This window comes from Natator depressus, chromosome 28, assembly GCF_965152275.1.
Source record: "Natator depressus isolate rNatDep1 chromosome 28, rNatDep2.hap1, whole genome shotgun sequence".
Classification (NCBI taxonomy): domain Eukaryota; kingdom Metazoa; phylum Chordata; order Testudines; family Cheloniidae; genus Natator; species Natator depressus.
The window spans coordinates 2,770,663-2,839,287 of NC_134261.1; the positions used below are offsets into that span (position 1 = coordinate 2,770,663).

Genomic DNA, 68,625 nt, shown 5'->3' on the forward strand with positions numbered 1-68,625 from the left:
AGAAAGGTAAGCAGCAGGATACGGACCCTGGACTTCAGGAAAGCAGACTTCGACTCCCTCAGGGAGCGGATGGGTAGGATCCCCTGGGGGACTAACATGAAGGGGAAAGGAGTCCAGGAGAGCTGGCTGTATTTCAAGGAATCCCTGTTGAGGTTACAGGGACAAACCATCCCGATGAGTCGAAAGAATAGTAAATATGGCAGGTGACCAGCTTGGCTTAATGGTGAAATCCTAGCGGATCTTAAACATAAAAAAGAAGCTTACAAGAAGTGGAAGGTTGGACATATGACCAGGGAAGAGTATAAAAATATTGCTCGGGCATGTAGGAATGAAATCAGGAGGGCCAAATTGCACCTGGAGCTGCAGCTAGCAAGAGATGTCAAGAGTAACAAGAAGGGTTTCTTCAGGTATGTTGGCAACAACAAGAAAGCCAAGGAAAGTGTGGGCCCCTTACTGAATGAGGGAGGCAACCTAGTGACAGAGGATGTGGAAAAAGCTAATGTGCTCAATGCTTTTTTGCCTCTGTCTTCACTAACTAGGACAGCTCCCAGACTGCTGCGCTGGGCATCACAACATGGGGAGTAGATGGCCAGCCCTCTGTGGAGAAAGAGGTGGTTAGGGACTATTTAGAAAAGCTGGACGTGCACAAGTCCATGGGGCCGGACGAGTTGCATCTGAGAGTGCTAAAGGAATTGGTGGATGTGATTGCAGAGCCATTGGCCATTATCTTTGAAAACTCGTGGCGAACGGGGGAAGTCCCAGATGACTGGAAAAAGGCTAATGTAGTGCCAATCTTTAAAAAAGGGAAGAAGGAGGATCCTGGGAACTACAGGCCAGTCAGCCTCACCTCAGTCCCCGGAAAAATCATGGAGCAGGTCCTCAAGGAATCAATCCTGAAGCACTTACACGAAAGAAAAGTGATCAGGAACAGTCAGCATGGATTCACTAAGGGAAGGTCATGCCTGACTAATCTAATCGCCTTCTATGATGAGATTACTGATTCTGTGGATGAAGGGTGTGACGAAGTGGGACTGTTCTTAATGGTTCCTCCGAATATTGTGGGGGTGCCTCAATTTCCCTTATGCAGTTCTTAAGTATCTAGGTGGTGGGGTAAGGGTGTATGATCACTGCAGAGCCCTAGAGGGCAGGTGTGTGCAGGGGTCTGGACACAGAGAATGGCCGACACCCTGTTTCCTGGCAACTGATGGCCTGGACCCTTCCCCCCTGCAAGGTGAGAGCTAAAGGGTTGGAGAACAAAGGAATCAGGTGACCTCCTGGCCTGGGAAAGGAACAAAGCCCAGAGGAGGAGGGGCTGGAGGGAGTTTCAGTTTGGAGGCTGGCTAGGACATGGAGTGAAGTGCAGACGTGGTTGTCTGGCTCACTGCCCTCCAAAATGGACCCAGCTGAGGGGTCCTGTTCTCTGCACCTGCAAGCTCTGTTTTAGACCATGTTCCTGTCGTCTAATAAACCTCTGTTTTACTGGCTGGCTGAGAGTCCCGTCTGACTGCGGAGTTGGGGTGCAGGACCCTCTGGCTTCCCCAGGAGCCCCGCCTGAGCGGTCTCGCTGTGGGAAGCACACGGAGGGGCAGAGGATGCTGAATGCTCCGAGGTCAGACCCAGGAAGGTGGAAGCCGGGTGAGCTGTTTGCCCTGCGGACAGGCTGCTCACCGGAAGGCGACTGCCCCAGAGTCCTGACTGGCTTCATGGGGAGCAGTTCCAGAGCATCGCCCGGGCACTCCGTGACAACTGGTGGCAGCGGTGGGATCTACTGCACCCCGTGGATGGCGCTTCCTGCAGTAAGTGACTGGGGAGCAGTAAAACAAAGGGGGATTGATGGGGACTAGGCGTGCTGAAGATTCAGAGAGAGACGGTTTCAGGGGGCGGTTAACCCCTAGGATTGTGTGACCAGAGAAAAGGACTTTTGCAGTAACAGGGTCCCCCGGGGGACTGCAGCGAGCGGTCCCAGGGGCGGAGGAGTCTGCAGCTCGACCCTGGCAAAGAGGGGGTGACCTCGAGAAGGGCTGGCACACTAGGGGTTCTCCCTGGAAACCGTGGGGAGCTGCGAGCACACAGGCCTGTGAGTCCACAACAACTTGGGAAGAGCGGAGTGATGGCCTGTCACCGTCTTCTTAAGAAGGACATTGTAACCCTGTGCAGAAAGAGAGGGTTGAGCATTGGAAAGTTCACCAAAGCACAGTTAATCGTGCCGCTGGAGGAGGATGACCGCTCTAAGGGACAGATTCCTGACCCCAAATGGGGCTATAGCAGGATCTGGGAGCAGCTGGAGTAGTAGCCAGGCATCGCCAAGACTCCTGTCCCTGACCAGACGAGGGTCTTCACGATCGGGTTCCCCGTCGGGGGATCGGAGACGGACGGGATTGGAGCTGAGTCCGAGAGAGCAAGAGGACTGTGAGAGACAGTGAGAGCCTGAGAAAGAGCTGCAGGAGAAGGAGCAGCATGAACTGGCGGTGGGGGAGCGGAGAGGCCCAGGGAACCTCCCCGGGGTGAGTGGGGATAGACCCCGGGGGGCCAGTTCCGCAGGGAACCTCGAGACTAAATTGCTGCCCCTGGTTAAGGAGGGGGGGGATGTGGATGCCCACCTCACTGCCTTTGAGCAGGCTGGAGATTTGAACCAGGGGGACCCTGCGGAAAAGCCCCGGTGTCTAGCTCCCTTGCTGGGTCCCAAGGCCATAGACTCTGTCGGCCAGATGGGTGGGGAGGTGGACAGGCTCCCACTCCTGACCCCAACCTATATGTCTGTGTGGAGTTTCCTGGGGCCAGGCCCCTCGGACCCCCAGTGGGAGCGGAAGGTGATGGTCAATGGGGAGACATTCGTGGGGTGGCGAGATCCTGGGACAGAGAGAACTGTTGTCAGGCCCTGGGTGGTGCAGCCTCAGAGGTTGAGGGGCTGTGTGAGCTGGGTGAGGGTCCCAGGGACGAAGCCCCTCGCCCTGCCTATGGCCCAGATCCCTGTGCAGACCCAGGAGGGGTGGGGCTGGCTGGTTGTTGGGGTTCTCCAGGATATCGGCTGCGAGACCCTGTTGTGGGGTGACTGTGTCTCTTTGGGACAGGATCCAGGCCCTGCTCCTGTAACGGCCAAGGGTTTGGATTTGAATCCAGGGAACCAATCGGTGGAGAGGGAAACGGTCAGTGAAAATGCAGATGACCTGGCTGGCAGCAGGGAGGAGCCGCTAGGCTCAGGCTACCTGCCTGCCTGTAAGCAGACCCCTGGGGCTGGGTGGGACAGAGAGATGCTCCCTGCGCCCTTGCACACTGGAGAGGGGGCTCAGGCTGGCTCTGATGCACTGAGGAAAGCAGCGAGCTCGCTGCCTACCCCCACTGGCACAGCAAGGGCAGCGCTGAGCACAGGGGGAGCTGAGACCCCAGCTGAGTGGGGGGAGACACAGGCAGGGGAGGGGATCTGTGGGGAGTGGCAAGGTGTTTGGTAAGGAAAGTTTGGATGAGCCTAGGCAGCCTTGTGATCTGATGGCTTTGTCCAGTCAGCAGGGTGGGAAGGCGAGGAGAGTGGAAGATGAGTGTCCCTGGACCTTACCTGTTAGCTGGGTGGAGAATTGGGACAGTGAAGGAAACGTGCCTGTGCCTGTCAGAGGTATTGACTTGCCTGTGGAGGGAGCTACCCTGATCTCCAAGCAGGTGTCTGTGACCAGCCTTGTGTGCTGGGACAAGGGGAATGAGATCCCAAGCTGTGTGTCTGGTAAAGGAGAAAGTGTGTCCGGCTCTTCTTGGTCTGTGGAGCAGACAGAAGGGGCCTTGCAGCCTGTGATGGTTGAGCGTTGTGCAGTTGTCTCAGAGCTGGTTCTGGATTCAGCTAAAGCCCAGGAAGGGAATGGTCCTAAGTTTGTGTCTGCTCAGGAGAATGGCCCTGTAACTAGGTCGCATCCAGTTAGTGTCTATGTAAAATCCCAGAGACCAGACAATTCTGGTGCTTGTATTTTGCCTGTTGCTCGTGTGTGGTTGGGAAAGGGTGTCGCAACTCTGTCTAATCAGGGTGAGATCCTAGCCAGGGCACAAGGAGAGCGTGAAGGTGATGTGATTGTGTTACCTATGGAGGGTGTGGAAACCTGTAGCAAGAAGGAAAAGATTCCTGAACTTGTGTGTGGCAAAGGGAAGGAGAAGGCTTCTGACCATTTATCTAGGAAGTCTGTCAGTTTGCCTGAAAGGGGATTGTGTAGGAATCCACCGGACGGGCCATAGGTAATTCTGGATGTAAGGGAGACCCAGAAAGAGTCTGTTGTTGCTCAGGAACGTGTTCCTCTAGAGCAAGCCCTAGGTAAAGAGGGTAAGAGCAGAATTTCTGGGAGGGGTGAATTGTTGCATAGAAAAGCCCTAGGGAAAGGAATCCTCATGGAGTCTTTGCAAGCAGTTTACTGCAACTGAAGGGTGTGAAAGTGATTTAATCAAGAAAGTTTCAGTTCCTAACAGCCAGAAATTTTCTGTTGTGAATGGATCCACTGACTGTCCTGTTGAAAGACACAGTGTGGATAGCTTTGAGAAGGTCTCAGATGGAGTGAAAGCTGTTAAGAAACTTAAACAGTCCGATAACCAAGTGGCTGTGTTTGGCCAGCTTGTTGGGGAGAAGACCCAATCCAAGTTTGACCCCCTGGGGTTTTGGGGTGGCCAAAGGGCGGGCCGCAGAAACCTTCCCACATGCGGCCTGCGAGTGCTATCGACCATCCCCGACCTAAGGGAGGGCGTGAAACTGGAAGGGCCTGGTGTAACTCCTACCAAGGAATGGCAGAGACGCTGGGGCATCCATGGGAACGTTGGTGGCTTCGAACTTCCCCAGGTCACCGCCTAAAGTGACCCCGCTCAGTTCGATCTCGAAGGGGGGAGAGATGTGACGAAGTGGGACTGTTCTTAATGGTTCCTCCGAATATTGTGGGGGTGCCTCAATTTCCCTTATGCAGTTCTTAAGTATCTAGGTGGTGGGGTAAGGGTGTATGATCACTGCAGAGCCCTAGAGGGCAGGTGTGTGCAGGGGTCTGGACACAGAGAATGGCCGACACCCTGTTTCCTGGCAACTGATGGCCTGGACCCTTCCCCCCTGCAAGGTGAGAGCTAAAGGGTTGGAGAACAAAGGAATCAGGTGACCTCCTGGCCTGGGAAAGGAACAAAGCCCAGAGGAGGAGGGGCTGGAGGGAGTTTCAGTTTGGAGGCTGGCTGGGACATGGAGTGAAGTGCAGACGTGGTTGTCTGGCTCACTGCCCTCCAAAATGGACCCAGCTGAGGGGTCCTGTTCTCTGCACCTGCAAGCTCTGTTTTAGACCATGTTCCTGTCGTCTAATAAACCTCTGTTTTACTGGCTGGCTGAGAGTCCCGTCTGACTGCGGAGTTGGGGTGCAGGACCCTCTGGCTTCCCCAGGAGCCCCGCCTGAGCGGTCTCGCTGTGGGAAGCACACGGAGGGGCAGAGGATGCTGAATGCTCCGAGGTCAGACCCAGGAAGGGGGAAGCCGTGTGAGCTGTTTGCCCTGCGGACAGGCTGCTCACCGGAAGGCGACTGCCCCAGAGTCCTGACTGGCTTCATGGGGAGCAGTTCCAGAGCATCGCCCGGGCACTCCGTGTAATCGCCTTCTATGATGAGATTACTGATTCTGTGGATGAAGGGAAAGCAGTGGATGTATTGTTTCTTGACTTTAGCAAAGCTTTTGACACGGTCTCCCACAGTATTCTTGTCAGCAAGTTAAAGAAGTATGGGCTGGATGAATGTACTATAAGGTGGGTAGAAAGTTGGCTAGATTGTCGGGCTCAACGGGTAGCGATCAATGGCTCCACGTCTAGTTGGCAGCCGGTGTCAAGTGGAGTGCCCCAAGGGTCGGTCCTGGGGCCGGTTTTGTTCAATATCTTCATAAATGATCTGGAGGATGGTGTGGATTGCACTCTCAGCAAATTTGCGGATGATACTAAACTGGGAGGAGTGGTAGATACGCTGGAGGGCAGAGATAGGATACAGAGGGACCTAGACAAATTGGAGGATTGGGCCAAAAGAAACCTGATGAGGTTCAACAAGGACAAGTGCAGAGTCCTGCACTTAGGACGGAAGAACCCAATGCACAGCTACAGACTAGGGACCGAATGGCTCGGCAGCAGTTCTGCGGAAAAGGACCTAGGGGTTACAGTGGACGAGAAGTTGGATATGAGTCAGCAGTGTGCCCTTGTTGCCAAGAAGGCCAATGGCATTTTGGGATGTATAAGTAGGGGCATAGCGAGCAGATCGAGGGACGTGATCGTTCCCCTCTATTCGACATTGGTGAGGCCTCATCTGGAGTACTGTGTCCAGTTTTGGGCCCCGCACTACAAGAAGGATGTGGATAAATTGGAGAGAGTCCAGCGAAGGGCAACAAAAATGATTAGGGGTCTGGAACACATGAGTTATGAGGAGAGGCTGAGGGAACTGGGATTGTTTAGTCTGCAGAAGAGAAGAATGAGGGGGGATTTGATAGCTGCTTTCAACTACCTGAGAGGTGGTTCCAGAGAGGATGGTTCTCGACTATTCTCAGTGGTAGAAGAGGACAGGACAAGGAGTAATGGTCTCAAGTTGCAGTGGGGGAGGTTTAGGTTGGATATTAGGAAAAACTTTTTCACTAGGAAGGTGGTGAAACACTGGAATGCGTTACCTAGGGAGGTGGTAGAATCTCCTTCCTTAGAAGTTTTTAAGGTCAGGCTTGACAAAGCCTTGGCTGGGATGATTTGATTGGGGATTGGTCCTGCTTTGAGCAGGGGGTTGGACTAGATGACCTCCTGAGGTCCCTTCCAACCCTGATATTCTATGATTCTATGATTCTATGCCTGAAAATCATTCCCTGCTACCAACTCTGCTATAAGAAGCCCCTTGATCGCCCGCTGAATTTTGTGAAGCAGCAAGAAGAACCCATAATGTGCCCCCCAAAATTGTGCAGTGGGATTTCTCCACTTTAGGGGCCCCCTGAGAGTCCGTGGGCTGTCACTGCTTTGTTTTGTCACCCTGTGTGAGCGGGGGGCGGAGGCCTCCTTAATCATATATTGGAAATGAAAATTAGCCAAGTCAGCCTCACCACCCTTTGCCTGTGTCCAACCCATCATGATGCTGGGGGTGGCTGATCCCTGGAAGAACTCGCAGCTCACATCATTGGCTGCTTAATGAGGGCAATATAAAATCCAGCAGCGGGGCAGGGCTGGGAAATAGCACCAGCTCTCCGGCAAGGATAGACAGTCAGACAAGGGATCCTGCCAGATACGCTCCTCCCTGCCTCACCAACTACGATGTGCACCTACAAAGTCCGCGTCACCACCGGGAACTTCCTGCTAGCCGGGACGTTCAGCTCCATCTCCATCACCCTGGTGGGGACCCACGAGGAGAGTGACAAGAAGCCCCTCAACAACTGCGGGAAGGACTTCAACCCTGGGGCGGTGAGTACTAGTAGAATGGGGCCAGGCTCAGTGGACAGAACCTCCCAGTAGAAAGTGCAGGGGTCGCTGAAACGATGCTGCCCGTGGGAGCCAGCTGAGGTCACTGAATTAGGGTGAACGGCAAACAAAACGGGGCAGACAAACCCCAGAAGCTGGTGGATATTTTAATACTTAGATTTACCCAGCCAGCCCAAAACAGCTTCTGTAGCACCTCCCGGGTGACTCAGAAGTCCAAACAACGCAGTTCCCTTAAAGTGATCCAGCCTCCGGCCTCCATCCAGACACACACGTCAAACATAGGATGATAAATTCTGAAAATCTTGTCTCATCATATAGAAGAAAAGGTTCTCCTGACCCCAAAGGACCAAGCCCCGGACCCAGGTCAAATGTAAGGTGCCACAACTACTCCTTTTCTATTTACCCAAAATACACGCTTATAGTCAATTCTTGTTAACTAAACTAACATTTATTAAAAAAGAAAAGAGAGAGAGAGAGTTGGTTAAAAGATCAATGTTCAGACAGACTTGAGTTCAATTTCTTGAGGTTCAGACACAGAGCAGAGATGAGTTTGTAGTTGCCAAAGGTTCTTTTAGAAATAGTCCAGAGGTTATAGTCCAATGTCCATGCTCAGGTTGACTCCAGTCAGTGACTGGGGATCTCAATTCTTATGGCTTAAGGTTTTCCTCTCTTTAAACTATGATACAGCATGGCCAGAGGGCAGCAGGAGAGTGTTAGAAGGGAGCCTTATTCCCTGTAGAGGGAAGAAAGTTTGCTATAGATTAATTAAATCACCTGAAGCCAATTAGAGTGGATCGGCGTGGGAGCAGAGAGCAGTTTGGAGGAGTTGAAGCGGAGCGGATTGGCGTGGGAGCAGAGAGCAGTTTGGAGGAGTTGAAGCAGAGTGGATCGGCGCGGGAGCAGAGAGCAGTTTGGAGGAGTTGAAGGGGAGCGGATCGGCGTGGGAGCAGAGAGCAGTTTGGAGGAGTTGAAGCAGAGTGGATTGGCGTGGGAGCAGAGAGCAGTTTGGAGGAGTTGAAGCAGAGCGGATCGGCATGGGAGCAAAGAGCAGTTTGGAGGAGTTGAAGCAGAGTGGATTGGCATGGGAGCAGAGAGCAGTTTGGAGGAGTTGAAGCGGAGTGGATCGGCGTGGGAGCAGAGAGCAGTTTGGAGGAGTTGAAGGGGAGCGGATCGGCGTGGGAGCAGAGAGCAGTTTGGAGGAGTTGAAGCGGAGCGGATCGGCGTGGGAGCAGAGAGCAGTTTGGAGGAGTTGAAGGGGAGCGGATCGGCGTGGGAGCAAAGAGCAGTTTGGAGGAGTTGAAGCAGAGTGGATTGGCGTGGGAGCAGAGAGCAGTTTGGAGGAGTTGAAGCGGAGTGGATTGGCGTGGGAGCAGAGAGCAGTTTGGAGGAGTTGAAGCGGAGTGGATTGGCGTTGGAGCAGAGAGCAGTTTGGAGGAGTTGAAGCAGAGTGGATCGGCGCAGGAGCAGAGAGCAGTTTGGAGGAGTTGAAGCAGAGTGGATCGGCGCGGGAGCAGAGAGCAGTTTGGAGGAGTTGAAGCAGAGTGGATCGGCGTTGGAGCAGAGAGCAGTTTGGAGGAGTTGAAGCGGAGCGGATCGGCGTGGGAGCAGAGAGCAGTTTGGAGGAGTTGAAGCAGAGTGGATCGGCGCTGGAGCAGAGAGCAGTTTGGAGGAGTTGAAGCAGAGCGGATCGGCATGGGAGCAAAGAGCAGTTTGGAGGAGTTGAAGCAGAGTGGATTGGCATGGGAGCAGAGAGCAGTTTGGAGGAGTTGAAGCGGAGTGGATCGGCGCGGGAGCAGAGAGCAGTTTGGAGGAGTTGAAGGGGAGCGGATCGGCGTGGGAGCAGAGAGCAGTTTGGAGGAGTTGAAGCGGAGCGGATCGGCGCGGGAGCAGAGAGCAGTTTGGAGGAGTTGAAGCGGAGCGGATCGGCGTGGGAGCAGAGAGCAGTTTGGAGGAGTTGAAGCAGAGTGGATCGGCGTTGGAGCAGAGAGCAGTTTGGAGGAGTTGAAGCGGAATGGATCGGCGTGAGAGCAGAGAGCAGTTTGGAGGAGTTGAAGCGGAGCGGATCGGCGTGGGAGCAGAGAGCAGTTTGGAGGAGTTGAAGCAGAGCGGATCGGCATGGGAGCAAAGAGCAGTTTGGAGGAGTTGAAGCAGAGTGGATTGGCGTGGGAGCAGAGAGCAGTTTGGAGGAGTTGAAGCGGAGTGGATCGGCGTGGGAGCAGAGAGCAGTTTGGAGGAGTTGAAGCGGAGCGGATCGGCATGGGAGCAAAGAGCAGTTTGGAGGAGTTGAAGCGGAGCGGATCGGCGTGGGAGCAGAGAGCAGTTTGGAGGAGTTGAAGCGGAATGGATCGGCGTGAGAGCAGAGAGCAGTTTGGAGGAGTTGAAGCGGAGCGGATCGGCGTGGGAGCAGAGAGCAGTTTGGAGGAGTTGAAGCGGAGCGGATCGGCATGGGAGCAAAGAGCAGTTTGGAGGAGTTGAAGCGGAGCGGATCGGCATGGGAGCAAAGAGCAGTTTGGAGGAGTTGAAGCGGAGCGGATCGGCGTGGGAGCAAAGAGCAGTTTGGAGGAGTTGAAGCGGAATGGATCGGCGTGAGAGCAGAGAGCAGTTTGGAGGAGTTGAAGCGGAGCGGATCGGCGTGGGAGCAGAGAGCAGTTTGGAGGAGTTGAAGCGGAGCGGATCGGCATGGGAGCAAAGAGCAGTATGGAGGAGTTGAAGCGGAGCGGATCGGCGCGGGAGCAGAGAGCAGTTTGGAGGAGTTGAAGCGGAGCGGATCGGCGTGGGAGCAGAGAGCAGTTTGGAGGAGTTGAAGCAGAGTGGATTGGCGTGGGAGCAGAGAGCAGTTTGGAGGAGTTGAAGCGGAGTGGATCGGCGTGGGAGCAGAGAGCAGTTTGGAGGAGTTGAAGGGGAGCGGATTGGCGTGGGAGCAGAGAGCAGTTTGGAGGAGTTGAAGCGGAGCGGATCGGCGTGGGAGCAGAGAGCAGTTTGGAGGAGTTGAAGCGGAGCGGATCGGCATGGGAGCAAAGAGCAGTTTGGAGGAGTTGAAGCGGAGCGGATCGGCATGGGAGCAAAGAGCAGTTTGGAGGAGTTGAAGCGGAGCGGATCGGCGTGGGAGCAGAGAGCAGTTTGGAGGAGTTGAAGCAGAGTGGATTGGCGTGGGAGCAGAGAGCAGTTTGGAGGAGTTGAAGCGGAGTGGATCGGCGTGGGAGCAGAGAGCAGTTTGGAGGAGTTGAAGGGGAGCGGATTGGCGTGGGAGCAGAGAGCAGTTTGGAGGAGTTGAAGCGGAGCGGATCGGCGTGGGAGCAGAGAGCAGTTTGGAGGAGTTGAAGCGGAGCGGATCGGCATGGGAGCAAAGAGCAGTTTGGAGGAGTTGAAGCGGAGCGGATCGGCGTGGGAGCAGAGAGCAGTTTGGAGGAGTTGAAGCGGAGTGGATCGGCGTGGGAGCAGAGAGCAGTTTGGAGGAGTTGAAGCAGAGTGGATCGGCGTGGGAGCAGAGAGCAGTTTGAAGGGAAACAGAGGAGAGTTTGGAGAAGTGCTGCGGTGAGCTAAGAAGACCAAGACCCTCGGTAAAGGGACACCTGGTTTGTGCAAAGGGAGGGCAGGAAGCCCCACAAGCTGAAGGGCAGGAAAGGGAAGTAGTCCAGGGGAAGGAACCGCTAGTTCAAGAGGTTTACCGCTATCCCTAGGGCCCCTGGGCTGGGACCCGGAGTAGGGGGCGGGCCCGGGTCCCTCTGTCACCACTCCCCTCCTCTAGGACACTAGTGGGGCAGTTAGTACCCCAGTTCAGGGGCGAGAAATGGTGCCCTGAACCCTCCCCAAGAAGAGACAGCACGAGACCCATCAAAGTAGTGCTGGCCATTTGCCACAAAACCCAAAGCAGATCTGAGATGAAGAAGGATCGTGTCCCAAGGTTTTTAGACATTTCCTGCAGCCTTTTGGCCTGAGAAAACAATCGGCTTATAGAATCATAGAATATCAGAGTCGGAAGGGACCTCAGGAGGTATCTAGTCCAACCCCCTGCTCAAAGCAGGACCAAACCCAACTAAATCATCCCAGCCAGGGCTTTGTCAAGCCTGACCTTAAAAATATCTAAGGAAGGAGATTCCACCACCTCCCTAGGTAACGCATTCCAGTGTTTCACCACCCTCCTAGTGAAAAAGTTTTTCCTAATATCCAACCTAAACCTCCCCCACTGCAACGTGAGACCATTGCTCCTTGTTCTGTTATCAGCTCCCACTGAGAACAGTCTAGAGCCATCCTCTTTGGAACCCCCTTTCAGGTAGTTGAAGGCTGGTATCAAATCCCCCCTCATTCTTCGCTTCCGCAGACTAAACATCCCAGTTCCCTCAGCCTCTCCTCATAAGTCATGTGCTCCAGCCCCCTAATAGTTTTTCTTGCCCTCCGATGGACGTTTTCCAATTTTTCCACATCCTTCTTGTCGTGTGGGGCCCAAAACTGGACAGTACTCCAGATGAGGCCTCACCAATGTCGAATAGAGGGGAACGATCACGTCCCTCGATCTGCTGGCAATGCCCCTACTTATACATCCCAAAATGCCATTGGCCTTCTTGGCAACAAGGGCACACTGCTGACTCATATCCAGCTTCTCGTCCACTGTCACCCCTAGGTCCTTTTCCGCAGAACTGCTGCCGAGCCATTCGGTCCCTAGTCCGTAGCAGTGCATGGGATTCTTCCATCCTAAGGGCAGGACTCTGCACTTATCCTTATTGAACCTCATCAGGTTTCTTTTGGCCCAATCCTCCAATTTGTCTAGGTCCCTCTGTATCCTATCCCTACCTTCCAGCGTATCTACCACTCCTCCCAGTTTAGTGTCGTCTGCAAACTTGCTGAGAGTGCAATCCACACCATCCTCCAGATCATTTATGAAGATATTGAACAGAACCGGCCCCAGGACTGACCCTTGGGGCACTCCGCTTGATACTGGCTGCCAACTAGACATGGAGCCATTGATCACTACCCATTAACTTTCCTTCTCCCAAACATCATGGCAATTAGCACAGGGTAATTTATCCATTAAACAGTTCAGATACAGGTTACCACAACCTTCAAAGAGACATATAGACAATAACCCTATTTCACTCAAGTATCTTCCTAAATGTTAATATTCCCTTTTTGATCTTTGAACCAAAGCTTAGCAATAGACAAGACTTGTTTGCTGACATTACAAGACCTGAGCGAACATCTCCCCTTCTGTCTCTAACAGTGCCGGCTGCATTGCAAAGCTCTATTTATTTACATCTCTTCCTAACCAGTCTTTAAAGTTCGGCCATGGGTCAGGTCAGTCTGTGAGTTAATTAACTCTTTCTGGCCCTGTCCCCTTTCAGTGAGATACTATATTACACGCATAATGTCACGGTTACCAAGGCTCGTGACTTGGGGCTGTTTGATCATCAATCCCCAGCTTCTGGAGTCATGGGGTTATGCTGGGCTACTCTGCGTTCATTTGAAAAAATATTGACGTTTCTAGTCCTTGTGGTTGCATAGAAAAGCTGGACTAAGTGCAGCTTAAAAGATCTCCTAATAGTTGGTGGGTTTTTTTTCTTAAATCTCCAGTGCCTGGAGCCATGTGATTATGACAGGAGACTGGCAGCTTTTATTGTGAGAATGTTACTGCTGATCCTGGAGAGGAGAAAGGGGTGCAAATTTTCAACTGTAATTTTTTTTGTGGTGAAAAATGGCTATTTGGCACAACCTTTCACAAATGTGCACTGATTCCAGTGAACTGTTTGAGCGCCAAAATAAAAAAAAGCAGAATCTTTTGGTCCTCTCATTTTCAGAATGAAAGCGTTCAATTTTTCTAGGCAAGGAGCATTTCCTTTTATCTGTCCTTTTGTTTAAAACATTTAAAAAATTAATGCTGGAGATCAAAAACAAAACGTTTTGTTTCAGGTCGAATGAAATATTTTGTTCCACCTGAAATGATGTCTCTTGGCTTTTTTTCGGTTTGACCAGAAGTGAATTTTCCCCCCCAATTTTGTTGGCATTGCCAGAACTGAAAAATCCATTCTGTACCCCGTGGGGAGGATGGTCCAGAGATTAGAGTAGTTGCCAGGGCTATGACAGATCCTGGTTCTATTCCCTATGCTACCGCAGTCTCACTGTGGGAAAGCCTTTCTGTGACTCAGTTTCCCCACTTGTGTAATGGGGATAACAGCACTGTACTACTTCACAAAGTGAGGGTAAATGCATTAAAGATTCAAGGTGCCTCCGTACAGCAGTGGTGGGTGCCAGATAAGTACCGAAAATAGACCAGATGTAGAAATGCCTCAAAAATATAAAGCGCACTGGTTACCGCTTTTTAAAAAAATCTCATGATTTGTAAACCAAACTCATGATGGTTTGGGAGGGACGCTAAGGGATGGTGCGCATTAGGGGGCTTTCTCTTCACGCTAAGGGATGGTGCGTGTTAGGGGGCTTTCCCTTCACCCCCTCCCCTGGTTCTTGCCATGCAGACAGAAAGCAGAAGACCAGAAGTCCAAAGTGCAGGCAATCTGATGTTTATTGGGGTTCGTGCCAAGCAAACATCCATGACGCTACACGCCGGCAGTGTCTATGTCTCAGGGTTCTGTTCCCAGCTCTGACGCTGCAGAGCCTGGCCTGTGTCCCCATTTCCCCCTTCCTCAGCAGCCCCAAATATACCAGCCGTGCACGCCCCGGGTCCCACCCCTTATGGTCATGTTCCATTTTGGAGGGGCGTGGGTCTGGGGGTCTTTGTCCCACCGCTTTTGTACCCCGTGGGAGCGAGTAAGGGCGCCTCCTGCTGGCTGCCCCGGGAGTGAGCTCAGTCCAGCTCCGGAGTGCCCTCTGCAGGTGGGGTCTTGCGCGTTGTCTGCTCTACTCCGCTGTTTCGGACCCGCTTTGCTCCCCCACTCGGCGGTGTCCTCTTTAGGATGCTGCCCTCCGGCAGTGCCCACTACTTCTTCCTCACCCGCCTTCCGGGGGGGGTCACGGCAGTCCGTTGGCTTGCCCCCGCCGCAGGGGCCAACCACAACCCAAAGTCTCACCCCTCACTGCAGGGGCAAGTTGCAGTCTGTATCAGCCATGCTCCTCCATGCCCAGTGCAGTTCAATGGGGGGACCCAGGCCCACCCGCTCCTCTGGGTCCTGACCCAGGGACCCTCTAGCAGCAGCCTCTCCACCCTCCTTGTCTGCCTATCATCCCTGGGCCACTTCCCCTTGGCCCTTGCACCTTCTTGGCCCCTTCCAGCTGGGGCCTGCAGCCTAGCAAGTAACAGGCCAGAGCGTCCCCTCCACTCCCCTGAGCCTGCCCATCTCTGCTCTGTCTCCGGTGCTATCCTTGGGAGCCTGTCCTCCTCCCTTGCTTGTTGGGGAGAGACTCCCCTCCGCTCTGCGGGGCCGCTCCTTATAACCCCCGCAGCTGCCTCCCCTCTGGCTCCTCACAAGCCTCGCCCTAATTATGCTCGTCAGTTACATTCCCTGTAACATTTTAATTCCATCGCTTCTCACTGGCTGTGGGCAGATGTAACACGCCGTGTCTTTGTCTTTTGTTCCCACGGTGAAGAAGTGGGACTGTTCTTAATGTTTCCTCTGAATACTGTAGGGGTGCCTCAGTTTCCCCTATGCATTTCTTAAGTCTCTAGGGGGTGGGATATGGGGGTGTAATTGTTGCAGAGCAAAGGGCCAGTGTACATAAATGGCCAACACTCTGTCTCCTCGCAACTGATGGCCTGGGCCCTTCCCCCCTGCAAGGTGAGAGCTAAAGGGTTGAGAACAAAGGAATCCGGTGCCCTCCTGGCCCGAGAAAGGGACAAAGCCCAGGGGAGGAGGGGCTGGAGGGAGTTTCAGTTGGGGGCTGGCTGGGACATGGAGTGAAGGGCAGACGGGGTTGTCTGGCTCACTGCCCCCAAAATGGACCCAGCTGAGGGGTCCTGTTCTCTGCACCTACAAGCTCTGTGTTAGACCATGTTCCTGTCATCTAATAAACCTTCTGTTTTACTGGCTGGCCGAGAGTCGCGTCTGACTGCGGAGTTGGGGGGCAGGACCCTCTGGCTTCCCCTCAAGGTGGCATGTGTCCCACGGTCCCCTATGCCTGCCCCTTCCCTCAGACGGACATCCATATTCCAGTGAGTGTGCCAGACACCCCATAATGGTGTTCCCGAGAAGGTGGGGTCTCCGAGTTATCTGTCACATTGTGGTGGAGGGCCTCTTCCATGGCAATTAGCCGTTGTACCTTGTGGGTCTGTGCCCCGCTTAACCACCGCAAAATTAGCATACTTAACAATAGGCCGATAGCCACAATAATCCACAGTAACATCGGGAGCCCTGATCGTTGTAATATGGTTCAACATCCGGGCCACCACCCGAACTGCTTCTCCTCCTCGGACAGGGGTCGAGGTCTTTTAACACCCTTCTGGAGTGTATATTTTAAATCTGTCTAGTTGGCAGTGCAGGTTTTGCGTGCTGTTGTCCGTATTATAAGTCCACTGGATAGTCACAGACAAATGGGGTATGGTCCACAGTGGCTTGACCACTTGGTATGGAACCAGGGAGTGTGCGCTGGTCCCATTGCACACAGCAATGAGTTCCACAGATCCATTCGTGCACCGTAGTCCCGATGGGAGTGTGTAGATGTGCCTTCACCCTCTCCCCTGGTTCTTGTCACGCAGACAGAAAGCAGGCAGCCAGGAGGCCATAGTGCAGGCAATGTGATGTTTATTGGGGTCAGTTCCAAGCAAGCATGTCCATTGCTCTAGACGCCGGCAGTGTCTGGTCCCCCGTGTCCCACTTCCTAGCTCTGACGCTGCAAAGCCCGGCCTGTGTCCCCCTTCCCTATTCCCCCCCTCCTCTTCTTTAGCAGGCCCAAATATACCTGCCGAGCTCGCCCCTAGTCTTTGTCTTTTGTTTACACATATTAGTATAAGATTAAAGAGTATCAAAAAGAATTTGGGGTGTGTCTATCTCAGGCCTAAGCAAGCCTATACACGGATGGTGTGGGAACACTTGCGGATGGCACTGAAATAGTTAACAGCACTGGCATTTCTACCGCGCTGCTAACTTGCCTAACTTTTTTGAGCATCATGCGATTTTTGGGGTAAAGGCCCAAGCACCTGGAGTCATGTGAATCTGTGAGAATCTAGGTTCGGGTTTTTTGGGGGGTTGTTTTTTTTAAACTCCATTTCTACCCTTTGCAGGGCAGAAAAAATGTGAAAATGGAAAATGTGACCTCTTCTTATATTTATAATAACTGATAAATAACTAATGGGACATTCAACAAAAGCAGCAAAAACTTTAATTGGATTAAAGGTTACATTCACAGTAGCATTCACTGCTGCTAACTGGAAGAGCGAAGCAGGGTTGAGCAGAGGGATTAAATCATTCTATAAATCATTGTAATATCATCCAGATTTCCACCTGCTGCAATAAACAAGGCTTGTCTGCCCTGCGGTTCCTGGTCCCCAGCCAGTTCCCAAGTGCCTTGAGCGAGGGAGACGTGTCACTTGTGGGAAGGTTATTGCAAAATGTTTCTCCGTGGGTGGGAGACGGGATACCGGGCTAGATGGGCCCATTGGTCCCATCCAAGTGCAGCAGTTCCTGTATTCCTTTGTGGAGTCAGTCTAAAGAGACAGAAGAGAAGCTGCCAAACTGGCTTTGATATGTTTCACGGTAGGGCCTAGAGGCCAACCCCCTGACTCACGATCTGCGTCTACTCGGACAACTAATTCAGTCTCCTTTTCGTTAGCACTAGATTAAGAACATAAGAAGGGCCATACTGGGTCAGACCAAAGGTCTGTCCAGCCCAGCATCCTGTCTACCGACAGTGGCCAACGCCAGGTGCCCCAGAGGGAGTGAACCTAACAGGTAATCATCAAGTGATCTCTCTTCTGCCATCCATCTCCACCCTCTGACCAACAGAGGCTAGGGACACCATTCCTTACCCATCCTGGCTAACAGCCATTAGTGGACTTAACCTCCATGAATTTATCCAGTTCTCTTTTAAACCCTGTTACTGTCCTAGCCATCACCACCTCCTCAGGCAAGGAGTTCCACAGATTTATATAAGGGCAAAAAGATATTCTCCGTCTTATTCTCTGTCCCTTTTTTAATGATTCCTAACATCCCGTTTGCTTTTTTGACTGCCGCTGTGCACTGCGTGGACGTCTTCAGAGAACTGTCCATGATGACTCCAAGATCTTTCTCCTGATTAGTTGTAGCTAAATTAGCCCCCATGATATTGTATATACAGTTGGGGTTATTTTTCCCAATGTGCATCACTGTACATTTATCCCATTAAATTTCAATTGCCATTTTGTTGCCCAGTCACTTCGTTTTGTGATTTCACCGCAGCGGTGTTAAGTGCCCTGCCAGCCCCGAGCTGCTGCCCCTTTGAGATGGCAGGCCTGGTGCTTTTGTGAGTCACCAGCGCCAGGGGCTGGAGATCACAGGGGAATGGTTGGTAGGGACCATAATGTCTGGGGGATGGGGCGGGCTAAGGGGGGCCGGTCTAGAGCAAGACTCAAGGGGTCGGATAGGGGCCGGGAGGTCGATCAGTTTCGGGGACATCCGGGGCTATGCTTGGAGGGTCGGTAGCCGGAAGATCCGGTGCATGGGGCTGGGTCAGTGGATTGAGGGGGGAGGAGATCAGGTGAGGCAGTGGGGCAGGGCCGGGCGAGGCAAAAGGCATCGGTCTGTCGCTCAGCCAGCTTCCTCTGGCCCTTGGGGTCTTTATATAGTCCAGGTACCCACGGAGAGTGTGGCAAGCCCAGCCCATCGGGGGGCCTAGCCCGCGGCTGCCCCGGGGCTGCAGGTTCAAGGAGGGGCAGCGGCTCAGGAGGGCGCCCGAGGACCTGGCAGGCTGGGGGTTCAATACTGGGGCCCTGGCGGGGACCTGGGGAGTGGACTGCGCCTCTCATGGACCCACAAAGCATGGATGGGTCGGGCCGAGCCCACGGCAGCAGGCTTGGATGGGCAGGGGGGCAGGACATTGGCCCCTCCTTTAACTGAGGCTGACGCACACGGCTGCTCTGACCCATTTGTGGCAGCTTCTGAAACATGGGGGGCACCAACAGAGGGCTCACCAAGGCTTGAAAGGGATTGCGCCTGTCTCCTAGACATGGCTAGGCTCCGCTGAGGTACCTCAAGCTGTAGCCAAACCGGTAAGCCTTGGCCTCTACCTCCGGGCGAATGAAAGGCAGGTGCCAAGTAGAACACTAGTTGCAACAGTGACCGGGCTGATCTGTGTTTTCTTGGAGACTTCCACACAATGGGGGCACAGGAGGCCAATAAGTGCTTTATTTGTGGGGTGGAGACAGATGCTGCCAGTTAACCCCTGAGTTGCTGGATTAATCCCTGAGCCACACCTTCATGCTCTGGTCCCCCCTCCCTGCCCCCCGCTGCAGGTGGAGGAGTTCAAGCTGTGCAGCCGGCGCTGGCTGGGGGACATCGTCCTGGTGCGGCTACACAAGGAGCCCTACTCCTTCTACCCCAGCGACAACTGGTACTGCAGCTTCGTGGAGGTCGTCTCCCCCCACGGCCAGTGCTACCGCTTCCCCTGCTACCAGTGGATCGAGGGCTACCGCACCCTGGAGCTGCGGGAGGGCAAAGGTAGGGGGCTGTGGGCTGGGGGCAGGGCATGGGGGCCGACCTGGTGCCGCTTGGGGTCATAGCGAGCTAGCTATCCCCGTACACGACCCCTCTGTCTATCCATCCCCGTACACGACCCCTCTGTCTATCCATCCCCGTACATGACCCCTCTGTCTAGCCATCCCCGTACACGACCCCTCTGTCTATCCATCCCTGTATACACCTCTATCCATCTCCATACACGCCCCTCTGTCTATCCATCTCCATACACGCCCCTCTGTCTATCCATCCCCATACACACCCCTCTGTCTATCCATCCCCGTACACGACCCCTCTGTCTAGCCATCCCTGTATACACCTCTATCCATCTCCATACACGCCCCTCTGTCTATCCATCCCCGTACACTCCCCTCTGTCTATCCATCTCCATATGCACCCCTCAGTCGATCCATCCCCGTACATGCCCCTCAGTCTATCCATCCCCGTACACGACCCCTCTGTCTATCCATCCCTGTACACCCCTCTATCCATCCCCGTACACCCCTCTGTCTATCCATCCCCGTACACACCCCTCTGTCTATCCATCCCTGTACACCCCTCTATCCATCTCCATACACGCCCCTCTGTCTATCCATCCCCATACACGACCCCTCTGTCTATCCATCCCCATACATGACCCCTCTGTCTAGCCATCCCCGTACACCCTCCTCAGTCTATCCATCTCCATACACACTCCTCAGTCTATCCATCCCCGTACATGACCCCTCTGTCTATCCATCCCCATACACGACCCCTCTGTCTATCCATCCCCATACATGACCCCTCTGTCTAGCCATCCCCGTACACCCTCCTCAGTCTATCCATCTCCATACACACTCCTCAGTCTATCCATCCCCATACACGCCCCTCAGTCTATCCATCCCCGTACATGACCCCTCTGTCTATCCATCCCCGTACACGACCCCTCTGTGTATACATCCCCGTACACGACCCCTCTGTATATCCATCCCTGTACACCCCTCTATCCATCTCCATACACGCCCCTCTGTCTATCCATCCCCATACACACCCCTCTGTCTATCCATCCCTGTACACCCCTCTATCCATCCATCCCCGTACACTCCCCTCTGTCTATCCATCTCCATACACACCCCTCAGTCTATCCATCCCCGTACATGACCCCTCTGTCTATTCATCCCCATACACGACCCCTCTGTCTATCCATCCCCGTACACCCCTCTATCCATCTCCATACACGCCCCTCTGTCTAGCCATCCCCGTACACACCCCTCTATCCATCTCCATACACGCCCCTCTGTCTAGCCATCCCCGTACACACCCCTCTATCCATCCATCCCCGTACACTCCCCTCCGTCTATCCATCTCCATATGCACCCCTCAGTCTATCCATCCCCCTACATGCCCCTCAGTCTATCCACCACCGTACACCCCTCTATCCATCTCCATACATGCCCCTCAGTCTATCCATCCCTGTACACACCCCTCTGTCTATCCATCCCCGTACACACTCCTCTGTCTATCCATCCCCGTACACACCCCTCATTTATCCATCCCCGTACATGCCCCTCTATCCAACCCCATCCACCCCTCCATCTATCCATCCCTATACACACCCCTCGGTCTATCCATCTCCATCCAGCCTTCTATCCATCCATCCCCGTACAACCCCTCTATCTATCCCATAAACACCCCTGTCTCTCTCTCTATCACCTTCTCTCCTCTCGCCTAGGCCAGACGGTTTGCGATGATGCCGATTCCCCGTGGCTGCTGGAGCAGCGGCAGGCTGAGTTGAAGCACCGACGAGAGTGCTATGGGTGAGTGAGACCCCAGTGGGGGTTGGGGAGGCTCTCCGGGGCTCAGGCCCGCGCGGGGTCCCGGGGATGGAGGGGTGGTAGGAACCGCAGGACAGGTAGGCCCGGGACTGCGGCTGAGGGTTAGTTGGGGCAGCGGCAGGCCAGGGCTAACGTCCCCGGCGGTCTCTCCCTGCCCAGGTGGAAGGAGTACGCCCCCGGCCTGCCCCGGTGCCTGGCGGTGGAGAGCATCATTGAGCTGGACTGCAACACCATGTACTCCTTCACCAAGAGCACCAACTTCCTGCTGCGCGGGGGGAACGCGTGAGTGCGGCTTCCCCACGGCCAGACCCATCCCCAGCGCCGAGCCCCTAGGCCTGCCCTTAGAAATTACCCCTAACCCTGTACAGTAACCGTAATCCTGTACACAGCCCTATCCAGTAACCTTAACCCTAACCCCTAGCCCTGTACGGTAACCCTAACGCTGTACACGGACCCAGTAGAATCGTAGACTCATAGAAGATCAGGGTTGGAAGGGACCTCAGGAGGTATCTAGTCCAACCCCCTGCTCAAAGCAGGACCAACCCCAACTAAATCATCCCAGCCAGGGCTTTGTCAAGCTGGGCCTTAAAAACCTTTAAGGATGGAGATTCCACCACCTCCCTAGGGAACCCATTCCAGTGCTTCACCCCCCTCCTAGTGAAATAGTGTTTCCTAATATCCAACCTAGACCTCCCCCACTGCAACGTGAGACCATTGCTCCTTGTTCTGTCATCTGTCACCACGGAGACCAGCCGAGCTCATCCTCTTTGGGACCCCCCTTCAGGCAGTTGAAGGCTGCGATCAAATCCCCCCCTCACTCTTCTCTTCTGCAGACTAAACATCCCCAGTTCCCTCAGCCTCTCCTCGTAAGTCCTGTGCCCCAACCCCTGATCATTTTCGTTGCCCTCCGCTGGACTCTCTCCAATGTGTCCACATCCCTTCTGTAGTGGGGGGCCCAAAACTGGACATAGTACTCCAGGTCTGGCCTCACCAGTGTCGAATAGAGGGGAACGATCACGTCCCTCGATCTGCTGGCAACACTCCTACTAATGCAGCCCAAGATGGCGTTGGCCTTCTTGGGAACAAGGGCACACTGCTGACTCGTATCCAGCTTCTCCTCCACTGTAATCCCCACGTCCTTTTCTGCAGAGGTGTATAGGGTTAGGGGTTCTGTACAGTAACCCTAACCCTGTACACTAACCCTAACCCCTATACACAAGCCTACACGATAACCCTAACCCTTCATCCAGACCTCCCCCTTCCTCCAGCACGGGGTCAACGTGTGACTGCCGGCCCCCACAGCCCAGGTCATTCTCAGGGACTAAACCCAAACCCTAGCCCCAAACCTAACCCCGTACTATCTCCTTTCCCTAATCCGACCCTAGCCCATACCCCATACCCTTTTTCTCATTCTACCAGTGCCCTATAGTCCTTCCCTAGCCTTAACCTGACCGTGTAGCCTGGCGCCTTTCTGTAACCTTAACTCTGACCCTTCCCCAAGACATCCACCTTCCTGACGTGCGGGAGGGATGGGTGTGTGCAGCCCAGCCCCCAAGGCCCAGCCCCAGGGACTAACCCCTAATCCTGCTCTATACCCTACTCCTAACCCTACCCATCCATTCTCTCTCTCTCTCTCTCCATCGCCACCTATCAATCTATCTGTCTATCTGTCCATCCGCATACACCCCCTCATCCCATAGTACTCATGCTAAGCCCTTGTAGTAGGGGAGAAGACCTTGAAAACCCAGGTGTAACCAATGCAGCAATGTTGCCTGAGTCTGCCGAGAGCCTGAGCCCGTCGCTCTGACGGGGGCAGCTGCCCCACGAGTGGCTCCACCAGTGCGTCTCTGGAGGGAAGAAAGAGGGGCCCGATTTGTTATGCCTGGTTCTTGGGGGGAGGAAGGGCCATTCCAAGCCCCCCCTCAGGGCTCCCACACGTTTCTCTGCCCCCCAGGCAGGTGGAGCTGCGCCTGAAGGGTTTCCTGAGCTGCACCAACTCCTGGGCGAAGCTGGACGACATCAACAAGGTTTTCTGCTTCAAGAAGACCCCGATCACAGGTGGGTGACCCCCCCACCCCCACCCCGAGCCCCGCTCGCCTGGGCCCTCGGGAGCCCCCACGCACAGAGCAGGATGATTGGGATGGGTGTGACGCAGGTGGCTAGAGACCCCAGTGATGCTTGTGCCAGGCGCTGCCCAGACCCCCCCCTCCAACCGCGATCAGGGACCCCCTTGTGCCAGACCCCTCCGACTGCAATCAGGGACCCCTGTGTGCCGGGCACTGCACAGACCCCCCCGACTGCGACCAGGGACCCCCTTGTGCCAGGTGCTGCCCAGACCCCCCCCCCCGACCGCGATCCGGGATCCCCTTGTGCCAGACCCCCCTGATCGCAACCAGGGACCCCCGTGTGCCAGGCGCTGCCCAGACCCCTCCTCCCCCAACCAGGGACCCCCTTGCACTGGGCGCTGCCCAGACCTCCCCGACTGCGATCAGGGACCCCCTTGTGCCAGGCACTGCCCAGACCCCCCCCTCCCTGGACCAGGGACCCCCTTGTGTTCGGCACTGCCCAGACCCCCCCAACTGCAATCAGGGACCCCCGTGTGCCAGGCACTGCCCAGATGCCCCCTTCCACAACCAGGGACCCCCTTGTGCCAGGCGCTGCCCAGACCTCCCCCCCATCGCAATCAGGGACCCCCTTGTGCCTGGCACTGCCCAGACCCCCCCCGAGATCGGACCCCCCTCTTGCTGAACCATTAGTTCCATTCTCCAGTGGGGGGAGGCCGTGGCTCTGAGCGATGCCACAAGCTGCCCCCGGCGCCCAGGGCAGGACTCGGACCCGGGTCCCCTGAGTCCCGGCCCGGCATGTTAACCCCGCGGCTGCCCTGCCCGTGTCCCCCCAGAGTACGTGCGGGCGCACTGGAGAGAGGACACGTTCTTCGGGTACCAGTTCCTGAACGGGGTCCACCCGGTGCTGATCCGGCGCTGCACGGAGCTGCCCTGCAACTTCCCCGTCACGCCGGCCATGGTGGCCTCCTCCCTGGGGGAGAGCACCAGCCTGCAGGACGAGCTGGAGGTAAGTGGGGCGCCGGGGACACCCCTGGGGGGACTCGGCCACGGTCTGGGCTCTCGGCTCCCTCTCCAGCGTCGCTCCGGGCATGAGCAGCCATGGGTCAGAGGTGTCCAGCCAGCCCAACTCCAGGGCCAGGGGCCACACTCGCACTGGCCACTCAGCTCCAGGGGCTAGTCCCAGGGCACTGCTGCGGGGAAGCTCGCAGCGCTGGGAGAGGGCACTGCTGCGGGGAAGCTCGCAGCCCTGGGGTCTCAGCTTTCCCCCAGCCCCCGCACTCCGCTCTGCTCCCCCTGTGCCTTGCAGAAGGGGAACATCTTCCTCGCTGACTATCAAATCCTGGAGGGCATCCCGGCCAACACGATCAACGGCTACCAGCAGTACATTGCCGCGCCCCTCTGCCTGCTGCTCCTACAGCCCTCCGGGGAGCTCGTCCCCATAGCCATCCAGGTAACGGCCCCCGGCCCCCCCACGCTGCCCGGCGGGACCCCCCCACAGCCCCGGCCCCTGCACAGTCCCAGAGCTGGGCCTTGTGTCTAAGAGACCGGCCCAGGGAGAGAACCCAGGAGTCCTGGCTCCCGGCCCCCTGTGTTCTAACCACTAGACCCCACTCCCCTCCCAGAGCCGGGGAGAGAACCCAGGAGTCCTGACTCCCAGCCCCCTGTGTTCTAACCACCAGCCCCCACTCCTCTCACAGAGCCAGGGAGAGAACCCAGGAGTCCTGGCTCCCTAATCCCCCCACACTCTTCTGTGTGCCTGTGTATGCCCAGCTGTGTGTGTGTGTGCCCAGTTGTGTGCCTATGCACACCCCAGCTCTGTGTGTGTGTGTGCCCAGTTGTGTGTCTATGCACACCCCAGCTCTGTGTGTGTGTGCCCAGTGGTGTGCCTATGCACACCTCAGCTCTGTGAGTCTCCTCTTCCTAACACTGGATTTGCTGCACCGTCATGTCCCCGCATCCTGGCAGCCAGGTCCCAGCCCCTGGGCCCCCCGGGGGAAGCAGCAGGATTCACACACCTGGTATGTGCCAACCTGCCCCCCCCGCCCCTCCTGTGTTTCTCCCCCCCCCCCCCAGCTCAGCCAGTGCCCGGGCCCCGACAGCCCCATCTTCCTGCCCAGCGACTCCGAGTGGGACTGGACCCTGGCCAAGACCTGGGTGCGCTACGCCGAATTCTTGGTGCACGAGACCGTCAGCCACCTGCTGCTCACCCACCTGATCGACGAGGCCTTCGCCCTGGCCACCCTGCGCCAGCTGCCCCTGTGCCACCCGCTCTTCAAGGTGAGGGGGGGCCGGGGGCCAGGTGTGCCCAGATGTGCGGGAGGGAAGAGCCCAGCTGGGGAAGCGTGCCGGACGGGCCCCGCCCCCGGCATCCAGCTGTGCCCAGCCGCCCGTGCGTGTGCCCGGAAGGGTTCATGTGCCCGGTGTGCCAGGCTGGGCATGCCCCACGCCAGCACCTCCCCCACCTCGTAGATGATGGGGGAGAAGGAGCCGCTGCTGGCTTCTCGGTGGGGCCGGGTCCTTGCCCCTCCCCGGATACATGCGGGGGTGGGGGTGGGGGGTGGCTGCCTGCTTGCTCTCACCCACCCCTCTGTCTCTTCTCCGCCCTAGCTGCTGCTGCCCCACACCCGCTACACGCTGCACGTCAACGTCCTGGCCAGGACCCTGCTACTCAGACGTGGAGGGGTTTTCGAAAGGGTGAGAGGACGCCACGGTCAGGGGCATTGGTCCCCGCTCCCCTCCCAGAGCTGGGGAGAGAACCCAGGAGTCCTGGCCCCCAGTCCTCCTACTCTAACCACTAGGCCCCCTCTTCCGTCCCGAAGCCGGGGGGAGAACCCAGGAGTCCTGGCTCCCAGCTCTAACTACCAGCCCCCACTCCCCTTCCAGAGCCACGTACTTGGAAGTAAAATGTGCCTGTCACCCGAGTTACCGTCTCACCCGGAACCCCTGAAGCTCTCTTCCCGTATTGTCTCGCTGTGAAAACAGCATTGGGAACCTCCCGGAGACCAGATTCTTCTGGCCATCCTCCATCTCAGTTGGTCCCAGTGTTTGCACCGGACGGCTCTGCGGATGCAGCCACTTCTTCATAGACTCATAGAAGATCAGGGTTGGAAGGGACCTCAGGAGGTGTCTAGTCCAACCCCCTGCTCAAAGCAGGACCGATCCCAACTAAAGCAGCTTTTTCAGCTTGTCGGTACTGTCAGCAATTAACTTCAAGAACTCCTGGAGGACAGGTGAGGTCCCAGCAGCCTGGAGAAAGGCAAACATGGCGTCTGTCTTCAAAAAGAAGAACAAAGGACCCAGGGAATCATAAACCAGTCAGTCTAACTGGAAGATACTGGAACAAATTATTAAACAATCAATATGTACCCAGGGGATCATAGGGTTAGAAGGAATGGCCCAAATGGATTTGTCAAGAACAAATCATGCCAGACCAACCTAATTTCCTTCTTGGACAGTGTTGCTGGCCTAGTGGCTGGGGAGAAGCAGTAGATGTGATATATCTTGATTTTAGTCTTTCGACACATCCCACGTGCCAACTAGGGAAGTTTGGGCTGGATGGAATTACTATGGGTGGTTGAAAGACCAGACGCCAAGAGTCAAACAGGGAAGGCGAATCCAGTGGGGGTCCCACAAGAGGTGAGGCCTGGTTCGGCACTAGTCAAGATTGTCATGAATGACTTGGATAACGGAGTGGAGAGTTTGTTGATAAAATATGTGGCTGACACCAAGCCAGGAGGGGTTTCAAGCTCTTCAACGGGCAGGATGAGAACTCAAAGCGACTCGGAAAGTTGGGCTGAAATCGACAAGCTGAAATTCAATGAAGACAAGAGCAAAGTGCACCACTGAGGAAGGAAAAATCCAATGCCAACTCCACAATGGGACATAACTGGCTGCTGGGTGGGGCGGGGTTGTACTGCTCAAAAGGATCTGGGAGTTATGGTGGAATATAAGACAACAATGGAATATAAATGGAATATAAGACAACAATGCAACGCAGTTGGGAAAATGGGTAATATCATTCTAGGCTGTATTAACGGGAGTGTCGTGTGTAAAACCCGGGAGGTTATTGTCTGGCCCTGGTGAGACTTCAGCTGGAGAACGGGGGGTGGGAGTGTCGCACATTAGGAAAGACGTGGCCAAATTGGAGAGAGTTCAGAAAAGATAAAAGGTTTCGAAACCCTAATCTATGAGGCCAGGTTAAAAAGAACTGGGCACAAGGAGTCCTGAGAGAAGAAGACCAAGAGGGGGACCTGAGCATCTTCAAATATGTTACAAAGAGGACGGTGATCAGTTGTTCTCTGGTCCTGCTGAAGGCAGGACAAGAAGTAATGGGCTTAATCTGCAACACGGGAGATTTAGGTTAGATATTAGGAAAAGCTTTCTCTCTCTAAAGATACTTAACTCTGGAGCAAGCATGGAGGTTGTGGAATCTCCGTCATTGAGAGGTTTCTAAGAACTGGTTGGACAAACACCGGTCAGGCGTGGTCTAGGTTGACTTGGTCCTGCCTTGGCGCGGTGGGGCTGGACTCGGTGACCTCTCAAGATCCCTTCCAGCCTCACGAGTCTACGGTTTTGTGAAAACGCGGGTGTTGGGAGTGATCGGTCATTTTGGGGTACAACACAGAGCGAAACATCGGCACATTTGTCACGGGGCGTATGGTGCATCGATGTTTTGTGCTGAAATAGACCGCGGCGGTGTTTCATTCTAACCCGCCCCTCGGCCCGGTGGCTTGGAGGTTGAAGGCTCTCTCTCTGGTGCCTTCCCAGGGCATGGGCTCGGGGCTCGAGGGGTCGAAGGTGCTGATGGCCAAGGGCATGTCCTGCCTGACCTATGCCTCCCTCTGCTTCCCTGATGACATCCAAGAGCGCGGGGTTGACTGCATCCCCAATTACTACTACAGGGATGATGGGCTGAAGATCTGGTCAGCCATTGAGAGGTAAGGAGCAGGAGCCAGGGCAGAGGGTTGCAAGGAAGCAGATTGCATGTGGAAAATTCCCACTGGCCCAGAGTTGCTTGGAAACACGGCTTTCCTACCACATAAAGAATTCTGAGTTAAAGAAAACTGGAATTCCCCAAAAGGCACTTTTTGAAACACACCGGCCCCCATGTAGGCCGAACGGCGATGGGCCTCATAAACACTGCAACACCCTTGGCCCTACGTCCGCTCACCTGTTTTGGGAGTGTCCGCGTGTCAAGAATATCTGATAGGAGGTGGGTCAAAAGTCCAATTTGACATTGGTTGCTAAGTCAAAGCCTTCCTCCTTAAGTTTCATTCTTGGATATGGTGATGGGATCCTTGGGGTGCAACCTGGAACTGGGCTGTGCCCCTTAACTCTCCAGCCTAGGCTGTCTCTCATAATGCTCACAAATGCCTCCAGACACTGTTCTCACTCAGCACAACAGCATCTGGAACCCCACACACCGAGCTAGATTGCACAAATGCTCCCAGAGCCACTCCTGAATCACACGGAGAAGGGCACCAGCCAATTCTCCCCAGCCTTGCACACCAGAACTATCCCATCTTGTCCTGCTCAGAAGCCTGGCCAGTTTAAGTTTATTACCTACTCCGCCCCTCCCTCAATGTGGAGAGGACATGCACCAGTCTTTGTACCTGAGATGCAATTTCCTGAGCACTTCAACCAAACCAGATTGTTTTAGGTAAAATATAAAACAGGTTTATTAACTACAGAAAGATAGATTCTTTTTTTTAGTGATTATACGTGATAGGCATAAGAGGTTAGAGATAGTTACCAAAGAAAATAAAAGGTAAGTGCACAGTCTAAATCTCAAACCTTATTACACTAGGCAGCATTTAGATCAAGCAATTTTTCTCATCCCACTGGATGTTACAGTTCTTAGTACACAGGCTTCTCCCTGAAGCCTGGGACCAGTCTCCTCAGTCAAAGTTTTCGTCTTCCCAGCATTCTTGTTGCTTTCGGCATAGGTGAGGGAGGAGAGAGGCCAAGGAATGATGCTGCTGTCCCTTATTTTTTACCCTCAGTCCGTGTGCCTAGAAGACACTTGCCCAGACATGTCCTGGAGGGCTTTGCTGAGTCACTGGGTTGAGCAATCCCCCTGCTGGGTCTTGTGCAACTGAGTCAGAAAGTGGAACAGTCCCCATTGTGTGGTGCTTGGGAAGCCCTCATTGAATTGTAAATCCCTTGATTACAACTCTCCTGCTTATTAATGATTATTCAACATCCTCCTGGGTGGGGGGAAGTTCTTTGACTGTCACTAGCAAATTTACAGCATATTTCAGTAACAACCACCCAGCAAAATCTCATAACTTCATACACACTAACGATATACATATTGGGAAAGAACAACGGGTTTCAGAAGATCGTAACCTTTCATGTGATATCTTACATGGCATGCTTTGTATAAAATATCATAACTATATGTGAATGACGCATATGGATTTTACAGGGAGCTATTTTGAGGTACGGTGTGTCACAGATTATATTCCTGATACCTGGAGGTTCCCTGGTAACAAGGCGGCATGGTGCCAACAGGCAGCTTTGGGCACTAAAAAATTAACCCTACCACAATGGAAAAGTCAACCGCCATCAAATATTGATGTCTGGCTTGGTGATCTGGCTGATCACGCAGCTAACGAATCACTGGCAATCAGAGAAAGGGAATGCCTGAAAAATTCAAAGCAATTTCGGCTGACTTTTTAGAGGTCTATGATCAATATAGACACTGAAGATAGATCACCTTCCCTCCCCTGCCTTTATCCTAACCCCCTTTACTTACTTTGTGTGGTAGATTGGTTGGCTTTGGAAAAATGAATGAAAACTTATAAATACACAAAAATGGAGAGGAAAAGTCAAATGTTTGGGAATTTTTTCCCAAAAGCAAATTCCGGGGAAAGGTCTCATTGGGGGTGAATGGAAACACTTTGCTTTTGTCAAGCCAAGACATTTTGTGTCAATGGCAACTCTTGTTTAATGTGGTAACTTCCACAAGAGCAAGTCCAATTTGAAATGAAAAGTTCAACTCTGCAGTAGACTGTGGATGAGATCCAAGATCACCTGGAGGTCAGGCCAGGGGCTTGGCCACCAGGCCATGCTCCCACACCTAGAAAAGGGCGAAGTGGAGGGGACAGTAGGTATTGGCAAGGACGCGTGGTAGCACTGGGCCCTTTGCAGTCGCTGGCTGAGTGAGGCTGGTGCACTGGGGAGCGATGAGGCCTGCATTGACCCATCAAGCTGACACATCTCTGCTCTCTCCAGCTTCGTCTCCGGCATCGTCAGATACTATTACCCCAGTGATGCCCACGTCCTGGCCGACTGCGAGCTGCAGGCCTGGGCAGACGAGATCTTCAATCAAGGTTTCCTGGGGAACGAGGCATCCGGTAGGGGCCATATGAACCCAGAGGTCTGCAGCCGCCAGTCACCGGGCTCCATGCGGGGTCGTGGGGAGCGTCTCCGGACTGCGTGTCTCAGGAGACTGAACGACTGTCAGCCAGATCCCGGCCGGTGTCAATGGGCGTCTCTCCATTGCAGTCAATGGGGCCAGATCCCGGCCGGTGTCAATGGGCGTCTCTCCATTGCAGTCAATGGGGCCAGAGCCCAGCCGGTGTCAATGGGCGTCTCTCCATTGCAGTCAATGGGGCCAGAGCCCGGCCGGTGTCAATGGGCGTCTCTCCATTGCAGTCAATGGGGCCAGAGCCCGGCCGGTGTCAATGGACGTCTCTCCATTGCAGTCAATGGGGCCAGAGCCCGGCCGGTGTCAATGGGCGTCTCTCCATTGCAGTCAATGGGGCCAGATCCCGGCCAGTGTCAATGGGCGTCTCTCCATTGCAGTCAATGGGACCAGATCCCGGCCGGTGTCAATGGGCGTCTCTCCATTGCAGTCAATGGGACCAGATCCCGGCCGGTGTCAATGGGCGTCTCTCCATTGCAGTCAATGGGGCCAGATCCCGGCCGGTGTCAATGGGCGTCTCTCCATTGCAGTCAATGGGGCCAGATCCCGGCCGGTATCAATGGACGTCTCTCCATTGCAGTCAATGGGGCCAGAGCCCGGCCGGTGTCAATGGGCGTCTCTCCATTGCAGTCAATGGGGCCAGATCCCGGCCGGTGTCAATGGGCGTCTCTCCATTGCAGTCAATGGGACCAGATCCAGGCCGGTGTCAATGGGCGTCTCTCCATTGCAGTCAATGGGGCCAGAGCTCGGCCGGTGTCAATGGGCGTCTCTCCATTGCAGTCAATGGGACCAGATCCCGGCCGGTGTCAATGGGCGTCTCTCCATTGCAGTCAATGGGACCAGATCCCGGCCGGTGTCAATGGGCGTCTCTCCATTGCAGTCAATGGGGCCAGATCCCGGCCGGTGTCAATGGGCGTCTCTCCATTGCAGTCAATGGGGCCAGATCCCGGCCGGTATCAATGGACGTCTCTCCATTGCAGTCAATGGGGCCAGAGCCCGGCCGGTGTCAATGGGCGTCTCTCCATTGCAGTCAATGGGGCCAGATCCCGGCCGGTATCAATGGACGTCTCTCCATTGCAGTCAATGGGGCCAGAGCCCGGCCGGTGTCAATGGGCGTCTCTCCATTGCAGTCAATGGGGCCAGATCCCGGCCGGTGTCAATGGGCGTCTCTCCATTGCAGTCAATGGGACCAGATCCAGGCCGGTGTCAATGGGCGTCTCTCCATTGCAGTCAATGGGGCCAGAGCTCGGCCGGTGTCAATGGACGTCTCTCCATTGCTGTCAATGGGGCCAGAGCCCGGCCGGTGTCAATGGACGTCTCTCCATTGCAGTCAATGGGGCCAGATCCCGGTCGGTGTCAATGGGCGTCTGTCCATTGCAGTCAGTGGGGCCAGATCCCGGCCGGTGTCAATGGGCATCTCTCCATTGCAGTCAATGGGGCCAATTCCCGGCTGGTGTCAATGGGCGTCTCTCCATTGCAGTCAATGGGGCCAGATCCCGGCTGGTGTCAATGGGCGTCTCTCCATTGCAGTCAATGGGGCCAGATCCTGGCTGGTGTCAATGGGCGTCTCTCCAATGGAATCAATGGGGCCAGATCCCGGCTCGTGTCAATGGGAGTCTCTCCATTGGAGTCAATGGGGCCAGATCCCAGCTCATATCAAGTGGCCCTGCAGGGGACAGGGAGCAAGATCTCTGTCCCCATAGGGACAGGGTGGTCTGGGTCGTGGCAGTGGGACGGGGCCGTGGGGTGACTGGGAACGGCCCTGCCATGGGAAAGGGCAGGGTGGGGACCTGACGCGTGGCTGAGCTGAGGCCTGGAGCAGGGGAGCGACTCACCGGGGCAGGCTCCGGCTGAGGTAGGCATTGAACCCGGCTCTAGGGGTCCCAGTGCCGAGGCCGCGGAGCAGGGCAGGGCCGGGTCAGTGATGCCCGTTCTCCATCCCGCAGGCTTCCCCTCGTCCCTGCAAAGCATCCCTGAGCTCATCAAGTACCTGACCATGTGGATCTACTGCTGCTCGGCCCGGCACGCCGCCCTCAATAACGGGCAGGTAGGGAGAGGCCAGCCTGGGTGCTCGGAGCCCCATTTCCTGCCCCCTCACAGAGCCCTGGGGTTCAGCCACCGACACCCCCACCCTGCCCCCCAGACGGGGCCCTGGGGTCTGGCTATGGACACCCCCACCCTGCCCCCCATGGGGCCCTGGGGTCCAGCCACCAACATCCCCGCACCCCACATGGGGCTCTGGGATCCCGCCACTCACATTCCCACCCTGCACCGCACCCCACTGACACCTCAATCCCCAGGACCCTGCTCTAGCAGCCAATCCCCCAACCAGCACCCAACCCCAGTGAGACCCCGGACACCTCGGGACCCTCCCCCACCACCACGCTCAGCACCCCCGACCCCCGCCTTGACTTTCCTACCCGTTGCCCGTGGGTGAGACTGTGGCCAAGCCCTGGGTGCCCTGGTCTCTTGGCTGAGCCAGACCTTCCCTGTGCTGGTGCCCCCTGGGCGGGGTGAGGAGGGGATCCCTGGCTGGGCTTGGGGAGGTTCCTGGCTGGGCTGGGGGGTCCCCGGCTGCTCTGACTGCGGGGGTCTCTCCGGGCTGCAGTATGACCTTGGCGCTTGGATGCCCAACTTCCCGGCCACCATGAGGAACCCCCCGCCCCAGGCCAAGGGCACCACCTCGCTGGAGAGCTACCTGGACACCATCCCGGAGGTCAACAGCACCAGCGTCATTATCCACACCCTCTGGGTCCTCTGCTGCGAGCTGGGGGACTCGGTGAGGACACGGGAGATAGGGGGCGCTGTGGGGCAGGGAGTGGGGCGGGGGCTCAGCAGGGGGCGCTCTCCCTCGGCTAGCAGGGCTGGCTCCAGGGTGGCGCTAGGGCGTGCTGTGGGGCAGGGAGTGGGGTGGGGGCTCAGCAGAGGGCGCTCTCCCCTGGCTGGCAGGGCTGGCTCCAGGACGGTGCTAGGGGGCTGTGGGGCAGGGAGTGGGGCGGGGGCTCAGCAGGGGGCGCTCTCCCCTGGCTGGCAGGGCTGGCCCCAGGGCGGTGCTAGGGGGCTCTCGGCTGCAGCTGGGGGTGTCTTTTAATGAGCCGTTCAGCTGAGTTCTTTGCCCCCTTGTGGTAACAAAAAAGGACCCGCTGACGTTTCACACGAGCCGGGGCATGAAGCCAGGTGTCCCGGCCCAGCTGCACTTTGGGGGATTTCATTCAAACGCCCATAAATTCCACCGTGTTGTTTCAACCGGCTGCAGGATTCTCCTTCCCTCCCTGGCCTGAACTCTTCCCAGTGTTGCTACACAGCTGGTAAACACCTGCCCTGTGCTCTCGGCCCAGGGTCTGAGGGATCCTTGTGTCACCGGCCGCCCCGCCCCAGAGGTGGCCGCATCTCAGCGCCGGGCGAGGGGCCCCTGGGTCACCGGCCGCCCCGCCCCAGAGGTGGCCGCGTCTCGGTGCCGGGCGAGGGGTCCCTTCCGGGCTGTCCCTCACCGCTCTCCCGTTCCCTTGCAGAGATTCCTGGGCACGTACCCCGATGAGCACTTCACAGAGGAGGAGCCCAAGCAGCTGATCGCAGCCTTCCAGGGGCGCCTGGCCCAGATCTCCCAGGAGATCCAAGAGAGGAACAAGTCCCTGCCCATCCCCTACCGCTACCTGGATCCCCACCAAATCGAGAACAGCACGTCCATCTGAGCCCGGCCGGAGAGCCCCAGGGACGGGCCCCATGCGGCCGCTGGCACCGCTGTCCCTGCGATCCTGTTCCGGGAGCAATAAACCACAACCTGGTTCCACTCTGAATGGCTGATTCTGTCTAGTGGGGTACTGCGCGGGGGGCTGGCACCCAGGACTCCTGGGTTCTCTCCCCAGCTCTGGGCAGGGTGAGGGAGCTGGTGGTTAGAGCAGGGGAGCTGGGAGCCAGGACTCCTGGGTTCTCTCCCCAGCTCTGGGAGGGGTGAGGGGGCTAGTGGGTTAGAGCAGGGAGGCATGAGAGGCTCAAGTGAAATGATCCAGCCAACACCAAGCCATGTGTTCATGGGTAGCAGAATACCTGTGTGTCCAAACCCTGCACTGACAGGAAGGGGTTAAAGGACAGCTGTGGCTTTAATTAACCGTGATTGGCTATTAAAAGGACATGACACCAAAGAGCGTGATTATCAGGACGCTCGACTGCAGAGTGGAACCATCCAAAATGGAAGGTACGGATGCAGCTCAGCCCTACATCCCAAGGTCTTGTGACAGGGAGAACAGAACTGGAAGAGTTTCTACAGCTGGAGGCCAACAGGTCTTGAAGTGACTTTGCAAAGCGTGCCGTGACAGACTGTCATAAGAACATAAGAATGGTCATACTGGGTCAGACCAAAGGTCCATCTAGCCCAGTGTCCTGTCTTCCAACAGCGGCCAATACCAGGTGTCCCAGAATAGAACAGGTAATCATCAAGTGATCCATCCCGTCACCCATTCCCAGCTTCTGGCAAACAGAGGCTAGGAACACCATCCCTGCCCTCCCTGGCTAATAGCCATTGATGGACCTATCCTCCGTGAATTTATCTAGTTCTTTTTTGAACCCTGTTATAGTCTTGGCCTTCACAACATCCCCTGGCAAGGAGTTCCACAGGTTTAAAGAGCATCAAAGAATATGGCAGGACTTGTATGCATTTTGGAGACGTTGAACTGGATATTTCAGCAGCTAGCGGCATGTTGATGGGGAAACGTTGCAGTGGGGGAAGGTCTTGATGATTTAGTTGGGGTTGGTCCTGCTTTGAGAATCTATGATTCTATGGACCACTCAGAACGTGACACCCTCCCACCTTCAGCATATTTGCTTCCAGAAAATCTGAATTCACCTGGAAGGATGTAGACTGAGGTCTTGGGTTGGCCACCCTGGGAGCGCTCGTGGTGACCCCAAGTACCTACAGCTGTCTCTATTTTCCAGCAACATGGATGGCCTGCTGGCATTCCAGGGAAGGACACTGGTGGCGTCTGTCCTTCGCTCGCCCTGCGTTGACAATGTCAACTCCTGCTCTGGACAGCAACTGAGCAAAGAGCTGTGGATAAGTAATGCCCAGACGTTCTCTCGGGTGACGACCAATATCGGTCCGCCAACCCCTTCCTGAAACGGGGACCTAGTTAGTTTGTGTGTGGGTACGTCAAAGCTACGACATGTGTCTTTGTTCAGTAACAGGTTCTGTCAAGGTTCCTTCCCCCTTCTGAACTCTAGGGTACAGATGTGGGGACCTGCATGAAAACCTCCTAAGCTTACTTAACCTAAGCTGGTAAAAAACTTCCCCAAGGTAGAAACTATTTTACCTTTTGCCCTTGGACTTATCACTGCCACCACCAAACATCTAACAGCGATATAATTTGAAAAGAGCCCATTTGGAAACTTCTTTCCCCCCAAATCCTCCCAAATCTTACTCCCCCCTTCCTGGGGAAGGTTTGATAAAAATCCTCACCAATTTGCATAGGTGACCACAGACCCAAACCCTTGGATCTTAAGAACAATGAAAAAGCATTCAGACTCTTACAAGAAGAATTTTAATTGAAGAAAAAGTAAAAAGAATCACCTCTGTAAAATCAGGATGGTGAATACCTTACAGGGTAATTAGATTCAAAATATAGAGAATCCCTCTAGGCAAAACCTTAAGTTACAAAAAGACACAAAAACAGGAATATCCATTCCATTCAGCACAGCTTATTCTCTCAGCCATTAAAACAAACAGAATCTAACGTATCTCTAGCTAGATTACTTACTAAGTTCTCAGACTCCATTCCTGTTCTGTCCCCGGCAAAAGCATCCCACAGAGCGAGAGACAGACTTTGTTTCTCCCTCCCCCCAGCTTTTGAAAGTATCTTGTCTCCTCATGGGTCATTTTGGTCAGGTGCCAGCGAGGTTATCCTAGCTTCTTAACCCTTTACAGGTGAAAGGATTTTTCCTCTGGCCAGGAGGGATTTTAAAGGGGTTTACCCTTCCCTTGATATTTATGACAGGTTTCAATCAAGGTTGCCGTAAAGTAGCTTTAAAATTGAACCAAGTACTGTTGCTGACAAAGATTGCTGGACACAGGACTTGTATCTACAGTGGTGAATGGTTTCATGCTGCCTTTCACCTTCTAGGTGTGTGTGGACGTAAAATGAGACCAAGCCTGTGCCTTTTTAAGCTGCACTTTGTCTGTCATAAATGATGGCGTTTCTATTAGATAGTGTTGTGGCCTGGGGCTAGTATCGTTTATTTGGAAATCGGTGACAAGGGTGGCCAACACATCCCTTGGGAAGGAGACCGTGGGGAACCGGCATGCAAGTAATTGACCAGATTGTCTTGTGATCTGGCTTTGGATCATTTTCCCTCTGTTGTGTTAGCAGTGCCGGTGTTGAGAACCAAATGTGGCCGTGTCCTGGGGGATTTGGAGTCAAAAATCTGAACAAAGTCACCTTCCAGAGATAGTCCTGGATGAAGTATAAGAGTGACTTGCCGCCGTGGTTGAGTGATTAGATTCTGAAAACCTGAAGGGTCAGATTGACCGATTTTCTAGTTTGACGTTGGCCAGATCATATTACTTTTCTCTTCTTTTATGGACACTATGAATTGCCATTAAGGACTCTTAATAAAACTCAACCACACTACAGCGTCCTTTTCTTTCTCCAAGGAATCGAAATTAACAGAACCCAAAGAAAGGTGATGTGGATAAACAGCTCGGCAGTTGCTTGATTAAGGTTTGTTTTATACCCTGCCTTTCTTGTGGCCACTACAACACCTGCTGTAAGGGACTGCTAAACTATATTACAGAGACAAGGTGGGAGAGGTAATATCTTTTCTCTTTACCAACAGCTTGGTAGCCAGTCCTTGCCTGGGGCAGGAATCTGCGTGCTAGTAGGAGCTCTGTGATCTATTGTGTACAGGAGAGTATGGGGCATGGGGTCAGGAGTAGGCAGTCTGCTCCCAGTGCTGGATGAAGGCTTTCAAAAAAGGAAGTGCCATGCATCTAAGAGGCGCATTTAGATACTTCCAGGGATTTAGATACTCCCAACTCTGCAAATTTTTCATGGGTATTTCTATACAATTCTTCCCACGGTGGCCAAGCTGACGGCGACAGTGCTCCAATCTTCAATCACTGGTGGAGGACTTGCCTTTTAGCGATTCTTAGCACTCTGCTTAGCAGCCCATGTGTGATGGGTTCGGTCACAGAGACCCCCTGGACTGTCACCTGACGTACTGGAATTACCTCTGAGCCCGTTTTCCCTGCCAGACTGGGACTCCAGAACCCTGCCTTGTTAAGCCAGACACGCCAGCCTGCTGCAACCCAGACCCAGGTCTGATCATAGACTAATAGAATCTCAGGGTTGGAAGGGACCTCAGGAGGTATCTAGTCCAACCCCCTGCTCAAAGCAGGATCAATCCCCAATTAAATCCACGCCCCCAAAGCTGCAGACTTTAACCAAAAACTGCTCATCAGGTCACCTATCTCCAGCACCCAGACACCCAGTTCCCAATGGGATCTAAACCCCAAATAAATCAGTTTTACTCTGTATAAAGCTTATGCAGGGTAAATTCATAAATTGTCTGCCCTCCATAACACTGATAGAGAGATCTGCACAGCTGTTTGCTCCCCCAGGTATTAATACTTGCTCTGGGTTTACTAATAAACAAAGTGATTGTATTAAATATAAAAAGTAGGATTTAAGTGGTTTCAAGTAATAACAGACAGAACAAAGTAAGTCATCAAGCAAAATAAAACAAAAAAATGCAAGTCTAAGCCTAATACATTAAGAAACTGAATACACGTAAATCTCATCCTCAGAGATGTTCCAATAAGCTTCTTTCACAGACTACACTGCTTCCTAGTCTGGGCCCAATCCTTCCCCTGGTACAGCCCTTGTTAGTTCCAGGAGGCATCTTAGGTGAAAAGCAGGGGCTTTCTCACGACTGGGACCCCCTTTGTTCTCTTCCACCCCCTTTTATAGCTTTGGCACACGGCGGGAACCCTTTGTGTCTCTGGGTCCCCACCCCTCCTCCTAAATGGAAAAATGCCAGATTTAAGATGGATTCCAGCATCATGTGACATGGTCACATGTCCTGTGAAACCCCCAGCCTCCATTCTCCCTGGGCTGGCTCACTCGAACACAGGGAGGCTTGCAAGTAAACAGAGCCATTTACAATTCATTGATTCTGAAGGGCCCTTAATGGGTTCCATTTAATATGTTTACCTCAGTAATACAAAGTTTATATCTTATTCTCCTAACTCCAGCCGTAGAAATAATACATGCAAACAAATAGGATGACCACACTCAGTAGATCATAAGCTTCGTAATGACCCCTGTCATAAATATAAAGGGAAGGGTAACCACCTTTCTGTATACAGTGCTATAAAATCCCTCCTGGCCAGAGGCAAAGTCCGTTTACATGTAAAGGGTTGAGAAGCTCAGGTAACCTGGCTGGCACCTGACCCAAAATGACCAATGAGGGGACAAGATACTTTCAAATCTGGTGGGAGGGGGAAGGCTTTTTTTGTCTGTTCCATTTGGCTTTTGCTGGAGACAGAACAAGAAAGCAAGCACTCCAACTCCTTAGTAAGTATTTAGCAAGGAAATGCCTTAGATTATCTTTTGTTTCGGCTTGTGATTTTCTCTGTGCTGAGAGGAAGGTGTAGTCCTGGTTTTTCTTTTTGTAACTTTAAGGTTTTGCCTAGAGGGAAAGTCTCTGTGTTTTGAATCTAATTGTCCTGTGAGATTATCTCCCATTCTAATTTCACGGAGGTGCTTCTTTGACCTTTTTTCTTTCTAATAAAGTTCTGTTTTTTTTTTTAAAGAATCGGATTGGTTTTTTTAGTGTCCTAAAAAAACAAGGCTGGTCTGTGCTCATCTTGTTTATTCTCAAGCCTCCCCAGGAAAGAGGGGTGTAGGGCTTGGGGAGATATTTTGGGGGAATAGGACTCCAAGTGGTCCTTTCCCTGATTCTTTGTTAAATCACTTGGTGGTGGCAGTGTTGACCTAATCCAAGGTACAAGGGAGAATTTGTGCCGTGGGGAAGTTTTAACCTAAGATGGTAGAAATAAGCTTAGGGGGTCTTTCATGCGGGTCCCCACATCTGTACCTTAAAGTTCAGAGTGGGGAGGGAACCCTGACAATACCTTACAAGAGACCTTTTGCATAAAGCATATTCCAGTTACATTATAGTTACACTCATAAGCCTATTTCCATAAAACATTATGGAGTCCAATGGACACACCATGTTTCTCCGATTTAGTCACCTGCTAATTAACAGCCCTTGGGTTTCCAGTGACACGTTGAACCCACCACACAATGTTATTGAACAGGAGAAAAATTAACTCTGCAATGAAGCCCTGCCCAAAGCACGCAAACAGTTTTGCAGACACATAGAAGAACATAAATTGTTGGGCAAAAGTCAACATGGTTTCTGTAAAGGAAGATCGTGTCTCACTAATCTCTTAGACTTCTTTGAAGGGGTCAACAAGCGTATGGACAAGGGGGATCCAGTGGACAAAGTGTACTTAGATTTCCAGAAAGACTTTGACAAGGTCCCCCACCAAAGGCTCTTACGTAAATTAATTTGTCATGGGATAAGAGGGAAGATCCTTTCATAGATTGAGAACTGGTTAAAAGACAGGGAACAAAGGGTAGGAATAAATGGTAAATTTTCAGAATGGAGAGGGGTAACTAGTGCTGTTCCCCAAGGGTCAGTCCAAGGACCAATCCTATTCAACTTATTAATTAATGATCTGGAGAAAGGGGTAAACAGGGAGGTGGCAAAGTTTGCAGATGCTCCTAAACTGCTCAAGATAGTTAAGACCAAAGCAGACTGTGAAGAACTTCAAAAAGATCTCACAAAACTAAGTGACTGGGCAACAAAATGGCAAATGAAATTTAATGTGGATAAATGTAAAGTAATGCACATTGGAAAAAATAACCCCAACTGTACATACAATATGTTGGGGTCTAATTTAACTACAACTAATCAGGAGAAAGATCTTGGAGTCACTGTGGATAGTTCTCTGAAGACGTCCACGCAGAGCACAGTGGCAGTCAAAAAAGCAAATGGGATGTTAGAAATCATTAAAAAAGGGATGGAGAATAAAATGGAGAATATCTTCTTGCCCTTATATAAATCCATGGTACGCCCACATCTTGAATACTGCATACAGATGTGGTCCCCTCATCTCAAAAAAGATATAATGGAATTGGAAAAGGTTCAGAAAAGGGCAACTAAAATGATCAGGGATTTGGAACGGGTCCCATATGAGGAGAGATTAAAGAGGCTAGGACTTTTCAGTTTGGAAAAGAGGAGACTAAGGGGGACTATGATAGAGGTCTATAAAGTCATGAGTGGTGTGGGGAAAGTGAATAAGGAAAAGTTATTTACTTGTTCCCATAATATAAGAACTAGGGGCCACCAAATGAAATTAATGGGCAGCAGGTTTAAAACAAATGAAAGGAAGTTCTTCTTCACTCAGCGCACAGTCAACCTGTGGAACTCCTTGCCTGAGGAAGTTGTGAAGGCTAGGACTATGTCAGGGTTTAAAAGAGAACTGGTTACATTCATGGAGGTTAAGTCCATTAATGGCTCAGCACCCACCTAGGGTGACCAGATGTCCCGATTTTATAGGGACAGTCCTGTTATTTGGGGCTTTGTCTTATATAGGCACCTATTGCCTATCACCTCCTGTCCCGATTTTTCACACTTCTTGTCTGGTCACCCTACACCACCAGCCACACACTGAGCAGCTGTTTGGCGGCGGGCAGGAGGCACGGGGGCGGGGGTGGAGCGGGGGGTGGGAAGAGGTGGATCGAGGGTGGGGCCTTGGGGGAAGGGGCGGGGCCTCGGGGCTGGAGCACCCACCCAGAAAAATGAAAATCCAGATCAACGTGCCTCCTAGATCACTCACCAAAGACAACGCTGGTAGCCAATTCTATAGTAAAGGTGTATTAGCTTGGAAGAAGAAATGGCAGGCATTGAGAGGTGAAAGCAGGTCCAATATACGTACAGGTGAGTCACGGTCTGTAATTCCACATGGTAGCAGAGATTTAGTAATTTGCCAGTTTCCCAAAAGTCTCCCAAGGCTACTCAGAGTTAGAATCCGAACAGTCCACAGATGAAAAATGTTTCCGCCTGCCCATATTTACAGCAACAGCTCCCACGCAGGTCTTCTTGTGGGCAGGGGGAGGAGGGGACGCCCGTAACAAAGTCTTTGATCCTCATTTGCGTTCAGCGGACAGGATTTACCAGCTTCTCGCAAGAGCTCGTCAGCTGCATTCCGCGAGGCTTCGTTCTCGTTGGGCGGGTTATTTCGGTACAGGGGTATGCGTAAGCAAACATTTACTGTTACATTATAGCCCGGGGTATCGCTGGGTGAGAACAACACACGCAGCGCATCCTGCGAGCAGTTTATAAACCGCTTAGCGACACAATGTCTGATGTTTATTCTGATGACGCTGACACCCAGGTGACCCAGACAGGTTTCCAGCTAGGCGTTTGTCAGGGTTCAGGGAGGCCTGGGACCTCGGCACAAGCTAGCCTCTGGTCTGCCAGTGTCACAGAAAGGAAGATCACGCAAGAGGGTGGATCAGCAGCTGTCAGAATTGCTGGGTGGCCGGAGGCAGGAGTGGGCACAAGCTGGTTCGCAGTTACATGGCTAGGGCAGGAGAGACTCTTGTTTTATGCTCCTGTTGGGCGCGGGCTAAGGTTCTCTGTTACCCTAGAAGGGCCGGGCGGACTGAATCACATTTAGAGCTCCGGTGGGGAAACTGAGGCAGAGCCGCTGCATGGCCACAAGGGGGTGCACCAGGATGGCGCAGCTGTTGCAATGTCCTAGCCCAAAGAAGTGAAATACTTTTGCCTAGCTAAAATCTCTGGCTCAATACAGGTGTATCGGGGGTTAAACTGACGAGCCAGGAAATCAGATTGATGCTCTAACAAACTCTGAAATCAGAACTCCAGCAAACTGATTTCCTCCCCAAACTTGCCAGGAAAATACCACCCTGGCCTATGCACACCCATTATGAAATGGGGTGCTTGAATGCTTGGGAACAATTGGGCTGTGCCACGGAAGCGTGGTGGAGAAAGCCACCCCTAGCTTGTTTGCAGGGCCGAGACTAGACTAGTGCCCGTGAATTCAGAGGAAAAGTTGCAGGGGAAGGACAAACCTGGGGATTGAGCGGGGGCGGGTGGGGAGCTAGAAGCTGGCTACCTATGCTCAGTGCTGCTCCCTGGAAGAAAAGATCTTGCCAGAGGAAAAACCAATGCAGGATGTAAGAACATAAGAACGGCCAGACTGGGTCAGACCAAACGTCCATCTAGCCCAGTGTCCTGACTTCCGACAGTGGCCGATGCCAGGTGCTTCAGAGGGAATCAACAGAACAGGTCATCATCAAGCGATCCATCCCCTGTCGCTCATTCCCAGCTTCTGGCAAACAGAGGCTCGGGACAGCCCACTCTGATTGCAGACGAACCAGGGTAAAATCCCTGCAGGGTGCGACACCCCTGAAACTGCTAAAGGCAAATCTCACAAGGCCAGCAGTCGAATGTTAATTAGCAACTGTGGGTTGTATCGGTGGGACAGATAGCGCCATGGAAGGGAAAGGGCGACCCCTTGAGGTGTCACTGAAGAGCCGCATCTTATTAAGATTAGTTAGTATTGTTCCATCACGTTTTAAGAGCCCACCGGAGCATCTACTCTGACCTCCCGGCCGGTCAATTTCAAGCAGCTACCCCTAGATTGACTTTAGTTAGACCAAAGCAACTTAGCTCTCAGGAGATGAAACTGGCAGAGAACAGGAGGGGCCGAGACATACTTCCTGACCGGCTGCAGGCGACCGGCTGCAGCCCAGGAGCATGAGAGTGGATTGGAGTCGTGGTCCAAATGCCGGGTTGCAAACACGGCGATCATACCGAGGGCAATGCACGTAATTCTGTTCTTCCCCATGAGGGGGACTCGAAGTGGTTATCGACCGCCGCCGCTGGACTTTAGCGCAGGTCCATGGGTTCCTCCAGCCAGTCGGGCCGTCTGGCTAAGGGAAGGGCTTCTGCCGCCAGCCCTAATTCTTGACAACGCGCTGGTCAATTTCCTAGTGTAGACAAAGCCAGTGGCTCAAATGGGTGGAGCTTATTTGGTGGGAGGGGCTCGGAAGAGTGTCATCAGGGATGACCGTGTGAAGGCAGCTTTTGGGCTGATGCCCTCTGCCCTCCATCCCATGTGCTGGCCCAAAGACTGGGGTGAGCGAGAGGGGAATCGGCGCCTCTGATTCCAGTGGAGTGACTCCTGATTTACACAGGGCATCAGCCCCCACCCCCCCCCAGGCCCTGGCAGGGGGCAGGCAGCACAGAGATCTGAACCCCTCTGGCTCTCTGTGCTGTGGGGGGTCTTGCTCTGGGTTGGACAACGCCAGCTGCTCAGTCCTGCAGGGGTCAGTTCCAGCCCGCAGCTGCCAACCCAGCCGGGCATCTCCGCGGTACCTCTGTCCCGGCCTGTCGGCGGCCATGTCCCTGCCGGCGTTTGGCTGGGGAGGCTGCTCTGCGGCGATCGGGGCTCCAGCACCGGGCTCACGTCCCCAGATTGGCCCTGGGGCAGGCTCCCACCAGAGCCGGGGCCACCCCAAGTGGTGGGTTTTTGGCTGGAGAGTCGATGACGGGTTTGTTGGGTGCCCTGGGTCAGAGAGCGAGTCCTGAATGCTGGCCTCCCAGGGCGTGTCTCCAGGTGTTGGGGGATCCCCTCACCAGCCCCACTGAGGAATTTGGGGGTCATTCCCCATGCCCCCAGAATTTGCTTTTCCTGAACCCAGTAGTGCCAGCTCACAGGTCCCTGCCTGGCATTTCACCGCCGAAAATGCCCTGAGCCAGCGAGATCTCCAGGCGTCACCTTGCTGAGCAAAATCAACTAACCGCTGTGAGCAGGATTTGAACCTGCGCAGGGAAACCCTATTGGATTTCAAGTCCAACGCCTTAACCACTCGGCCATCACAGCTGGGTGATATTAGGGCTTCTCCCTCCTGCTGTAGAAAGTCTGTTCTTTGTGGGTGCAATGGGGGTGTTATGGCTCAGAGCTCTGGCTTTCTAAGTAGGTACATTTCTGGGGGGGTGAGTAGATCGGTAAATAGAGGGGGGTGTCAGCAAAGGGGTGCATAGACAGCTCGGGTAGGGGTAGATAGAGAGATTCTGTTTCTTAACGTTTACTTTATGAAAGCAAAACTCGACGAGAAATAAATTTTTTCCAGATTTCCCCCCTCTGCCCGTAGTTTCAAGACTCAACCATTCTTCAAACGCAGTCAGCGAGGAGCCTTCGCTGACCATGTTGTTTTGTATGTTGATTGGAGCGTAGCCAGGTGTAAATCATTTTGCCCCTTCCTGATCGAAGCGTAGTTGGGTGTAAATCGTTTTGTCCAATGATAATGGAAGGATAGTTGCAGATAAATCATTTTGGTCCTTGCTGATTGGCGGACACCTGGGTATAAATCATTTTGGTCCTTGCTGATTGGTGGACACCTGGGAATAACTCATTTCGTCCCTTGCTGATTGGAGTGTAGCTGGTGTCAATCATTTTGCCCCTTGCTGATTGGAGGATATCTGGATATAAATCATTGTGTTCTTTGCTGGCTGGCGGATACCTGGGTATAAATCACTTTACCTGTTGCTGATTGGCAGATACCTGGGTATAAATCATGTTGTTCTCGCTGATTGGCGGATTTCTGGGTATAAATCATTTTACCCATCGCTGATTGGCAAATACCTGGGTATAAATCATTTGCCCATTGCTGCTGGATCTTGCCTTTACTGAAACCTTCATTTTTTCAGCTCCTCACGAGAGCTGCCTGGAGTTAAGGCCCTCACAGGGAAACAGCTCCAGCTGCAATAACAAAATCCCTGGAGATGCCGGGGATTGAACCCAGGGACTCATACATGCAAAGCATGCACTCTACCACTGAGCTACATCCCCCCCACATACCTAAGCCCTACCCCTGTGAGAACTCCTCTCTATGCCTGGTTCTCAGCCCTGCTCCCCAGGTCCATTCCCTACCCCATCCACCTGGAGAGCCCAGGGCTGATCTCACACCACGTTCTGCCCCCAGGGTGCAGTCAGGACTGGGCATGGGCATGGGGTTAAGAGGGACTGGACAAAAATTTGGAGAGGGGCCTAATGCGGGGGGGAGGCTCCTTGATGCTGTGGGAGCCGGATTTGCGCTCAGCAGACTGGAAGCCTTTAAGCCTCATGGATATCATATGACCCTAGGAGGAGAGCGGGACCTGTATGGCCCTGGGGGATGGGGTCTCTGTATTGCCCTGGGGAGGGGGAGTCCCTATATGTCCCCCTCTGCCCTGGGGGCAGAGGTCCCCTATGGCCCTGGGGGCGGGGGAGTCCCTATATGTCCCCTATGGCCCTGGGGGCAGGGGTCCCCTATTGACCTGGGGAGGGAGAGTCCCTATATGTCCCATATGGTCCTAGGGGAGAGCACAGAGCAGGGGGGAGGGGCCCCTGCCCTTCGTCCTGCCCTCACCCAAGATGGCGGCATGGGGCTCGCCGCCGCCGGATGCGCCGTTCTCGCGGGATCTCCTCCGAGCGCACGGGCGCGCTCTCTCTATCTAGCTCTCTCTCGCGCGCGCAAGCGCTCGGGGCGGCGAGGGGCGGGGCCGGGAGCCGCTGGTCGGTTGCCAGGGACAACGTGGGGGCCTACGGCCGGGTCGCGGAGCCTGAGCGAGAGAGAGAGAGAGAGAGAGAGAGCGCGAGCCCGGGGTGGGCGCGCGGGGCTGGGGTTCCACCGGGGGGGGCATGAGGGAGGGGGAGCCTCTATGGGGGGGCGCGGGGATGGGGGCTCCACGAGGGGGGGGCGATGCGGGCAGGGGACGGGGGGCCGTGAGGATGGGGGGGTCCCCTGGGGGTCTGTGGAGGGGACGACGGGCGATGGGGGGGCTCCCCAGAGAGGGGGCCTGGTGCTGCCTCTGGTCACCCCAGCCTGACGCCTTCGCTTCCCCCGCCCCAGCCAGGCCCTGCCGCGACCCCCCGGCCCGGGCGCTGCGGGCGATGGCGCTGGTCAGCGGGCTGGTGCCGGCCCGGTTCCTGACCCTCACGGCCCACCTCGTGCTCGTCGTCACCCTCTTCTGGTCCCGGGTAAGAGACCCCGACGGCGCGACGCCCCCGCCCGCCCGCCCGCCCCGACGCCCCGCCCCGACACCCTGACCCGCCCCGACGCCCCGCCCCGACACCCTGACCCGCCCCGACACCCCGACCCGCCCCGACACCCCGCCCCGCCCCGACACCCCGCCACGCGCCTGCCCGCCCGCCCCGACGCCCCGCCCCGACACCCTGACCCGCCCCGACACCCCGACCCGCCCCGACACCCCGCCACGCGCCTGCCCGCCAGCCCCGACACCCCGACCCGCCCCGACACCCCGACCCGCCCCGACGCCCCGCCCCTGCCTGCCCGCCCCGACACCCCGCCCCGCGCCTGCCCGCCCGCCCCGTGCCTGCCCTCCCGCCCCGACACCCCGACCCGCGCCTGCCCGCCCCGACCCACGCCTGCCCGCCCGCCCCGACACCCCGACCCGCGCCAGCCCGCCCCGCCCCGACGCCCCGCCCCGACACCCTGACCCGCCCCGACGCCCCGCCCCGACACCCTGACCCGCCCCGACACCCCGCCCCGCCCCGACACCCCGCCCCGCCCCGACACCCCGCCACGCGCCTGCCCGCCCGCCCCGACGCCCCGCCCCGACACCCTGACCCGCCCCGACGCCCCGCCCCGACACCCTGACCCGCCCCGACACCCCGCCCCGCCCCGACACCCCGCCCCGCCCCGACACCCCGCCACGCGCCTGCCCGCCCGCCCCGACGCCCCGCCCCGACACCCTGACCCGCCCCGACACCCCGACCCGCCCCGACACCCCGCCACGCACCTGCCCGCCCGCCCCGACACCCCGACCCGCCCCGACACCCCGCCCCGCCCCGACACCCCGCCACGCACCTGCCCGCCCGCCCCGACACGCCCCGACACCCCGCCCCGCGCCTGCCCGCCCGCCCCGACACCCCGACCCGCCCCGACGCCCCGCCCCGACACCCCGCCCCGCCCCGACACCCCGCCCCGCCCCGACACCCCGCCACGCGCCTGCCCGCCCGCCCCGACGCCCCGCCCCGACACCCTGACCCGCCCCGACACCCCGACCCGCCCCGACACCCCGCCACGCACCTGCCCGCCCGCCCCGACACCCCGACCCGCCCCGACACCCCGCCCCGCCCCGACACCCCGCCACGCACCTGCCCGCCCGCCCCGACACGCCCCGACACCCCGCCCCGCGCCTGCCCGCCCGCCCCGACACCCCGACCCGCCCCGACGCCCCGCCCCGACACCCTGACCCGCCCCGACACCCCGACCCGCCCCGACACCCCGCCACGCACCTGCCCGCCCGCCCCGACACGCCCCGACACCCCGCCCCGCGCCTGCCCGCCCGCCCCGACACCCCGACCCGCCCCGACACCCCGACCCGCGCCTGCCCGCCCGCCCCGACACCCCGCCCCGCCCCGACACCCCGCCACGCGCCTGCCCGCCCGCCCCGACACCCCGACCCGCCCCGACACCCCGCCCCGCGCCTGCCCGCCCGCCCCGACACCCCGCCCCGCGCCTGCCCGCTGCCCCGACACCCCGACCCGCGCCTGCCCGCCCGCCCCGACACCCAGACCCGCCCCGACGCCCCGCCCCGCGCCTGCCCGCCCGCCCCGACACCCTGACCCGCCCCGACGCCCCGCCCCGACACCCTGACCCGCCCCGACACCCCGCCCCGCCCCGACACCCCGCCCCGCCCCGACACCCCGCCACGCGCCTGCCCGCCCGCCCCGACGCCCCGCCCCGACACCCTGACCCGCCCCGACACCCCGACCCGCCCCGACACCCCGCCACGCACCTGCCCGCCCGCCCCGACACCCCGACCCGCCCCGACACCCCGCCCCGCCCCGACACCCCGCCACGCACCTGCCCGCCCGCCCCGACACGCCCCGACACCCCGCCCCGCGCCTGCCCGCCCGCCCCGACACCCCGACCCGCCCCGACGCCCCGCCCCGACACCCTGACCCGCCCCGACACCCCGACCCGCCCCGACACCCCGGCGCGCACCTGCCCGCCCGCCCCGACACGCCCCGACACCCCGCCCCGCGCCTGCCCGCCCGCCCCGACACCCCGACCCGCCCCGACACCCCGACCCGCGCCTGCCCGCCCGCCCCGACACCCCGCCCCGCCCCGACACCCCGCCACGCGCCTGCCCGCCCGCCCCGACACCCCGACCCGCCCCGACACCCCGCCCCGCGCCTGCCCGCCCCCCGACACCCCGCCCCGCGCCTGCCCGCTGCCCCGACACCCCGACCCGCGCCTGCCCGCCCGCCCCGACACCCAGACCCGCCCCGACGCCCCGCCCCGCGCCTGCCCGCCCGCCCCGTCACCCCGCCCCGCCCCGACACCCCGCCCCGCGCCTGCCCGCCCGCCCCGACGCCCCGCCCCGACACCCTGACCCGCCCCGACGCCCCGCCCCGACACCCTGACCCGCCCCGACACCCCGACCCGCCCCGACACCCCGCCACGCACCTGCCCGCCCGCCCCGACACCCCGACCCGCCCCGACACCCCGCCACGCACCTGCCCGCCCGCCCCGACACGCCCCGACACCCCGCCCCGCGCCTGCCCGCCCGCCCCGACACCCTGACCCGCCCCGACGCCCCGCCCCGACACCCTGACCCGCCCCGACACCCCGACCCGCCCCGACACCCCGCCACGCACCTGCCCGCCCGCCCCGACACCCCGACCCGCCCCGACACCCCGCCACGCACCTGCCCGCCCGCCCCGACACGCCCCGACAACCCGCCCCGCGCCTGCCCGCCCGCCCCGACACCCTGACCCGCCCCGACGCCCCGCCCCGACACCCTGACCCGCCCCGACGCCCCGCCCCGACACCCTGACCCGCCCCGACACCCCGACCCGCCCCGACACCCCGCCACGCACCTGCCCGCCCGCCCCGACACCCCGACCCGCCCCGACACCCCGCCACGCACCTGCCCGCCCGCCCCGACACGCCCCGACACCCCGCCCCGCGCCTGCCCGCCCGCCCCGACACCCTGACCCGCCCCGACGCCCCGCCCCGACACCCTGACCCGCCCCGACACCCTGACCCGCCCCGACACCCCGACCCGCCCCGACACCCCGCCACGCACCTGCCCGCCCGCCCCGCCCCGCCCCGACACCCCGCCACGCGCCTGCCCGCCCGCCCCGACACCCCGACCCGCCCCGACACCCCGCCACGCGCCTGCCCGCCCGCCCCGACACCCCGACCCGCCCCGACACCCTGACCCGCCCCGACACCCCGCCACGCACCTGCCCGCCCGCCCCGACACCCTGACCCGCCCCGACACCCCGACCCGCCCCGACACCCCGCCACGCACCTGCCCGCCCGCCCCGACACCCCGACCCGCCCCGACACCCCGCCACGCACCTGCCCGCCCGCCCCGATACGCCCCGACACCCCGCCCCGCGCCTGCCCGCCCGCCCCGACACCCCGACCCGCCCCGACACCCCGCCCCGCGCCTGCCCACCCGCCCCGACACCCCGACCCGCCCCGACACCCTGCCACGCGCCTGCCCGCCCGCCCCGACACCCCGCCCCGCCCCGACACCCTGACCCGCCCCGACACCCCGCCACGCACCTGCCCGCCCGCCCCGACACCCCGACCCGCCCCGACACCCCGCCCCGCCCCGACACCCCGCCACGCGCCTGCCCGCCCGCCCCGACACCCCGCCCCGCCCCGACACCCCGCCACGCGCCTGCCCGCCCGCCCCGACACCCCGACCCGCCCCGACACCCCGCCCCGCGCCTGCCCACCCGCCCCGACACCCCGACCCGCCCCGACACCCCGCCCCGCGCCTGCCCGCCCGCCCCGACACCCCGCCCCGCGCCTGCCCGCTGCCCGACGCCCCGCCCCGACACCCTGACCCGCCCCCGACACCCCGACCCGCCCCGACACCCCGCCACGCGCCTGCCCGCCCGCCCCGACACCCCGACCCGCCCCGACACCCCGCCCCGCCCCGACACCCCGCCACGCGCCTGCCCGCCCGCCCCGACACCCTGACCCGCCCCGACACCCCGACCCGCCCCGACACCCCGCCCCGCGCCTGCCCGCCCGCCCCGACACCCCGACCCGCCCTGACACCCCGCCCCGCGCCTGCCCACCCGCCCCGACTCCCCGACCCGCCCCGACACCCCGCCCCGCGCCTGCCCGCCCGCCCCGACACCCCGCCCCGCGCCTGCCCGCTGCCCCGACGCCCCGCCCCGACACCCTGACCCGCCCCGACACCCCGACCCGCCCCGACACCCCGCCACGCGCCTGCCCGTCCGCCCCGACACCCCGACCCGCCCCGACACCCCGCCCCGCCCCGACACCCCGCCCCGTGCCTGCCCGCCCGCCCCGACACCCCGACCCGCGCCTGCCCGCCCGCCCCGACACCCCGACCCGCCCCGACGCCCCGCCCCGCGCCTGCCCGCCCGCCCCGACACCCCGACCCGCCCCGACGCCCCGCCCCGCGCCTGCCCGCCCGCCCCGACACCCCGCCCCGCGCCTGCCCGCCCGCCCCGTCACCCCGACCCGCCCCGACGCCCCGCCCCGCGCCTGCCCGCCCGCCCCGACACCCCGACCCGCCCCGACACCCCGCCCCGCGCCTGCCCGCCCGCCCCGAAGCCCCGCCCCGCGCCTGCCCGCCCGCCCCGACACCCCGACCCGCCCCGACACCCCGCCCCGCGCCTGCCCGCCCGCCCCGACACCCCGACCCGCTCCGACGCCCCGACCCGACACCCCGACCCGCCCCGACACCCCGCCCCGCGCCTGCCTGCCCGCCCGCCCCGACACCCCGACCCGCCCCGACACCCCGCCCCGCGCCTGCCCGCCCGCCCCGACGCCCCGCCCCGACACCCCGACCCGCCCCGACACCCCGCCACGCGCCTGCCCGCCCGCCCCGACACCCCGACCCGCCCCGACACCCCGCCCGCGCCTGCCCGCCCGCCCCGACACCCCGCCCCGCGCCTGCCCGCCCGCCCCGACACCCCGACCCGCCCCGACGCCCCGCCCCGCGCCTGCCAGCCCGCCCCGACACCCCGACCCGCCCCGACGCCCCGCCCCACGCCTGCCCGCCCGCCCCGACAACCCGCCCCGCGCCTGCCCGCCCGCCCCGTCACCCCGACCCGCCCCGACACCCCGCCCCGCGCCTGCCCGCCCGCCCCGACACCCCGACCCGCCCTGACACCCCGCCCCGCGCCTGCCCGCCCGCCCCGACGCCCCGCCCCGCGCCTGCCTGCCCGCCCCGACACCCCGACCCGCCCCGACACCCCGCCCCGCGCCTGCCTGCCCGCCCGCCCCGACACCCCGACCCGCGCCTGCCCGCCCCGACACCCCGACCCGCCCCGACACCCCGCCCCGCGCCTGCCCGCCCCGACACCCTGACCCGCCCCGACACCCCGCCCCGCGCCTGCCCGCCCCGACACCCTGACCCGCCCCGACGCCCCGCCCCGCGCCTGCCCGCCCGCCCCGACACCCCGCCCCGCGCCTGCCCGCCCCGACACCCTGACCCGCCCCGACGCCCCGCCCCGCGCCTGCCTGCCCGCCCGCCCCGACTCCCCGACCCGCCCCGACGCCCCGCCCCGCGCCTGCCTGCCCGCCCGCCCCGACACCCCGACCCGCCCCGACGCCCCGCCCCGCGCCTGCCCGCCCCGACACCCCGACCCGCCCCGACGCCCCGCCCCGCGCCTGCCTGCCCGCCCGCCCCGACACCCCGACCCGCCCCGACGCCCCGCCCCGCGCCTGCCCGCCCCGACACCCCGACCCGCCCCGACGCCCCGCCCCGCGCCTGCCCGCCCGCCCCGACACCCCGACCCGCCCCGACGCCCCGCCCCGCGCCTGCCCGCCCGCCCCAACACCCCGACCCGCCCCGACGCCCCGCCCCGCGCCTGCCACCCCGCCCCGACACCCCGCCCCGCGCCTACCCGCCCGCCCCGACACCCCGACCCGCCCCGACACCCCAACCCGCGCCTGCCCGCCCGCCCCGACACCCCGACCCGCCCCGACGCCCCGCCCCGCGCCTGCCCGCCCCGACACCCCTACCCGCTCCGACGCCCCGCCCCGCGCCTGCCTGCCCGCCCGCCCCGACACCCCGACCCGCCCCGACGCCCCGCCCCGACACCCCGACCCGCCCCGACACCCCGCCCCGCGCCTGCCCGCCCGCCCCGACGCCCCGCCCCGCGCCTGCCCGCCCGCCCCGACACCCCGACCCGCCCCGACACCCCGCGCCTGCCCGCCCGCCCCGACACCCCGACCCGCCCCGACGCCCCGACCCGACACCCCGACCCGCCCCGACACCCCGCCCCGCGCCTGCCTGCCCACCCGCCCCGACACCCCGACCCGCCCCGACACCCCGCCCCGCGCCTGCCCGCCCGCCCCGACACCCCGCCCCGCCCCGACACCCCGCCCCGCGCCTGCCCGCCCGCCCCGACACCCCGACCCGCCCCGACGCCCCGCCCCGCGCCTGCCTGCCCGCCCCGACACCCCGCCCCGCGCCTGCCTGCCCGCCCCGACACCCCGACCCGCCCCGACACCCCGCCCCGCGCCTGCCTGCCCGCCCGCCCCGACACCCCGACCCGCCCCGACACCCCACCCCGCGCCTGCCCGCCCCGACACCCTGACCCGCCCCGACGCCCCGCCCCGCGCCTGCCCGCCCGCCCCGACACCCCGAACCGCCCCGACACCCCGCCCCGCGCCTGCCCGCCCGCCCCGACACCCCGACCCGCCCCGACACCCCGCCCCGCGCCTGCCCGCCCCGACACCCTGACCCGCCCCGACGCCCCGCCCCGCGCCTGCCTGCCCGCCCGCCCCGACACCCCGACCCGCCCCGACGCCCCGCCCCGCGCCTGCCTGCCCGCCCGCCCCGACACCCCGACCCGCCCCGACGCCCCGCCCCGCGCCTGCCCGCCCCGACACCCCGACCCACCCCGACGCCCCGCCCCGCGCCTGCCTGCCCGCCCGCCCCGACACCCCGACCCGCCCCGACGCCCCGCCCCGCTCCTGCCCGCCCCGACACCCCGACCCGCCCCGACGCCCCGCCCCGCGCCTGCCCGCCCGCCCCGACACCCCGACCCGCCCCGACGCCCCGCCCCGCGCCTGCCCGCCCGCCCCAACACCCCGACCCGCCCCGACACCCCAACCCGCGCCTGCCCGCCCGCCCCGACACCCCGACCCGCCCCGACGCCCCGCCCCGCGCCTGCCCGCCCCGACACCCCGACCCGCTCCGACGCCCCGCCCCGCACCTGCCTGCCCGCCCACCCCGACACCCCGACCCGCCCCGACGCCCCGCCCCGCGCCTGCCCGCCCGCCCCGACACCCCGAACCGCGCCTGCCCGCCCGCCCCGACACCCCGACCCGCCCCGACGCCCCGCCCCGACACCCCGACCCGCCCCGACACCCCGACCCGCGCCTGCCCGCCCGCCCCGACACCCCGACCCGCCCCGACGCCCCGCCACGCGCCTGCCCGCCCGCCCCGACACCCCGACCCGCGCCTGCCCGCCCGCCCCGACACCCCGACCCGCGCCTGCCCGCCCGCCCCGACACCCCGACCCGCCCCGACGCCCCGCCCCGACACCCCGACCCGCCCCGACACCCCGACCCGCCCCGACGCCCCGCCACGCGCCTGCCTGCCCGCCCCGACACCCCGCCCCGCGCCTGCCCGCCCGCCCCGACACCCCGACCCGCCCCGACACCCCAGCCCGCGCCTGCCCGCCCGCCCCGACACCCCGACCCGCCCCGACGCCCCGCCCCGCGCCTGCCCGCCCGCCCCGACACCCCGCCCCGCCCCGACGCCCCGACCCGCGCCTGCCCGCCCGCCCCGACACCCCGACCCGCCCCGACGCCCCGCCCCGCGCCTGCCCGCCCGCCCCGACACCCCGACCCGCCCCGACACCCCAGCCCGCGCCTGCCCGCCCGCCCCGACACCCCGACCCGCCCCGACGCCCCGCCCCGCGACTGCCCGCCCGCCCCGACACCCCGCCCCGCCCCGACGCCCCGACCCGCGCCTGCCCGCCCGCCCCGACACCCCGACCCGCCCCGACGCCCCGCCCCGCGCCTGCCCGCCCGCCCCGACACCCCGACCCGCCCCGACGCCCCGCCCCGCGCCTGCCCGCCCGCCCCGACACCCCGACCCGCCCCGACGCCCCGCCCCTGCCTGCCCGCCCCGACACCCCGCCCCGCGCCTGCCCGCCCGCCCCGTGCCTGCCCTCCCGCCCCGACACCCCGACCCGCGCCTGCCCGCCCCGACCCACGCCTGCCTGCCCGCCCCGACACCCCGACCCGCGCCAGCCCGCCCCGCCCCGACGCCCTGGCCCGCGCCTGCCCACCCGCCCACGCCTGCCCGCCCCGCCCCGACACCCCGCCCCGCGCCTGCCCGCCCGCCCCGACACCCCGCCCCGCCCCGACACCCCGCCCCGCGCCTGCCCGCCCGCCCCGACACCCCGCCCCGCGCCTGCCCACCCGCCCACGCCTGCCCGCCCGCCCCGACACCCCGCCCCGCGCCTGCCCGCCCGCCCCGACACCCCGACCCGCCCCGACACCCCGACCCGCGCCTGCCCGCCCGCCCCGACACCCCGACCCGCCCCGACGCCCCGCCCCGCGCCTCCCCGCCCGCCCCGACACCCCGACCCGCCCCGACACCCCGCCCCGCGCCTGCCCGCCCGCCCCGACACCCCGACCCGCCCCGCCGCCCCGCCCCTGCCTGCCCGCCCCGACACCCCGCCCCGCGCCTGCCCGCCCGCCCCGTGCCTGCCCTCCCGCCCCGACACCCCGACCCACGCCTGCCCGCCCGCCCCGACTCCCCGACCCGCGCCTGCCCGCCCCGCCCCGACGCCCTGACCCGCGCCTGCCTGCCCGCCCCGACACTCCGACCCGCGCCTGCCCGCCCCGCCCCGACGCCCTGACCCTCGCCCGCCTGCCCGCCCCGACGCCCCTGACCCGCGCTTGCCCGCCCGCCCGCCCGCCCCGACGCCCCGCCCCGCCCCGCGCCTGCCCGCCCGCCCCGCCGCCCCGCCCCTCGCCTGCCCGCCCGCCCCGACACCCGGACCCGCGCCTGCACGCCCACCCGCGCCTGCCCTGACGCCCTGACCCGCGCCTGCCTGCCCGCCCCGACACCCCAACCCGCGCCTGCCCGCCCGACCCGACACCCCGACCTGCGCCTGCCCGCCCCACCCCGAGCCTGCCTGCCCGCCCCGACACCCCGCCCCGCGCCTGCCCGCCCGCCCCGACGCCCCCGACCCGCGCCTGCCCGCCCGCCCGCGCCTGCCCGCCCCCCCCGACACCCCGCCCCGCGCCTGCCCGCCCGCCCCGACCCACGCCCGCCCGCCCCGACGCCCCGTCCCGCGCCTGCCCGCCCGCCCCAACGCCCCGCCCCACGCCCGCCCGCCCCAACGCCCTGACCCGCGCCCACCCGCCCCAACCCATGCCCGCCCGCCCCGACGCCCCGCCCCAACGCCCCGCCCTGACCCGCGCCCGCCCCGACGCCCTGACCCTCGCCCGCCTGCCCGCCCCGACGCCCCCGACCCGCGCCCAGACGGCCGGCCCGCCCCGACGCCGCACCCCTGCATGACGCCCACAACGTATACCTCTACAGCACACCTACCCACGCATACAGCATGCCCACCCATCCACCCCGACGGCACACACCTGCATGACACCCACAATGTACCCCCATGTAGCACACTCTGACAATGCACACCAACGCAGCACTCCCGCCCGGAGACACCCGCCCACCCTGACAACACCCAGCCGAATGGTGCTCGTGAGGTACGCCCATACCGCATGCCTGCATGCTCACCCAAGGATGTACACCCCTGTGACGTACACCTGTACAACCTGTCTGCCCCGATGACACGTGCCTTTACGACACCCGCGCCTCTGATGTACACCCGTACAACACGCCGACTCTGATGACACACAGCCGCACGATCCCTGTGACGTACACCCATACGACGACCATGCCTTCAACACACACCTGCCCTTACAACGTCCATGCCTACAATACATGGACAGTGGACGAGAAGCTGGATATGAGTCAGCAGTGTGCCCTTGTTGCCAAGAAGGCCAATGGCATTTTGGGATGTATAAGTAGGGGCATAGCGAGCAGATCGAGGGACGTGATCGTTCCCCTCTATTCGACATTGGTGAGGCCTCATCTGGAGTACTGTGTCCAGTTTTGGGCCCCACACTACAAGAAGGATGTGGATAAATTGGAGAGAGTCCAGCAAAGGGCAACAAAAATGATTAGGGGTCTGGAACACATGACTTATGAGGAGAGGCTGAGGGAACTGGGATTGTTTAGTCTGCAGAAGAGAAGAACAAGGGGGGATTTGATAGCTGCTTTCAACTACCTGAGAGGTGGTTCCAGAGAGGATGGTTCTAGACTGTTCTCAGTGGTAGAAGAGGACAGGACAAGGAGTAATGGTCTCAGGTTGCAATGGGGGAGGTCTAGGTTGGATATTAGGAAAAACTTTTTCACCAAGAGGGTGGTGAAGCACTGGAATGCGTTACCTAGGGAAGTGGTAGAAGTTTTTAAGGTCAGGCTTGACAAAGCCCTGGCTGGGATGATTTAATTGGGGATTGGTCCTGCTTTGAGCAGGGGGTTGGACTAGACACCTCCTGAGGTCCCTTCCAACCCTGATATTCTATGATTCTATGAATACATCCCCGTACCATATGCCCATCCGGGCAATACCCGCCTGCCACTACCACGCACACCCCTGCGACACACATACCGATCTCCCAGCACACTCACCACCTAACGCGGTGTTCAGGATCCTCCAACCCCACCCCTTGCACAGCAGGGCCTTCCATCTCTCTCACACATCAGGCCTCTCCCAGCCCCCAGCGTGTGCACCTGAACACACATTCACCGCACACACACGGTCGCTTTCCAGAGGTGAGAGGAGGGGTGTGGGGAGCGCTGGCTGCAGGAATCCGGGGGGGGTTGTGGCTGCAGGGAGGTGGGCAGCCACAATGTGGATCAGGACTCCTGGGTTCTCTCCCCGGCTCTAGGAGGGGTGTGGGGGCTGGTGGGTTAGAGCAGGGGGGGCTGGGAGTCAGGATGGCATCCTTTCCCCTGCCTCTGCTCTGCCCCCCTGATTCTACCCCAGCCCGCCCTCCCTGCAGGGCTGCTCTCACCACCCCCTGTCTTCCAGGACAACAACGTCCTCGCCTCGCTGCCCCTGCAGTACAGCCAGCAGCAGTACCAGCGCCAGGACCTGGAGTGAGTCAGCCAGGGGCTTTTTGGGGGCCGGGTCTGGGTCTGCAGGGGGACGAGGGGCACCTGGGATGGCAGGGGGACAGGTGGGAGGAGGATGGGCCCGGCAGGGCATGGGGGGGAGGAGGGTGGGACTGCAGAGGGGGCGGAAGTGGGCTCAGGGAGGTGGGGGAGGCATGAGATTGCAGGGGGCTGGGCCTGTGGGGAGACCGGAGCAGGCAGAAGTGGCCTAGGAGTGAGGGAAGGCAGGACCCGGGGGGCGGGCTGGCCCGGCCTGGGCCCGTGTAACCCTGTGTCTCCCGTCCGGCTGTCGGCGCTGACCCCAGGCTGGTGGTGGCCCTGTCAGTGACGCTGGGCTTGTTCGCCGTGGAGCTGGCCGGCTTCCTCTCCGGGGTGTCCATGTTCAACAACACGCAGAGTCTGCTCTGTATCCTTCCGCCCTGCTGGGGTGGGGATTGAACTCTCCCCCCCCCCCCCCGCCTGCTGTTACAGCATCCCCCGGGACCTGCCTGCTCTTCCCCCCCCCAGCACAACGACTGTCGTCCCCAGGGGGCGCCACCACTGATCTGCACTTGCTGGCTCAGGGGCAGGGGAATGGGGCGCGGGGCCTGTCCCCTGTAGGGGGCACCAGCTCCCATCCAGGCCTGGGGGGGGGGACTGGCTGGCTCGGGGGGGGTGGGGAATGGTAAGGAGGGGGTGTCACTCAGCTGACCCCAGAGATCACCCTGGTTAGCACTGTTGGCATCCACAGCGGAGAGACCAGGGCCTGGATGGGTCCGGGAGAGAGGGGACTGGGGCAGCCCCCTGCCCTGCCCCAGCGGCATCCGCCCCCCACATCGGTCCCCGTTGTTGGTCCCTGACTCTGCTCCCCCCCCAGCCATTGGGGCCCACGCTGCCGCTGCCGTGGCCCTCCTCTTCTTCCTCTTCGACCAGTGGGACAGCAGCCTCTACTGGTGGATCTTTGCCTTCTGCAGGTCAGTGGCGCCCCCTGCAGGAGCCGCAGCCCCTTCCGTCTGCCCAGCGTCAGAGACTGGCGGGAGCACAGCACTCCGGGAACTGGCGCCCCCTAGAGGGGACAGGCCCCGTGCCCCATTCCCCGCCCCCTGAACTAGCCGTCCCTGCCCTGGGGCCGGATGGGAGCCCACGCCCCCTAGAGGGGACAGGCCCCGTGCCCCATTCCCTGCCCCCTGAACCAGCCGTCCCTGCCCTGGGGCCGGACGGGAGCCCACGCCCCCTAGAGGGCAAAGGGCCTGTCTCCCGGTGCCTGTTCTCACCACGACGGGTTATTTCCCTGACGGCTCCTCCCCAGCACTGGCCGCTCACTGCAGTGCCTCCATCTGCCTCTCCTTCTTCGTCTTGGAGCGCTGGGAGAGCGCCACCTACTGGTACATCCTGGCCTTCTGCAGGTAGATGCCCCCGAGGGGGAGGGCTAGGGTGGGCCCCTCGGGAATGTCCTGCCCGCGGCAGAGCCCCTGGCACTGACCCCGCCTGCCCTTCTGCCCCCAGCGCCCTGCCCGCGGCTTTCGAGATCCTGCTCTTCGTGTCCGTCTTCGGGTTCAAGAGGAAGCCCCTGTGAGCCGGAGCCGGCCCCCCGGGAGGTCTGTTCCGCTGGCCCCACAGGCTCTGAGCTGGGGGGGTGGATTCGCCGGACGGGGCGCTCGCCAGCGCCCGCCGCTGCTCCTCAGCCCCACAGGCCCGGCGCTGGACGGGGCAGCTGGTGGTGGGGTGGCTGCATGGGGCAGTCAGGACCTGGTGCTCTGCCTCTAGGGGCAGGGCTGAATTAGCCCCCTCGGAGCCTGCAGCGAGCTGCACCAGGACGCCCCAGCGGCGGCAGGCGGGACTTCCCCCTGCGTCAGCCCCATGGGACCCTGCAGCGCCCCCCAGGGGCAACAGGCTGGACCGCACCCTGCGTCAGCCCCGTGGGACCCTGCAGCGCCCCCCAGGGGCAACAGGCGGGACCGCACCCTGCGTCAGCCCCGTGGGACCCTGCAGCGCCCCCCAGGGGCAACAGGCGGGACCGCACCCTGCGTCAGCCCCGTGGGACCCTGCAGCGCCCCCCAGGGGCAACAGGCGGGACTGCACCCTGCGTCAGCCCCGTGGGACCCTGCAGCGCCCCCCCGAAGACCTCCCATGGCAGCCCCTCTGCACGGCAGTGATAGGATCAGTGGGGCGGAGCCCCTAAGGAGCGTCTGACGCAGCGAGGGAGAAGAATTATTCCTGTTTCGACCAGCTGCTCCCCCTCTGGCTGTGTCCCCCTCCCCCAGGCCGGGGCCGACGCCATGCCCCGGACCCCGCCCTGCCCCATGAATAAAGCTGACTTTCCTAGCCAGAACTGGGGTCTGTTCCAGTCTGCTCCCCGCTCAGCTGTGGGCTGGGGGGCAGAACTCACGGCGGTGATCCCATGAGAAGGGGGCTGATTCGCAGAGGGTGCTCTCCCTTCACAGTCACTGCTGCCCCACTGGCCCCAGGGGGCTGTGCATCAGGTTTGAGGGACAAATGCAGTGTGGGGCTAGGGCTGGGCTACCAAGGGGCTGCGGGTCGGGAGTGAGGGGCACTGGCAGAATGGGCTGGGCTAGCAGAGGCTGCGGGTCGGGAGTGAGGGGCACCGGCAGAGCTGGGGGGGCAGGGGCTGCGGGTCAGGAGTGAGGGGCACCGGCAGGGCTGGGGGGGCAGGGGCTGCGGGTCAGGAGTGAGGGGCACCGGCAGGGCTGGGCTAGCAGGGGCTGTGGGATGGGAGTGAGGGGCACCGGCAGGACTGGGGGGGGCAGGGCTGGGCTAGCAGGGGCTGTGGGGTGGGAGTGAGGGGCACCGGCAGGGCTGGGCTAGCAGGGGCTGTGGGATGGGAGTGAGGGGCACCAGCAGGGCTGGGGGGGGCCCAGGGCCCGCAGGGGTTGTAACAATTCCTAGTGGCCGCTCCAGGCTGGAGTTAAGCTCCCGCGGTTGCAGCTTCTCTCTGACCTTGGCTTGGTAAACGCTCCCACCACCCAAATGCAAAAACCCCTTGAACCCAGGAAGCCCACTTGGGAATCCTGCCCTCAAGCCCTTTCGCCCCCCTCCAGGGAAGAGCTGAGAAAGAAAAGGGGCCACCAGCAAATTACACAACCGGTGCACAAACCCCTTAGGCCACCAAAAATCCAATCCCGTTCTTAAAAAAGGGAAATTTTATTAAAACCAAAAAGAAAGCTTGGAACTGAGGCTTTGGCTGGATTTGAAAGGAGCCGTTCCAAACATCAAGCGGGGCCCCGAGCTCAGTCAGGGGGGTCTGGGCAGCACCCGGTGCGATGGGGCCCCAAACTCAGTCGGGGGGTTTGGGCAGCGCCCGGCGCGACAGGGCCCCAAACTCAGTCGGGGGGTTTGGGCAGCGCCCGGCGCGACAGGGCCCCAAACTCAGTCGGGGGGTCTGGGCAGCGCCGGGCACGATGGGGCCCCAAACTCAGTCGGGGGGTCTGGGCAGCGCCCGGCACGACGGGGCCCCAAACTCAGTCAGGGGGGTCTGGGCAGCACCCGGTGCGACGGGGCCCCAAACTCAGTCGGGGGGTCTGGGCAGCGCCCGGCGCGACAGGGCCCCAAACTCAGTCGGGGGGTCTGGGCAGCGCCCGGCACGACAGGGCCCCAAACTCAGTCAGGGGGGTCTGGGCAGCGCCGGGCGCGATGGGGCCCCAAACTCAGTCGGGGGGTCTGGGCAGCGCCCGGCACGACAGGGCCCCAAACTCAGTCGGGGGGTCTGGGCAGCGCCGGGCGCGACAGGGCCCCAAACTCAGTCAGGGGGGTCTGGGCAGCGCCGGGCGCGATGGGGCCCCGAGCTCGGTCGGGGGGCTCTGGGCAGCGCCTGGCACGATGGGGCCCCAATCTCGGTTGGGGGGTCTGGGCAGCGCCTGGCACGACAGGGCCCCAAACTCAGTCAGGGGGGTCTGGGCAGCGCCGGGCGCGATGGGGCCCCAATCTCAGTCAGGGGGCTCTGGGCAGCGCCTGGCGCGACGGGGCCCCAATCTCGGTCGGGGGGCTCTGGGCAGCGCCCAGCGCGACGGGGCCCCAATCTTGGTTGGGGGGCTCTGGGCAGCGCCCGGCGCGACGGGGCCCCAATCTCGGTTGGGGGGTCTGGGCAGCGCCTGGCGCAACGGGGCCCCAATCTCGGTCGGGGGGCTCTGGGCAGCGCCCGGCGCGACGGGACCCCAATCTCGGTCGGGGGGCTCTGGGCAGCGCCCGGCGCGACGGGGCCCTGAGCTTAGTTGGGGGGTCTGTGCAGCGCCTGGCGCGACAGGGCCCCAAACTCAGTCAGGGGGGTCTGGGCAGCGCCGGGCGCGATGGGGCCCCGATCTCGGTCGGGGGGTTTGGGCAGCGCCCGGCGCGACAGGGCCCCAAACTCAGTCGGGGGGTCTGGGCAGCGCCGGGCACGATGGGGCCCCAAACTCAGTCGGGGGGTCTGGGCAGCGCCCGGCACGACGGGGCCCCAAACTCAGTCAGGGGGGTCTGGGCAGCACCCGGTGCGACGGGGCCCCAAACTCAGTCGGGGGGTCTGGGCAGCGCCCGGCGCGACAGGGCCCCAAACTCAGTCGGGGGGTCTGGGCAGCGCCCGGCACGACAGGGCCCCAAACTCAGTCAGGGGGGTCTGGGCAGCGCCGGGCGCGATGGGGCCCCAAACTCAGTCGGGGGGTCTGGGCAGCGCCCGGCACGACAGGGCCCCAAACTCAGTCGGGGGGTCTGGGCAGCGCCGGGCGCGACAGGGCCCCAAACTCAGTCAGGGGGGTCTGGGCAGCGCCGGGCGCGATGGGGCCCCGAGCTCGGTCGGGGGGCTCTGGGCAGCGCCTGGCACGATGGGGCCCCAATCTCGGTTGGGGGGTCTGGGCAGCGCCTGGCACGACAGGGCCCCAAACTCAGTCAGGGGGGTCTGGGCAGCGCCGGGCGCGATGGGGCCCCAATCTCAGTCAGGGGGCTCTGGGCAGCGCCTGGCGCGACGGGGCCCCAATCTCGGTCGGGGGGCTCTGGGCAGCGCCCAGCGCGACGGGGCCCCAATCTTGGTTGGGGGGCTCTGGGCAGCGCCCGGCGCGACGGGGCCCCAATCTCGGTTGGGGGGTCTGGGCAGCGCCTGGCGCAACGGGGCCCCAATCTCGGTCGGGGGGCTCTGGGCAGCGCCCGGCGCGACGGGACCCCAATCTCGGTCGGGGGGCTCTGGGCAGCGCCCGGCGCGACGGGGCCCTGAGCTTAGTTGGGGGGTCTGTGCAGCGCCTGGCGCGACAGGGCCCCAAACTCAGTCAGGGGGGTCTGGGCAGCGCCGGGCGCGATGGGGCCCCGATCTCGGTCGGGGGGCTCTGGCCAGCGCCCTGTGGAAGGCCCGCCCCGTACCAATGTTAACTAGCAGTGATGTGGGACGCTGTGCGGCCCTGCCCGTCACTCTGACGCCCAGCGAGCTGTGGGGTGAAAGGCAGTCTGTGAAACCCCCAGAGCTGGGGGGCAGTCAAAAGGCCAGTGCTCGTCCTGGGGCTCCCCGCACAGGGGGTCACAAGCGTCGCGCCCTGGAGCCACAGCGACTGCCGGCTCAGACATGAGTGACATGAGTGTGATGGGGCTCAGAGGCCAGAGACTGGGGGAAGCGGGGCCTCCACCCCTGCTTCCCAGCCCCATGGAAGATGCAAACCCGGCCCCGCAGGACCAGAGGTGGGGGGTGGGACGGGGGGGGGCTGTCAGGTCACACGCACACGGGACGGGGGGGCTGTCAGTTCACACGCACACACACACACACTTAACTGCAAATCCGCTTGCCTGACTTTTTTAGTAGCTACGGTCACAGCCCTGACCCCGCTGTTAACGAAAAGCCCAATGCCCCTCTTTCCTGAGACGTACGGTCACCACCGACTTGCGGCATATGCAAATGTATTCTGCGGGGCATTGTGGGAGGAAAGAGAGCGGGGCCGGTACTGTGAGGGCTTTTGCCATGCGGGGCCTCCGACCCACTCCCCGCGGGGCGAGGGGGGGAATAGGAGCGGCGACGGGAGGGGGGGTGTCTCCCGGGGTGGGTTGCGGCGCTCACCCTGAGCGGGGAGCCGGTGGACGGCCGGTGGGTCCCGGCGGCGGGGCACGCTCTGTATCGTCAGTGAGGTACATCCTTACCTGTTCCCCGCCGGGGGCAGCACGTGATGATCGGAGAGCAAATGAGACGTGATTAGAGTCTCCGCGGCCGCGGTTCGCAACGCCGCGGCCCGCTCCTGTCTGATCCTCCCTGGCGGGGGGGCCGCTGGGACGGGGATCCGCGGGGTCCCCCGAGCGGCGGGGAGTGGGGGTGTGCTCGGGGTGGCCTTAAAGGGGTGATTTTTTACAGTCATGCTCCGCTCCTTGCAGGAGCGGGGGGACAGCAGTGCAAGGTTACAGCCACGCTCCGCTCTTTGCACGAGGGGGGAACAGCAGTGCAAGGTTACAGGCACGCTCCGCTCTTTGCACGAGGGGGGAACAGCAGTGCAAGGTTACAGCCACGCTCCGCACTTTGCACGAGCGGGGGACAGCAGTGCAAGGTTACAGCCACGCTCCGCTCTTTGCACGAGGGGAGAACAGCAGTGCAAGGTTACAGGCACGCTCCGCTCTTTGCACGAGGGGGGAACAGCAGTGCAAGGTTAGAGGCACGCTCCGCTCTTTGCAGGAGGGGGGAACAGCAGTGCAAGGTTAGAGGCACGCTCCGCTCTTTGCAGGAGGGGGGAACAGCAGTGCAAGGTTACAGCCACGCTCCGGTCTTTGCACGAGCGGGGGGCAGCAGTGCAAGGTTACAGCTACGCTCCGCTCTTTGCACGAGGGGGGAACAGCAGTGCAAGGTTACAGCCACGCTCCGCTCTTTGCACGAGCGGGGGGCAGCGCTGCACGGTTCCAGTCACAGTCAATTCCCTTGTAACAGCGGAGGGGGGACAAAGTTACAGTCACAATCGATTCCTTTGCAACAACAGCAGACAACATAACGTTACACTCACAACCCTTGCACTAGCGGGGGACACTGTAACGCTACAGTCACAAGCTCCCTGCTTGCAATCGCGGGGGACAGTGCTGTAACGTGACTGTCGCAGCCTATCCTGTTGCGATAACGTTACAGTCACAGCCTATCCCCGTGCAAACGTTATCCCGGTACAGTCACCGTCTAGCCTCCTGCCGTAGTGGGGGACCATGTTACCGTCACCCTCCGTCGCCCGCAAGAGGCGAATGACATTTGCGGCGTCAGCATAAGCCACCGGAGAGGACAGGCGTGTCTGCAGCGTCTCCGTGTTGGTCCCACCACACCTGGGAGACGAGGGGGGTAAAAAGACGGGGTGGGGGTGGGGCTGTTTGGCCTGGAAAAGAGACGACGGGCGGCGTGGGATCGATACAATCCCGTTGAGAGCGTCCTTCATCCCCTTCGCACAACGAGCCGGGGGTCACCGGTTGCAAACCAAGCGCGCGGTTAACCCGTGGAACTCCTTGCCACTGGATGTGGGCGAAAGCCAGAAGCCACAGGTCCAGCTGCCGGCTATGAGCCAAGCCGGCCCCACGCTCCAGCCGCCCCTGGGACCCCCGCCTCCGAGCCCAGCCCCCCACGACACTGGGGCCAGGGTGAGGGGCTTCCAGAGGGGAGGGACCAGCTCCATCCTCGCTGCTCTGATTGGCTGGGGGGTGGGGTGATTGCAACAGCTCTTCCCTGGGATTGGCTGGGCCCAGCCCTCTCTCTTGCTTGTGATTGGCTGAGGGTTGCCCCCCCTTCCCTCTGATTGGCCGGGTGCTACAACAGCTCTTCACTGTGATTGGCCGGCTCCTTCCTTTTCTCTTGCTCCCCTATGATTGGCTGGACGCCCACATATCTGTTCCCTGCCCTTGGAGGAGGAGGAGGGGGATGGGGCCCTCTCATCACCCCTGATTGGCTGGGAGCCTCCCCTGCCCCGCCCTCCCCCCTTCTGTGATTGGCTGGTCTCCGCGTTCTGTTCCCAGGCAGAAGCCAGACCCCTCACAAAATGGCGGGGTCGCCACGCCTCCGTCCTCTGATTGGCCGCGGCACGGAGTGATTGACAGGAGCTTCTGGTTTTTTTCTGTTTAATCCTAACGGCGCCGGCGTGAGCCCCGCCCGCTCCCCAGTGACGTTACAACAGACACAAGCACAGCAGCAGCGCGAGGCTCCCCAGCTCAGAATCCCCCTCGCCGGTCGCGCGAGCCTGCCCAGACGGTGTGTTCGCCGGGGCGGGGATAGGCGGCTGGCAGAGCCAATGAGGGGACGGTCAGGCCCGGATAGCCAATAGCGAACGAGCGGGAGGTGAAGAGCGTGCTGTTTCAACCAATGAGAGGGCGCACTCCCAGATGGAGAGAAGGGCGCGACGGCCAATGGGATGGTTGGAGGGGCGGGCTCGGTTGCCAATGGGAAGTCTGAGCGGGCGGGGTTGGCCGGGGTTGTCTTCCAATGGCAGGGCGGGGACCGACCGGGAGAGGCGGACACTCGGGGGCGGGGTCGGTCGGGCGCCGTAGCTAATAGCAGGGAGGTGGGCGGAGTCTTTCGGATGCGGCCGCCAATGGCGGGGCGGGAGGGGCGTGGCCGGCTGACTCTAGCCTTTCCCTCCCCTTTCCTGCCTGCCCAATGAGCCGCCAGGACTGTTTTTGAACCGCGAGCTGAGGCCTCTGATTGGTCGGTTCGCCCCTGGCTGGGTGCCGCCGGTCTCCGCGATTGGCTGGTGGCCGCAGAGCGCGCGGCCTGTCAGCGCCCGCGGGAGGCCGGCTCGGCAGAGCGAGCGGAGCGCGCGAGCCCCGGGTAGGTAGCGCCGGGGCGCTGGGGGGTGCTGCGGCTGTGGGGGGCGGGGCGCGGGGTTATGGGGTGGGGAAGCTGGGGGGTTCTGGGGATGGGGACTAAGGGGTTATGGGGACGTGGGGGGCTGGAGGAGCTGAGGGGTTATGGGGATGGGGACTAAGGGGTTATGGGGACGTGGGGGGCTGGAGGAGCTGGGGGGTTCTGGGGATGGGGACTGAGGGGTTATGGGGACGTGGGGGGCTGGAGGAGCTGAGGGGTTATGGGGATGGGGGGGCTGGAGGAGCTGGGGGGTTCTGGGGATGGGGACTGAGGGGTTATGGGGACGTGGGGGGCTGGAGGAGCTGAGGGGTTCTGGGGATGGGGACTGAGGGGTTATGGGGACGTGGGGGGCTGGAGGAGCTGAGGGGTTCTGGGGATGGGGACTGAGGGGTTCTGGGGATGGGGGGGCTGGAGGAGCTGGGGGGTTCTGGGGATGGGGACTGAGGGGTTATGGGGACGTGGGGGGCTGGAGGAGCTGAGGGGTTCTGGGGATGGGGACTGAGGGGTTATGGGGACGTGGGGGGCTGGAGGAGCTGAGGGGTTCTGGGGATGGGGACTGAGGGGTTATGGGGATGGGGGGGCTGGAGGAGCTGGGGGGTTCTGGGGATGGGGACTGAGGGGTTATGGGGACGTGGGGGGCTGGAGGAGCTGAGGGGTTATGGGGATGGGGACTGAGGGGTTATGGGGATGGGGGGGCTGGAGGAGCTGGGGGGTTCTGGGGATGGGGACTGAGGGGTTATGGGGACGTGGGGGCCTGGAGGAGCTGAGGGGTTATGGGGATGTGGGGGGCTGGAGGAGCTGGGGGGTTATGGGGATGGGAACTAAGGGGTTATGGGGACTTGGGGGGCTAGGGGAGCAGGGGGATAATGAGTGTGGGGGGTTATGAGGGTGTGTGGGGGTGTTGTGGAGTGTGGGGGCTGGGGAGAGGAGGGTTATGGGGGGCTGGAGGAGCGCGGGATTCTGGGGAAACGGTAGGATTATGGGGGCTGGAGGATCAGTGGGTTATAGAGGAGTGGGGGGCTGTCACGGAGTCCCCAGGTGATGCTCTGGAACTGCTCCCCTTGAAGCCTGTCAGGACTCTGGGGCAGTCTCCTTTCTGTGAGCAGCCTGTCTTCAGGACACACAGGTCACACGGCTTCCACCTTCCTGGGTCTGACCTCAGAGCATTCGGCATCCTCTGCCCCTCCGTGTGCTTCCCACAGCGAGTCCGCCCAGGCGGGGTCCTGGGGAAGCCAGAGGGTCCTGCCCCCCAACTCCGCAGTCAGACGTGACTCTCAGCCAGCCAGGAAAACAGAAGGTTTATTAGGCGACAGAAACACAGTGTAGAACAGAACTTGTTAGCACAGAAATCAGTGACTTTCAGCCAAGTCCATCTTGGGGAGTCCCACCCTGCAGACTGCCCTGGCATCCCCCTCTGCCAGTCCCACCCCGCAGACTGCCCTGGACTGGGGTGTGGGAGGCTGGAGGAGCAGCGGGATTATGGGGATGAGGAGCAGAGGTACAGAGATGTGAGGTTGGGGGGGGGGGGCCTTTGGCATGGGAGGGGGTCTTTGAGCCAGGTGGAGCATGGGTAGGATGGGCGACTCAGGATTAACTGGTATGTGGAGGACTGGGATCTGGGATGGGTGAGTTGGGGCTGGGGATTTGGAGAGGGGCTGGGATGAGTTCTAGGGGAGAGATTCTAGGGGTGGGGGTCAGTGAGTTCGGGAGCAGGGGACTCTGGTGCTAGAGGTGGGAGTGGAGGATCCAGGGAGGGAACTGGGGTATTGGGATGCTGCGCAGGCCTCAGGTGGCTGGGCTGGGTGAGTGTGGGGTTGGGGGGCTCTGAGGCAGCCTGGCACAGGGGCTATTTGCTAGGGTGGGATGTGTGGGATGGAGGTGGAGGCTCTGGACTGGTGCAGGTGGGCTGAGTGGGGGTGCTTTGGGGTTGGGGCTGCTCTGGGAGTTGGGGGGCATTGAGGGGTGGGCTTGGGGCCTGTGACAGTCGAGTCCTGGGGTACCCCACAGAGTAAGCAAGTGACTGGGCTATTAACTTTAATAGGGAAACACTGAGACAACTTGCAATTGGACAGGACCCTCAGACATGGGGCCATCGCTTGGCTTTTCCCGGGGTGGTTGGAGCGCCCCTCGTCCGGCTGGGGGGCAGCACCTTGGCCCCATTGGGGAGTGGGCTGCACAAATTGAACTCAGCTTTCTAGTGACCCAAATGCATCTGCT

At 60.9% G+C, this 68,625-nt stretch overlaps 3 protein-coding genes and 3 non-coding genes across 8 annotated transcripts in view; 4 read left to right on the forward strand and 2 right to left on the reverse strand.

The window, feature by feature from the left end:
- The first annotated feature begins 1,507 nt into the window (after positions 1-1,507).
- On the forward strand, positions 1,508-34,021 carry LOC141978851 (hydroperoxide isomerase ALOXE3-like). Its single transcript, XM_074941182.1, has 14 exons — positions 1,508-1,796; positions 18,798-19,002; positions 20,732-20,816; positions 20,994-21,116; positions 22,789-22,892; positions 23,734-23,906; positions 24,207-24,350; positions 24,974-25,177; positions 25,508-25,594; positions 27,668-27,837; positions 30,137-30,258; positions 32,276-32,376; positions 32,938-33,108; positions 33,842-34,021. The coding sequence occupies exons 1-14, from the start codon at positions 1,593-1,595 to the stop codon at positions 34,019-34,021; spliced, it is 2,073 nt and encodes a 690-aa protein (XP_074797283.1). The 5' UTR covers positions 1,508-1,592.
- Positions 34,022-44,219: 10,198 nt separating this feature from the next.
- On the reverse strand, positions 44,220-44,301 carry TRNAS-UGA (transfer RNA serine (anticodon UGA)). The gene has a single exon. It is a non-coding gene; the product is annotated as a tRNA-Ser (tRNA).
- Positions 44,302-45,198: 897 nt separating this feature from the next.
- TRNAA-UGC (transfer RNA alanine (anticodon UGC)) lies at positions 45,199-45,270 on the reverse strand. Its single transcript has one exon. It is a non-coding gene; the product is annotated as a tRNA-Ala (tRNA).
- Positions 45,271-45,954: 684 nt separating this feature from the next.
- On the forward strand, positions 45,955-60,206 carry TMEM107 (transmembrane protein 107). Of its 3 annotated transcripts, none has more exons than XM_074941138.1 (6): positions 45,955-46,065; positions 46,317-46,440; positions 57,565-57,632; positions 57,953-58,053; positions 58,504-58,600; positions 59,133-60,206. In XM_074941138.1, exons 2-6 carry the CDS (start codon positions 46,354-46,356, stop codon positions 59,200-59,202), a joined length of 423 nt encoding a protein of 140 aa, XP_074797239.1. In that variant the 5' UTR covers positions 45,955-46,065; positions 46,317-46,353; the 3' UTR covers positions 59,203-60,206. The 3 variants fall into 3 exon arrangements, with proteins under 3 accessions (XP_074797239.1, XP_074797237.1, XP_074797238.1); XM_074941136.1 differs by lacking the exon at positions 58,504-58,600 and adding an exon at positions 58,936-59,032; XM_074941137.1 differs by lacking the exon at positions 58,504-58,600 and adding an exon at positions 58,936-59,032 and having other exon boundaries at positions 45,992-46,065; positions 46,313-46,440.
- A 3,505-nt stretch (positions 60,207-63,711) lies between these two features.
- Positions 63,712-63,838, forward strand: LOC141979071 (U8 small nucleolar RNA). Its single transcript, XR_012636500.1, has one exon. It is a non-coding gene; the product is annotated as a U8 small nucleolar RNA (small nucleolar RNA).
- A 2,452-nt stretch (positions 63,839-66,290) lies between these two features.
- AURKB (aurora kinase B) overlaps positions 66,291-68,625 on the forward strand; it is a 16,106-nt gene continuing 13,771 nt past the window's right edge. Inside the window, exon 1 of the mRNA XM_074941181.1 lies at positions 66,291-66,372. The gene's annotated coding sequence lies outside the window, so the exon portion shown is untranslated. The remainder of the gene's footprint in view (positions 66,373-68,625) is intronic.

What these genes read in the sequence shown, in the direction of transcription:
- LOC141978851 (XM_074941182.1), top strand. Translation starts at nt 1,593, where the DNA reads ATGCTGAATGCTCCGAGGTCAGACCCAGGAAGGTGGAAGCCGGGTGAG. An exon ending in ATCTGGTCAGCCATTGAGAG is followed by an intron (nt 27,838 to 30,136) that starts GTAAGGAGCAGG and finishes TGCTCTCTCCAG; the next exon opens with CTTCGTCTCCGGCATCGTCA. An exon ending in GCTGCGAGCTGGGGGACTCG is followed by an intron (nt 33,109 to 33,841) that starts GTGAGGACACGG and finishes GTTCCCTTGCAG; the next exon opens with AGATTCCTGGGCACGTACCC.
- TMEM107 (XM_074941138.1), top strand. Translation starts at nt 46,354, where the DNA reads ATGGCGCTGGTCAGCGGGCTGGTGCCGGCCCGGTTCCTGACCCTCACG. An exon ending in CAACACGCAGAGTCTGCTCT is followed by an intron (nt 58,054 to 58,503) that starts GTATCCTTCCGC and finishes CTCCCCCCCCAG; the next exon opens with CCATTGGGGCCCACGCTGCC. An exon ending in TGGATCTTTGCCTTCTGCAG is followed by an intron (nt 58,601 to 59,132) that starts GTCAGTGGCGCC and finishes TTCTGCCCCCAG; the next exon opens with CGCCCTGCCCGCGGCTTTCG.